General features: G+C 40.8%; 4 protein-coding genes across 5 annotated transcripts; 3 read left to right on the top strand and 1 right to left on the bottom strand.

The window, feature by feature from the left end:
• The first annotated feature begins 3,629 nt into the window (after positions 1–3,629).
• LOC131190404 (histone H1B-like) lies at positions 3,630–4,320 on the top strand. Its single transcript, XM_058167725.1, has one exon. The coding sequence runs from the start codon at positions 3,630–3,632 to the stop codon at positions 4,200–4,202; it is 573 nt and encodes a 190-aa protein (XP_058023708.1). The 3' UTR covers positions 4,203–4,320.
• A 12,651-nt stretch (positions 4,321–16,971) lies between these two features.
• On the bottom strand, positions 16,972–49,697 carry LOC131191222 (vespryn-21-like). The gene is made up of 6 exons (XM_058169130.1): positions 49,671–49,697; positions 38,767–38,821; positions 25,220–25,384; positions 22,103–22,197; positions 19,703–19,798; positions 16,972–18,150 (listed from the first exon to the last, which is right to left on the bottom strand). Exons 4-6 carry the CDS (start codon positions 22,173–22,175, stop codon positions 17,651–17,653), a joined length of 669 nt encoding a protein of 222 aa, XP_058025113.1. The 5' UTR covers positions 22,176–22,197; positions 25,220–25,384; positions 38,767–38,821; positions 49,671–49,697; the 3' UTR covers positions 16,972–17,650.
• Positions 43,559–57,204, top strand: LOC131191204 (butyrophilin subfamily 2 member A2-like). 2 transcript variants are annotated; one of them, XM_058169092.1, is made up of 8 exons: positions 43,559–43,707; positions 44,526–44,660; positions 45,825–46,172; positions 48,518–48,760; positions 49,210–49,314; positions 51,308–51,328; positions 52,075–52,107; positions 53,413–57,204. In XM_058169092.1, exons 1-8 carry the CDS (start codon positions 43,686–43,688, stop codon positions 53,928–53,930), a joined length of 1,425 nt encoding a protein of 474 aa, XP_058025075.1. In that variant the 5' UTR covers positions 43,559–43,685; the 3' UTR covers positions 53,931–57,204. The 2 variants fall into 2 exon arrangements, with proteins under 2 accessions (XP_058025075.1, XP_058025074.1); XM_058169091.1 differs by having other exon boundaries at positions 48,485–48,760.
• Positions 57,205–62,981: 5,777 nt separating this feature from the next.
• LOC131191216 (histone H2A-like) lies at positions 62,982–63,455 on the top strand. The gene has a single exon (XM_058169123.1). The coding sequence runs from the start codon at positions 62,982–62,984 to the stop codon at positions 63,453–63,455; it is 474 nt and encodes a 157-aa protein (XP_058025106.1).
• Positions 63,456–71,560: the final 8,105 nt, after the last annotated feature.

Below are 71,560 nucleotides of genomic sequence, written 5' to 3'. Positions count from 1 at the left end.
AATCTCATTCTCAGGGCTGCCATAAAATGGTGGTAGTTTCTTAGGAGAGGGGAATCCTCTTGGTACAAGGTCACGTACCAGGAAGCTGCTCTCCCACTCAAGACTTGAGTCACGCTTCTCACTTTAGAGGCTTCTGACAAATAATCCTCGCCCCATTCTTGCATGTGGCTGTCCACTATAGCCTGGAATAAGCCTACTTCTTTAGGGTCTCCATCAAACTTTCTGGGAATTTGGGGAATTTTAGGTGTTTTTTTTCTGCGAGGTAACGTTTGTGCAGTGGGGGTCCCCTGACCCCTACCCAGATCTGTGGCCCCTGGAGAACGCAGCACAGGCTCTCGTTCTTCCTGAATATTTCTGCTGTATGGTGTTTCCCCGGTGGCCATCAAAATTTCTGTTTCCACATCCTCCCTATCCCCCCAGGGGTTTTGGGTGGGGTCTTCATACCTTTCACGCTCTCTCTGTCGCTCTTTTGCCTCACGATACAGTCTGACGGCTTTTGCAATTTGTAATTTATCCTTAATTTGCTCCTCCTGTCGCCAAGCAGAGAGTTTTTTATGTAGTTTTTTCAGTGTCCCCAGCCACTCTGTAGAAATTTCTGAGTATGTGGGAGGGTCCGTTGTGGCTGCCAAGGCTGGTCCTGTCTCCTCCAGCTCATCTTCTGAGGTTGGCTTTCTCCCCAGAAAAGATTCGTTATCAACTCTTCTATGATAGTTCTGGGATGAGATGTCTGCCAGCTGCTCCTCATTAGCTTCGCATTCGTGCTCCGACATCGTTAAGGAAAAAAAAAAATTTCAGTCCCCTCGGTTGTGATCCGGGATGACTGATTTGGGGTGAGTTCCAGCTTAATGTCAGCCTGCCCCAGATCAGTGTTTGAGAAAATAAAAACCCAACTTCATCATGTTGAAGAATTTGGTAATCTTTATCATACAAGTCTGGATGCGGTGAAAAGCAAAGCTGGAACTGGAAGTAAATCAAAACCCCAGAGTCATATTCTCTCCTGAACCCTCCCCCTACTAGAGGTCATACAGTAATAGTCCAATGTCTTCTTTCTCCTCAGCCAAGTGTAGTTTCACTTCCGATATTCTCCCTCTGTCAATCTTCTGAATGGAATGTGGAATCAGCAGCTGCCGTTACATTCACGCGCCAACACAATTCAAACCTCTGGTTTTGAAAATGGCATTTCCCCTCTCCCCCCCATACAATGACAGCTGACGCTGGGAACAGTGAAAACCTCCCTCCCCCTCCATAAAGCATGTAAGACAATCAGTAGAGCAAACTTTTAACAAGGTAATAAAATAGTCAGATAATCTAGTAGGAGAAATACACTAAATTAAAGCGGAGGCTGACAATTTCCAGAATTACGGAAGTTGTAGTCCAACAGTATTTAGGGATACATGTTTGTGAAGAGGTCGAACATGAGTTTAGTTCTAGTCAGACTTAGGTTATTATTCTGGGGTCCCTTTTTGTTCAAAACAAAATTTGTTTAATCAGAGTTTTTGAAATGATGCCCATTATGTTTAGACATTTCATTATCTGAAAATCTGGAAAAACTAATGTTGAGCTTAGCTTTCAAACACTATGGTTGACATGAGACTTCATTTTAACAACAGAAAATGATTTGCGAGGGGTAAAAAAGTTGGAAATAGTAAGGGAAAACAGACACATAGACTTTTGTCATTGTATAACAATAAACTGAGGGACAGATACTTGGGCTTTATTTAAGGTTATTATTTTCAATCTTTCAATCTTTCTTTTGAAATATAACTTCATATCATTACTGAAATATTTTGGAATAGACCAGAGTTTGTTTGAATTTTGGTTAAAAAAGAAGAAATGTATGTTTGTGGTCTTGGGGTATCAGCATTATATACTTAGGACTGAAATAAAATTGTGGTACTCAAAAATGTCAAATTATCCTTTTTGAATGTTGATGTTAATTTCCTGCATATTGAGTATATTGAGTAATTTTTATGCCCTCTTATTTTATGTCAGTGTCATTTAATAGCATTCAAAGGAATGCCTGCTCTTCCAAAATTAGGCCTTGTCAATGTAATTTTGTAAAAACCATGTTTAATTGGGTATGTTCTATTCAAGGAGAAGAGAGAAGTACATTGGTAGTCAGAACTGAAGAAACTTCTTGGATGAAAAAGTAACAATTTCAAGGAAAAACAAAAAGGCCAGTTGTCTCTTGAAAAAGCATTTTCGGGACAATCATGACCTGGATGACTGAGACTCTCCATAGACATATATTGGTAGTAGCAATTCAGATAACAGATTTTCTTAAGTGGATATACTTAGGCACCAAATAAAAATGAGTTAGCCATCACTGTAAAACATTATTTTTAGGTATTTTATGTTTCTTCATATTTATAGTTTATTGAGTTTGAGGCTGCACAAATTAAAACTTTCAGTTAAAAACTGCTTCATTATTTTTATGTAATTAAAACTGTCATCACTGATAAAATACAGAATATTAATATTTTAATCTTATCTTCTCCCTGTGAGCAGAGGATGTTAAACTATCTTTAACATATGCTAATCTGTGATTTAATCATGTTTACTGGATAAACTGCAATTGTCAAAATACTGATTATAAAACAGCAACTGGGTTCACACAAAAGGCTAAGTCACAAATAAGCCAGTTTACTGTATGTTTTCTTGTCACAAATGGATCTGACTTTCTGGATCAGTGGTCACCAATCAGTGGTTTGTGGTCCGTGAGAAAATCGCAGAAAAATTATTTGCATTTTTATATTGCACTAAATAGTGTTTATCTTTTTAAAAATTCATATTAGTGGTCTGTGGGATTTAAAATTATGAATTTAGTGGTCCCTGAGGTCCGAAAGGTTGGTGACCCGTTCTGGATCATCTCAATAAGCTGTAGTATAAATTGTCCTCTGTAGAAAATGGGATAAATTTCTGTTTTTAAAAGGTAGAAGCGTGTCCGATATCATGCTATCTTCTCTACAATTTATGCAGCATGTGTGAAATGTTAGAAAATACTTTTAGCGCTAATTTACCTAAGAATAAGCTCCATTGACTGCAGTGAAGTACGAGAATTATGCTCTTAGGTGTAGGATCTGATCCTTAAATACACATGGATAATATCCAGCTGTTAGATTACAACCCTATGCAACTCACTATTCTTGAAAATTGTTCTTTTACAAAACAGGACCGTTCTCACTGAGGAGAAAATCGGAGGAGGGTGAGATTTGCGATACGAAGAACAAAACATAAAACGTAATGCCCCTGTCCTATTTTCTCCATAGTGAGACAGAATGGGTCTGCCTTTCAAGTTCCGTGACAATTCTAGCCATCCAATAGTGACGTAAACTAACTGGCTGAATATTACCGCCGCCGCTAAATGCGACGTACCTCCTTTCCTTACACCTGGGAGAGAAAAGAAGTAGAAAGGCGGTGGAACCCGCAAATTTCTAAACCTCAGGTAGCCTTTCGAAACAAGCGAATAGATAGCAATGGTATCAAACGTTATTTTTTAAAGACGGCATGAAAACTATTGGTTGTTGGATAGGCTGAGGAGAAGTGGACCTGAATGAAAACTGACTCTGCGAGGTCCTCTCCTACGGTGCGACAGTTACCTCAGGAAACAGAGAAGAGCAGCGCGTTCTATGTCGTTACGTCAGACCGAGGGCTGTATATATTTACAGCTCCTGCCCAACAGTTTTCAGTACGGGCTTTCAGTGCCTAGTGTGAGAATGGTTCACGAAAAGCGGCAGGGAACTGCTGCTGAAACTTCTACCGCAAGTACTTCGACGAAGGAGACGGAGAAAAAGAAACGTGTTTCGGGCTCTCTCTCGCAATTGATTCTTCAAGTTTTAGAAGCTTGCAATTCCCGAAAAGGTATCTCGCTGGCTGCTCTCAAAAAGGCTCTGATCGAAGCTGGGTATAATCTGACTAAGAACAACCTCCGCCTCAAAAGGGAGCTGCGCAATTTGGTCTCCAATGGGGTGGTGATCCGTGTCACCGGCAGCGGTGTTTCTGGCTCCTTCAAGTTCGGCAAGAATCAGCCGCCGAAGCCGAAAAAAGCGGCTGTCAAAACGGGCAAGGGGAAAAAGGAGCCTAAAAAGACCCGAAAGAAACAACCGGCAGTTCATAAACCTAAAGGTCTCCAGGGTCGTAAACCTTCCAACTCTGGAAGGAAACGTCAGGTGAACAAACATCCTGCAGGGAAAGCTCGTTAACGGGGTCCTCGCTTTTGCTAACTACACAAAACTGTACAAAAGGCTCTTTTAAGAGCCACTCCGGAATCGCTGAAAGAGCTAATGACATTTTCGGATAAGGTTTTTTTGCAGAGTACCAGTAAACGACACTCCTTTTGAATGATCTTGGCTTAATAGTTTAGTGTACTCGGAAAAATCGAGGGGTTTATGTAAGGGAAAGTCGAGTCAAATAGAATAGAATAGAATAGAATTTTATTGGCCAAGTGTGATTGGACACACAAGGAATTTGTCTTGGTGCATATGCTCTCAGTGTACATAAAAGAAAAGATACGTTCATCAAGGTACGTTCATAAATGACAATTATGGTTCTTTTTTTTCCTCTCAGAAGACTCGCTATTTTCTTATAATATTGCCAGGTAAATAGGTGAAGGATTTCACGATTACGGTATAACTTAAGCATGTTAAATAGAACTTATAATACAGGAATGGAACTTAAAAATAATAGCTGCTGGCTGATTAATCAGGTAGGTTGAATATTAGAATAGAATAGAATAGAATTTTATTGGCCAAGTGTGATTGGACACACAAGGAATTTGTCTAAAATTATTGCAATGGGTAAATGAATTTGCTAGCAGCAAAGCTTACTATTATGAATATAGTAATATCGGAGAAAGCATTTTTGGGAGTGTAGTCAAGTGAATTTTTTACTCACCAATATCAAAGGAAAAATAACTTGGTTTCATTCTTTCTAAATCGAGATCTTATTTCAATGATTTTGGTATCAAAGTTAAGCATATTTTATTCCTCTAAAACATATATTCTCCTTCATGTTTAATATAGGTTGCTTTCTTTTTTTTAGATACCTGTTAAAACTATGAAGTAATGAAAATGGATTATATTAGAGGACAAACAAAATAACATTGGCATATTTGAGGCACTTTATTCCAATAGCCCTTTATTGACGCCTTTTCTGTCAGTTTAAAAATTGGCAGCCCTTTTAACACATGGTAAATTTTGGTTTCCAAATCCTTGAAGACACCATTTTGCAGATGGAGACTAAGAATGTAACTAGGATTAAATATGAGAAACGATTCTCAATGTAGCTTAAAATATTTTAGTTTACAACAGTCTGTCAAAGTAAAACGGGCCGCTATCGGCACAATTCCAAGAAAGGTGGGCAAAACGGATTTGCTCAGGCACTATAAAAAATTAATTCTATCCGCTTTCATATTGGCAGAACGGCTTTTTATTATCTATTCAGAAAGCGAAAATTATTAATCAAAACCCAGAAACCAGATTTCTACCCATAATTAAGCAACTTTATTATTCCCTCTTCGGTTATTGAAACATGGCTCTAAAAAGAACCTTTATGCCTCAAGAAGACCTTTTAGCACTTGGGGCTGTAGCCATCGCTCCCCCTTGGCCCAAAGCAGTATTTTGATTTCGTCACACTTTCAGACCGTCAAAACTTCCAGGGCCTAGGTCCAGCTGTGTGCGGCGGCGAGAGCTCCCGATCTAGCAGGAAAACGAAGATCTGCACGTAGCTGGAAGCTGTAGTTTATTCGACGAATTTTCTTGTCCCGGGCTACGGTTTTTTTTTTTTGACAGCTCTTAGATTCAAAACTTGGGCGCTCCTCTTCCGATTCACTTGGTACAGTCCCTTTTCGGAAAGGATTTTCTCCCGCTTCCCCTCACCCCCAAGCTACAACGGCGCCTTTTAGAGCCAACTTTACGCGCCCATTTTCCCTCCAATTTTCACCACTTCCAGGCAAAACAGCTCTCCTTTCCACAACTAACGGCACAATGCAAAATAAAGCTTCCTTGAATGTCATTGGTTAAAGGCTTCTGAACGGGAAGCTATTTTATCCAATAAGAAGCAAGCTCCATTTATTGTTTCTAAGGGACGAAGAGCGTAAATTAAGGTGACTATAAATGTCCCAGGATAATAATGCAGGATCCAATCTGTCTCGGTCACCGACCCAGTTTGGAACCTGTAAATTAGTTAGTCTACCATATCGAAGGTTAAAAACATAATTCTGTATTAATTTTCCTCCTTCCATGGAAGATTTGGTCATATCCAAAACACTGCGCAGCAAAGCAAATTAATGAGGCTAAAGAAAACAATTTTTTGTCTAAAACCAGAATAAAGGTGTGATGTCACATCAGAACGAATACCATTCCTTTTAAACCCATTATCTGTCTCATTCAAAATCCCAAAGGTGCTTTTTCAAAAGCATCTGGACTTACTTCGTTTTTCTTGAAGACATTTCACTTGTCAACTCCAGTTCTGACTCAGAACTGAACAATCATGATGTGAATGACTGAGAATCTCCATAAATATCTAATTCAAAATCATTTCACAAGTCTGCTGTTAACCCTATACAAGGAAAGCCTTTTTATCCCACAGTCTTATCAAGCAAGATCTAGTCATCTGAGTCATTCCCAAGAACAGAGTTACATCAGAGTTTGCACCATGAAAATTCTGGGAGTTAAATGTCCACATCTGGAAGTTGCAAAGGTTGAGATGCAAATATATCACTTCAGTCAGCTGTATGATGTATTGCTGTTTGGATTTAGTAAACAAAAAGTGATTTGGGCTTGGCTTAGCATATTACTATTAACTCAATCATAGTTACAAACCAGAGTTTATGAATTAGTATCATTCAAACCCAAGAAACCATGATTTATTCAATAAATCATAATTAAATATTGACTCATGGAATGCATAACCATAATCAATTTCCAGCAGAAGCTCTCCAACAGTCACAGTCAAGATTCCTCCCCAGCCAGAGAAATTTAGGATCATATGTGTTGTTCCACTCTGAGATACATTATTTTGTTCAAGATCCCTTTCTCACAATATACACCAATCACCAAGGAGGCTATACCCAATACAGATATATCTCCCTCCCTCTATCTATCTATCTATCTATCTATCTATCTATCTATCTATCTATCTATCTATCTATCTATCTATCTATCTATCTATCTTATCTTTCTATCTCCCTCACCCAATACCCAATTTTCCTGCTTCCTTGTCCCATCCAGTCCCATCCAGTCCCCACACCATAAAGCCTCCCACTGAACAAATAATTAGAGAATACATTTTTTTTCTCCCCCACCTGGGTGTCTTGGAGGAGCTGACTTCGCAGAAAACGTCTTGGATTCCAGGTATGTAACTTTCTTTTCTAACAATAAGTTCTATCAAACAACGTTACCCAGCATTTGTAATTGTATACACCCGCCTCCTACATACTTTTGACGGCAAAGCAAATGACAGCATATTCAAATGACCCCTTAGGGCCTAAAAGAAGCTGCTTCTCTACCTCCTCTTTAAAACTGCCCCCCACTCCTGCCACATAATAAATTCATGAGCTGCCAACATTATTCAGTGTTTTTAGTTTTCATTTTCTGCCGGAGCCTCTGTCTTCTCCTTCCATTTCCATTGTATGCTGCCCAGTTTGGGTAGAGCCCTCAGAATGACTAATTTTGCAGGGGTGTCACACAAGCAGGATTTGTTGAGATAACACTCTTTGGGCAGTGGTGGGATTCAGCCAGTTCACACCACTTCGGGAGAACGGATTTATTTTATTTATTTTGTCACACAGTATATATGAGCATAAGCATGAAACAACTATACAACACATAAGCATATATATGAGTATGAGTATGTAATAACTATATTAATTGGATATAACGAAGGAAAACAATAGGACAGGAATGGTAGGCACGTTTGTGCTCTTATGCACGCCCCTTACAAATCCCTTAGGAATGGGGTGAGGTCAATGGTAGATAGTTTTTGGTTGAAGCTTTTCGGATTTTGGGAAGAGACCAGAGTCAGGTAGTTTATTCCAAGCATTAACAACTCTGTTACTGAAGTCATATTTTCTGCACTCAAGATTGGAGCGGTTAACATTAAGCTTAAATCTGTTGTGTGCTCGTGTATTGTTGCAATTGAAGCTGAAGTAGTCTTTGACAGGAAGGACATTGTAATAGATGATTCTATGAGTTAAACTCAGGTCATGTCGAAGGCGGCGTAGTTCTAAATTTTCTAAACCCAGGATTTCAAGTCTGGTGGCATAAGGTATTTTGTTGTATTTGGAGGAGTGGAGTACTCTTCTTGTAAAATATTTCTGGACACGTTCAATTGTATTGATGTCAGAAATGTGGTATGGGTTCCAAACAGTCGAGCTGTATTCAAGAATTGGTCTAGCAAATGTTTTATATGCTCTGGTTAGTAGTGTAGTGTTTTTGGAGAAGAAGCTACGCAAGATTAGGTTTACAACTTTTAAAGCCTTTTTTGCGATGTAGTTACAGTGGGCTTTGGCACTTAGATCATTAGATATGAAAACTCCAAGATCTTTAACAGGGTGGGGGTCATCAGTAAGGTAATGTCCATCAAGCTTGTACTTAGTGTTTAGGTTCTTTTTTCCAATATGTAAGACTGAGCATTTGCTGATTGAGATTTGGAGTTGCCAAGTTTTAGACCATTCAGATAAGGTCTTTTTGGAGGATAGCTGTATTGTTGGTGGTGTTAAATAGTTTGACATCGTCAGCAAAGAGAACACAATTACTTGTAATATGGTCACAGAGATCATTAATGTATAATATGAAGAGTATTGGTTCTTTCTGAGCAGTTTGGCAAAGTGGTTGTTGGACGAAATTATTAGGGCAGAGAACCGGTTGTTAAATTACTTGAATCCCACCACTTTCTCTGGGGCTTGCCAGGACTGCAGACTGGGTTAAATTTCTGCCCTTCAAACCAGTGGAAATTCTGGAAGGGAGAGTTATAAATTCAGGAACAAAGTTGAAAGAGAGTGAGTGAGCACTGATTGGCTGGCATTCTCAGAATTTGGCCACTATAACTCAAGGGCCTGCAAATTCAACCTCATGGTATTTGTGGATGATGAGGGTGTGTGCAAGAACTGGGCTTGGTTTTAGGATGCCAGGAATATTGTAATTTACAGAGGGAATTCACATCTATACAGCAGAACAAAACATTCCAAGTGGAACAAAAGAATTCAATAGCTAGTGCTAACTTTTCCTTTTAAGTAGCTCCTAAATGAAATGCAGATATTAAAAGACTTTTGTAGGCCACTTTGTATATCTTCCAAATTATAGACCCTAGCTTGTAATTATGAAATAAGAGCTGTGGTGGTGCTGTGGTTATAATGCAGTATTGCAGGCTAATTCAGCTGACTGCCAGCTTCCAGCAATTGGGCAATTTGAATCTCACTGGCTCAAGATTGACTCAGCCTTCCATCCTTCCAAGGTCAGTAAAATGACCCAGGTTTTTTTTTTTTGTTTACATTTATACCCCGCCCTTCTCCGAAGACTCAGGGCGGCTTACAATGTATAAGGCAATAGTCTTATTCTATTTGTATATTTTTTACAAAGTCAACTTATTGCCCCCCCCAACAATCTGGGTCCTCATTTTACCTACCTTATAAAGGGTGGAAGGCTGAGTCAACCTTGGGCCGGGCTCGAACCTGCAGTAATTGCAGGCTTTGTGTTCTAATAACAGGCTTCTCTATTGCCTGAGCTATCCCGGCATATTTTGGGGAAAATATGCTGACTCTGCTTAGAGAGGGATGTAAAGCAGGGGTGAAATCTACTTACCTTCCTTAACAGTTCGAAAGTGCACGCGCCCCGCACGCACAGACCCTCTGCGCATGCGCAAAACCTTTCTGCGCATGCACAGAAGGTACAAAACACATTACTTTCGGGTTAAAACCAGGAAGTAAAGACAGCAGGGTGGGTGGGCAGAGCCTTGCACCGCAATTGCTACCAGTTCTCTGAACCACCCGTCATGATCGCTGCCGGATCATGCGATCCGGTCTGAACTGGGAGCATTTCACCCCTGATGTAAAGCACTGTGAAGTGGTATATAAGTCTGAATTCTATTACTATGAAATCATCCATTATGAATAGAAGCTGAGGCCTTAGTTACCTTTATTGAATGTTTTGTGGTTCTAATAGATACAAAGAAGACATCTACTTTGAAGGCCTCCATCCTTGAGGGTTGGTTCTATTATCTCCTCAGGACTTTTTCTGAATTGAATGAGGTCCTCCTTGGTGGGTGAAATGAAGCTCTGATCCGGCAACGGTTTCTTCGTTTAGTAGAGTAGGTCTTCACCCTTCTACAATGGGATTTTTGCTTTGCAAGGAGGTTGTCCTTGTAGTAAGGGCTGACTTGCACTTTTACTGGAGGAGGAAGCCCTTTCTTTGAAGGCCTGCATCTTTTAGGAGCGCTTTCGTCAAGAGAACTTTGGGCTGTCTTGAAAAAAGAGGCAGCCGCGTTCTTGCAGTTTCTGCTGGATCGCCTTAAAACGGAAGCAGATCCCTGATTGGAGTGGTGTGATTCTCGAAAAGCAGAATTACTTTTGCTACCAGCAGAACTTGACTTTTTAGCAGCAGAAAGGGCTCGTTGACAGAGATTTGGTGTTCTTTCAACAGATTTACTTTGGCTGGTGGATGGCCTCGATGACTTTTGTCCTGCTTTTATTTTCCGATGGGACCTCTTGGGCTTTCTTCTAATTTTTCCAGCCTTCCAGCTCAAACTCTTTGCTTCTTCGGCTTTTCCCTTTATCTTTTCAGAAGCACACATCCCTGCCTTCTTTATCCTTGCAGCTTTCTCCAAGTTTCTGGATATTTTGGTGATCTTTTCCTGGTACTTCCTGACGACAAAAAAACTTGAGCCGTTGCCACATGTCATACGCACCAGGGCACCTTTAGACACCAAGGACTGTAGCTTCCTCTTAATTCTAGGATAGTGCCTCCTCACATCGTATCCCTTCGTACCGAGCACTTCCTTCAGCTCTGCAAAAGTGAGGCCATTGTGTGACTTACAGGATGCGATTGCTTCAATAATAAGCCCTGAGATGCTGGGCAGGGAATCAATGGATTTCCAAGGAATCAAGCTTTTCTTGTTTTGCACTGAGTTTGCTACCATCAGGGTCTTTGTGGTGAAATTAGCAGCTTCTTTCTTTCTTTGACTGGACATCTTTCTTCTAGAAACTGGTGCCTGCATTCCTATAGGCATCATGTTCTCCTGGGTCATCATCTTTCTCATGGGACTTGTGCGTGCCTGCCTGCCGTTTCTCTGTGCCAAGCCTCTGCTGAGACAGAATCTTGTACTTAGTGTCTTAACTATATGTATAGCAAAATCTGACACAATGGAAGTACTTCATCTGCTTCTGTTCCTAGCAACCAATCACAATGCTCGCTTCTATCCTTGAGAACTCACCTTTCACAAACATTCCCCGCCCACCCTCACATTTTCATCCTATTCAAAGTGGTTTAGACAGGGACACTCTTCTCTAGATGCCTCTGTATGATAGCAGAAAGCCTTTCTTTCTTTCTTTTTTTTACAATAGCTTTTAGCTGATCAGGTGAAGGAATGAAGAGCATGAAGCTTTCCTGTTAATCATGGGGGGAGGGCTGCATATGTCTCACACCATAAGTACAGACCCATCAGGCTACATGGTTTCAGCAGAAGCAGCACAGAAAAGTGTCAATAGTAAGACAAAGAAATGAAAGGTCTAAGGCAGGGGTGTCAAACTCTATTTCATTGAGGGCTGCATCAGGGTTGTGTTTGACCTTGGTGGGAGTGTGGAGGGCGTAGCCAGGGTGGGCATGGCCAGCTCAACGTCACTCATGTTGGGGGCGCCTGTGGCGGCCTGAGCACTCTGCCAGCGCAAACAGGCTCCCGAGCTCAGTTTTCAACTGCAATGGCATCCTGCAACCTCTACCAGTGAAAACGGAGCTCGGGAGGACCACCCACGGCTCTTGCGAGCTCCGTTTTCGCTGGCAGACGAACTGTGAGCTGGTCCTCTGCTGTTTCCAGGGTAGCCCATTGGGCCAGATCTAAGCACCCTGTGGGCTGGATCTGGCCCTCAGGCCTTGAGTTTGACACCCCTGGTCTAAGGCAAAGAAAGGAAACGTAGTTAAAACCAGTTTGCGGTTTGTGCCTTCAAGTCAGTCTTGATTGCTGGTGACTGCCTGGACCAGTCCCTGCAGTTTTCTTGGCAAGATTTCTGGAAGTGGCCTATCCTGTTATCCATAGTCTCCTATTTCCTAAGGCTAAGAGAAGACTGGCCCAAGATCACCAAGCTGGGTTCATGCCTAAGGCTTGATTAAAACTCACAGGTCTCCTGGTTTCTCATCTGGTGCCATAACCACTACTAGACCAAACTGACTCTCTGAAAGCAGTTTATGCCAACACAATTCATGATACTTCTTCAGATCTTTTTATTCTTGTAAACCATCCTTGCTTCTCTCATGTGGATATGTGAATTCATTCCTGTCTTTATCTTCCCCATCCTTCAGATGCATTTTTTTCTTCCTCATATGTTTTTATTCTCACTATATGACCTCAACCTATTTCATTCGTACTGATTACTCACTTTTGTATTCAATTCATTCAGTTGGCTTAATGTGGTTGCCAAAGAATCCAATTTACTGGATAATACATTCAACAATAAACTTGGCTGCATAGGCTGAAGTCATGCAAGCCAGTGAAGAAAAAGCTGAGAAAACTAAGAGTAACCAAGTAAAAGTAACCAAGTTTAGCATGGTGTATCACTATAGGAGCTAGATTTTAAGTGTCCTTATTACCAGTAGGTGAATTACATGAACCCAGGATTCCTGTATAAGAACAAAGACAACCTATGGATACCTGAGTAGTGGACAAAATCCTAGTATTGTTATTCATGCAGATGATCTCATTTTGACAGCCAAATAGAATGGGGATGATAATGGTTAAATGTTAAGTTAAAATACGGGAACAGACTCATGAATTTCAGAAGAATTGTTTGAATTTAAGAATACTGATATCAGAGGTGAGGAACCTGTGAATCTCCAGCTGGTAGTCTAAACACCTAGTCCCTAACATCTTTCGCAATTAGCAATGCTGTTGGGAATTGTAGTTTAATGAACATTTGGAGGGCCGTAGATTTTCTATGCTTGATATATGTCATCATAATGTGTCTTTGTCACAAGATTCTGTAAGGCAGCGATGTCAAACTCGAGGCCCGGGGGCTGGATCCGGCCCACTGGGTGCTTAGATGTGGCCCTCAGGGTCACCCAGGAAACAGCAAAGGTGCGGCCCTCCCAAGCGCCGTTTTCATTGGCAGAGAGTTGCAGGAGGCTGTCGCAACCAAAAATGCAGCTCGGCAGGGTTGTGTGCGGCCCTCCCAAACTCCGTTTTCTCTGGCAGAGGGTTGCAGGAGGCCGTCACATCCGAAAACAGAGTTCGGGAACCTGTTTTCGCTGACAGAGCGCTTGGGCCAGCACAGGCGCCCCCGACAAGAATGATGTCAAGCTGGCCATGCCCACACTGGCCACGCCCACACTGGCCCACAAGGTCAAACACAACCCTGATTTGGCCCTCAATGAAATCAAGTTTGACACCCCTGCTATAAGAAATCAGCTGAACTTTAGAAACACCACAAAATACTGAGTTTAGCTGGCCATCATCTATATCCCTTATAACTCAAAAGCCAAAGAACAGATACCATATTAAGATTTTACCAACTATCAATTCATTTGTTAACTTCATTTTTTTCACCAAAATTTTGTTGAAGAAATGTCCATCTGAGTTCAGTTCCAAGTGGGGGAAAAGACACTGGAAACATGGAAATTGCTTGGAAAGATGGTTTAATGGTGGACAGGATCACATGGTTTGAGTTCCTGAACAGAAAAAGGGCCGAGATATTGAGCATGCCCTGGCTTTATGCCCTCCCTGAGCTTTGAACTTCCTGGTGCAAAGGAAGAGTACCCTGATTGGTTGACAGACTCCCAATCTGGGAGGTAGGGGTCTTAGCTAACCTTGCTGCTGATGTAATCTTCCCAGGTGCCATGTGGTGAGTTTCTGTTGCTAGATGGGTCCTATTGTGTTGCAGATGATGGTCCATTGGCAAAGGTGGGGTGTGTGTGAAATGAGTTTCTGCCTATGGCCCATTGACAAAGGTGGGGGAGAGGCAGGGAGTTGCAGGGAGCTGCTTTGTCTTCAAAACATGTTTCTCCATTTCTCATCCAGGGAAATATATTCTGCCTTTTTAACATTTCCTAAAATATTTCATTCTTCTAGGAGAGGGGTGGGTGCTAACTTCCTACAATTTCATTCAATTGTGTTCAAAATTTCGTTCAGTTATTCAATTTTGCCAATTCTAGCAAAATTTCAGAAACTGTGAGACTGCGAATCCTAATCCTGCCTTAGGAACAAAGCCAGTTGGGTGACCTTGGGCCAGTCCCTCTCTCTCAGCCCTAGGAAGGAGGCAATGCAAAACCATTTCTGAAATCTTGCCATGAAAACTCCAGAGACTTATATACATATATGCACAGCTCTTGCTTAGACAATAAGAAGAGTTGTACTTTTCCAAACACAAAGATAACAAACATCAAGCTATATTTTTGCTACCTGGACTTCAGCAGTGTGTTTGCTTTTATCAGGATAGAGGGGTTGACTGGAATTGTGCTAAATGCAAACTAATCTGGAAATTACCCACAGTAATTTATTTTTTTTATTTGCATTTATATCCAGCCCTTCTCCGAAGACTCAGGGCGGCTTACACTATGTCAAGCAATAGTCTTCATCCATTTGTATATTATATACAACATCAACTTATTGCCCCCAACAATCTGGGTCCTCATTCTACCTACCTTATAAAGGATGGAAGGCTGAGTCAACCTTGGGCCTGGTGGGACTTGAACCTGCAGTAATTGCAAGCAGCTGCTGTTAATAACAGACTGTCTTAGCAGTCTGAGCCACGCAGAGCCCTTTTATAACATAGTTGAGGCTGCAAAGTGACACAAACTACCTTGTCAAGGTAAATTAGATTCTGTCTTTGTCTCATCAAGGAGAATCTTTTTTCTTTTCTTTTTTTCTTTTATTTGAATTTATATCCTGCCCTTCTCCGAAGACTCAGGGCGGCTTACATTGTGAATCACTTTGGTTGTGGAGAATAATAAGATTCTATAAGGGGAATCAAGGTTACTAGGCTCATTCCAGACTTATTGGGATAATGAAATGTTTTGATTGCCCTGGATGATGACTTGGGTCAAGAAACACACAAAACTAGTACAGATCTAGAAGCCTGCTTGTTTGTGGAGGGTAACCATAAATTGGAAGCAATTCATATTTAAATGATGAAAGTAATAAAATTGAGACTTTATTAGCAGTACTGTTCTATACACATACAATTCCTTTCGTCCAATGATTAAACAGATTTGGTATATTACTGGGACGGCCTTCAATGTGGCGTCATCATAATTCCCTTCAAGAAACCTTTATGTCTCTAAGGGGAAAAAGATGCAATATTGTTTATGCAAAGGAGTGTAAAGTATATTATTATTATTATTATTATTATTATTATTATTATTATTATTATTATTATTATTATCATCATCATTATCATCATCATCATCATCATCATCATCATCATCATCATTATTATTATTATTATTATTATTATTATTATTTATTAGATTTTTATACCGCCCTTCTCCAAGACTCAGGCGGCTTACATTGTGAATCGCTTTGGTTGTGGAGAATACTAAGATTCTATAAGGGGAATCAAGGTTACTAGGCTCATTCCAGACTTATTAGGATAATGAAATGTTTTGATTGCCCTGGGTGATGACTTGGGTCAAGAAACACACAAAACTAGTACAGATCTAGAAGCCTGCTTGTTTGTGGAGGGCAACCATAAATTGGAAGCAATTCATATTTAAATGATGAAAGTAATAAAATTGAGACTTTATTAGCAGTACTGTTCTATACACATACAATTCCTTTCATCCAATGATTAAACAGATTTGGTATATTACTGGGACGGCCTTCAATGTGGCGTCATCATAATTCCCTTCAAGAAACCTTTATGTCTCTAAGGGGAAAAAGATGCAATATAGTTTATGCAAAGGAGTGTAAAGTATATTATTATTATTATTATTATTATTATTATTATTATTATTATTATTATTATTATTATCATCATTATCATTATCATCATCATCATCATCATCATCATCATCATCATCATTATTATTATTATTATTATTATTATTATTATTTACATTTATATCCCGCCCTTCTCCGAAGACTCAGGGCGGCTTACATTGTGAATCGCTTTGGTTGTGGAGAATACTAAGATTCTATAAGGGGAATCAAGGTTACTAGGCTCATTCCAGACTTATTAGGATAATGAAATGTTTTGATTGCCCTGGGTGATGACTTGGGTCAAGAAACACACAAAACTAGTACAGATCTAGAAGCCTGCTTGTTTGTGGAGGGCAACCATAAATTGGAAGCAATTCATATTTAAATGATGAAAGTAATAAAATTGAGACTTTATTAGCAGTACTGTTCTATACACATACAATTCCTTTCATCCAATGATTAAACAGATTTGGTATATTACTGGGACGGCCTTCAATGTGGCGTCATCATAATTCCCTTCAAGAAACCTTTATGTCTCTAAGGGGAAAAAGATGCAATATAGTTTATGCAAAGGAGTGTAAAGTATATTATTATTATTATTATTATTATTATTATTATTATTATTATTATTATTATTATTATTATTATCATCATTATCATTATCATCATCATCATCATCATCATCATCATCATCATCATCATTATTATTATTATTATTATTATTATTATTTATTAGATTTTTATACCGCCCTTCTCCTGAAGGACTCAGGGCGGTTTACAGCCAAAAAATAAGAACACAAGCAATGTACAATTAAAACAAGATTAAAAAACGTATTAAATAATTGGCCGAGATTTAAAAACATTTAAAATCTAAAAACCCTTAAAATTCATCTAGAAATTTAAATTTAACAATTTAAAATTTAAGCCAGCCCAGCGCGAGTAAATAAATACGTTTTATGGCAACAAACCCTTATAAATTTGGAATTTAAATGCTCTTGGCAGTTTGGAGATGGGGAGGGACATATGGGACAGGTAGTCCTCGACTTATGAGCACAATTGAGTCCCAAATTTCTGTTGTTAAGCGAGACAGTTCTTAAGTGAGTTTTGCCTGATTTTTATGGCCTTTCTAGCCACAGTTGTTAAGTGATTCACTGCAGTTGTTAAGTTAGTAACACGGTTGTTAAGTGAATCTGGCTTCCCCACTGATTTTGCTTCTCAGAAGGTCACAAAAGCTGATCACATGACCCTGGGCACTGCAACCGTCATAAATATGAGGCTGTTGTCAAGTGACTGTTTTTTGATCACGTGACTATGGGAATGCTGCAACAGTCATAAGTGTGAAAAATTGCCAGAAGTTATATTTTTGCAGTGCTGCTGTAACTTCAAACAGTCACTTAAACCAACTGTTGTAAGTTGAGGACTACCTGTACATGATTATTCTCCCAAAGCCAGAGATTATTAAATGCTTAAACAGGCATTGCAAAGGTTGTGTAGAGAGGAGCCCTTTGTTTTAATCAAGAATTGTAACTCCTTAAAGAATTGTGAGTGAAACAGTGCCCCCTATATAGAAAAAGGGTAGGACTTCCTCCCTATTGAAATTGGCCTTGTTGGTAGTGACTTCACCATTCCTTTTAAAAATCACTTTTCCCCCATTGTAATCCAAAAAGACAATAATCTTTCTAGAACTGTTGTGAGAATCCGATCGCCGAAGCCACTTCTTTGAAGCCACTTCTTTGAAGTGAAGTATGGGAAAGTGCCAAATCTGTTCTTCGGGGTCAAGTCTGAGATATCCTTTTCTCTTCACAGACTTCCCGGCTAGCCCAACAGCCCATTCCCTTTGTGTCCCATACTTCACTTCAAAGAAATGTTTCCCTGATCGGAATCCAGGAGATCCCAGCGCACAGGGGCTGCTATTGAATCTCTCTGGATTGTCTGGCACAACTTGGGGGCCACCCACATTTTCCACAGTCTTCTTGCCTGGCGACACAACCAGTGATTGAAATGGTGTGTTTGAGTCAAACGCCACATGAGCTGCAAGAAGAAAGGTAGAACATCAGAAGCCAAACCAAATTCAAGGTGAGCAACATCACTGAAGATGTTATTATCCACCCACCCCAAATTAGAGGGCCCAAGAAAGGCCACAAATATCCCTGTTTCATTTCCCATGTCTGCATTTTTCTACAGATTTACATGACACATAAACATAAAACTTTTTAATAGTGCTTTATATAAAGATATAGTGCAATAAAGGCTGACTGCTTTTTCAATAATGTAAAACTCTGCTCTCCTAAAATAAGTCATAAGATAAGTGATAGGTAAGAGGTACACTGTGTCTTTCTAGAAAACAAAATCCCTCACACTTCTCTCCCAAAAACTCACATTTATGAATAAAAAAATAATGTATGTACAATATGTAATGTATGTTTAGGCACATGCACACCTATCTGTGTGATATGAGCTGTGGTGGCTCAGTGGGTAGAATGGAGTATTGTGGACAAACTTTGCTCACAGCCTGGAGTTTGATTCTCACTGGCTCAAGGCTGGTTCAGCCTTCCATCCTTCTGAGGTCGGAAAAATGAGGATCCAGATTGTTGGAGGCAATATGCTGACTCTGTAACGACTTAGAGAGTGGTGTAAAGTGGTATATAAGTCTATGTGTTATTCAGAAGTGGGCTTCACATAATTTAACCACCGGTTCGCCTAGTGCAGAACCAAAAATGTGAGGTGGGGCAGGTGGGCGGGCCTAGACAGTGGTTGGAATTACCGGTTCACCTGAATTGGTCCGAACTGGCAGCAACCCACCTCTGGTGTTAGTGCTATTGCTATGACACAACAAATGCTGTGATCCTCAGTTCTCCAATATGGTTCATTTTTTTGCAAGTAATTGATCACAGGCAGTTAGTTTTCAAGAATCATTGTCAAAAAGGCTTCTGACCACTCAAAAAGAAGACTTGGGCTGCCTACAGTTCTGGGGTCACTGACTGTTGTACACATTGCTCTAAGATGACAAAGCCTAGCAGATCTTATACTTCTCAAGGCCATGTTTGACTCTATTTATTTATTATTAGACTTCTATGCCACCCATCTCACCAAGGTGACTCTAGGCAGCTTATGGTGTCAGAATAAAGGAAAATGCCCACACAACTCAAGTGGACTTAAGGTTGTCTCTTTTTTAGATTACCGGGGATGAAAGCAAAATCATGGGAATACAGTACCAAAAAATGTTTCTGGGACAGGTTTGCACTATAGTGAGGTGCAAGCCGGGAAAGCCAATGTTTGTTGGTTAAATTTTACATGACTCTGTTCTCCCTTCCCTTGAGAATAGATTTATTTATTTGATTTCTACAGCCGTCTCAACAAGAGACTCTGATATTAGGAGTATTCTTGTTGGATCATAGGAAGGAGGCCAGGAAATATCTAGCAACCCAAACTTAATTGCAATGAGATTGTCTACCATTATTGTTCACCTGACCCAACTGATCTTGGAGAAGGACACCTATTTTTCTTCTCATCCAAGATGCTTTAAATTCCAGCAATATATACCCTTTGCCCCTCTCGCCAATCTTATTTAACTATCTCTTACCTTTCTTCCATTTTCCAGGGAGTGAAGCCAGAGCCTTTCCACCATTTTCCTGATCAGCAAAAAGGCACAGTGTGAACAGGAGCATGCAACAGAGTCCTAAACATGGACAGAACCCAAAGACAAGAATAGGTAAGGCATTGTTTATACTGTCGTATAGATGGTACATTTGGTTTACAGAAAAACTGGGCATAATTTAGCACTTGCTGTCACATGTATTGTACAGATAGTCCTCAATTTACAATGGATTCCAAAAAAGCTACTTACTACCTGGATTTGAAGTACCAACATCTGGATCCACCCCACCCACCCCAGGCCAGATCCACAACTCTTCCCATGGTCATAGGAGTGCATTTTGATTACCTTTTGCCATGACCCGTCGTCAGACGATCACATTTTATGGCATTTTTAACAAAAACCAACATATACTTCCAGCTTCCAGCAAAAAGGTCTCCACAACAAACAATGGGTTTACTTAACAACTGTGGCATTTGCTTAACAACCATGGTGTTCTTTTTACAACCACTACGTAGGCGTTATGCTTGCTAGAAAAAAGGTAAGAAAATCAGGTGTAGTCACATGATGACCTGTTGAATGACCGTCATGACTTACAACTGAAATTGTGGGTTCAATCATGGACATAAGTCAAGAACCGTGGTGGCGCAGTGGTTAGAATGCAGCATTGCAGGTTCATTCTGTTGACTGCCAGCAGTTCAATTCTCACTGGCTCGTGGTTGACTCAGCCTTCCATCTTTCTGAGGTCAGTAAAAAGAGGACTCTGATTGCTGGGGGGCAATATGCTGACACACTAAATTCTTAGAGAGGGCTGTAAAGCACTGTGAAGTGGAGTGGTGGGATTCAAATTTTTTTACTACCGGTTCTGTGAGCGTGGCTTGGTGGGCGTGGCTTGGTGGGCGTGGCAGGGGAAGGTTACTGCAAAATCCCCATTTCCTCCCATTCATCTGGGACTCGGGAGGCACAGAATAGATGGGCCAGTCAGAGGTGGTATTTACCGGTTCTCCAAACTACTCAAAATTTCCGCTACCGGTTCTCCAGAACTGGTCAGAACCTGCTGAAACCCACCTCTGGTGAAGGGGTATATAAGTCTGTACTATTGCTTATACCTATAATGTCTTGCAGGTCTTGGGAATGTTCTAACTTTTGTTTCTTGGTTAGCCAAATATATTATTCTATTTCATTTGTTTGGAGGAGATATTTGCAGAAGACTGACTGATAAATGCACAATGGAATGTATTTCCTTTTCCCTTCTAAGATAAATCTGTCTCTTTCAGCAATCTATAGCGATCAAGCCTTCATCAATACATGAACAAAATACAGCAAAAAGCATGGCTCAGTGATGACCAGAGCAGAAAAAAATGTTTTGCAACATATGAAAGCATTAGTGTTGTGGTCCACCAGCAGCCTGTGGAGCTGGCAGCAGAGTCGGACAGCAATGAGGCTGAGGAAGAACATGGACCAGACCCCTCATCCAGGCTGGGGAAGGCCTGGATGAGGGGTCTGTGTCAGAGGCAGAGATGGAGCCAGGGTCATCGGGGAGTGACGTGCGGACTCTGGAGCCTCCACAGGCTGACAGTAGAGAGGCAGAGGAATAGAAGGAGCCTGTTCCTAGTGCACACATGAGAAGAGCTGCCAGAAGGCAAGAGCAGCTAAAGCAAAGAGGACGACTCGGGAGTAGGACCAAGAGATGATTGGCCCCTCCCATAAGGCTTAAAAGACCAGCAACGGCTCTTGGGCTCTTTGTCGGAAAACAACGTTGATAGACTTGTTTCTTGTCTTGCTGTATTTATTTCTTGTCGGCGTCTTCTGCTTCTGAACTTTTGCCAAGAAAAGTCTTCGGCAGTTTGGCTAATTAGACCAAGGTTGGTGATAAGACTGAAGAATTGTGTTATGAAGAATTTGTTTTGAATTAGTTTGGACTATGCTGGGAATGAGTTTAATTCTCAGCTGTTCTAATAAAGTCTGTTTGTTTTCAAACTGATTGCGTTTAATAATACCTACTTGGGCCTGGGTCATAACAATTATCTTTATATTTTTATCCCACCTTTTAAAAAATATATAACTAAAGGCAGTAAACATACCTAATGGAAGAGGAGTGTTTGATCACACTGGGGAAAAATTTATTATTATTTATTTATTTATTTACATTTATATCCCGCCCTTCTCCGAAGACTCAGGGCGGCTTACAATGTATAAGGCAATAGTCTCATTCTATTTGTATATTTTACAAAGTCAACTTATTGCCCCCCCAACAATCTGGGTCCTCATATGTGCATCATATGATCAAAAGGGACACTAGAGTTGTCAGTGGAGTTTGCGCAAAAGAGAGCTGAAAGTGTTGAAAGAGCAAAAGCAAACCACAAACACACGTTTTTTTTCCTTTACCTGTGAGTTTCTGGAGGACTTTCTTTGCTTGTAGAAAGTTCAAACTAAATTGGAAGCCAGCAGAAAGAGACATGACCGGTATAAACTCTTGTTCCCTACAGCAGGAATAGAGAAAATGAGTTAATGGATTTAAAACTTAGTTCAAGCGAATCCAGAGAATGACATACAGTGTCATCATTTTTTTATTCTGAAGGTTTGCTGTGAGTGATCAGACACAGTTCGTTCTCAGATTTGGCAGATGTCCAATAAATAATATCTTGAAGACTTCTGCGAACTACAAAAGGATTGAAATCCAAAACTGCCCTTCTGTTTTTCAATGAGTTAGTTGAACACTCAGCCAACATTTCAGGAAGGATTGCAGCACAGGTTTTCATAGAAGGACATGCAAAGTGTTGCACAATTTCCACACAACAGGTTCCAAAAGACCTTGTGTAACAGTTTATGAAGTCTCCGGCTAGAATTTTATCCGCTTGAATGTAGGCAGTCCCCCATTTAAGAACATCTGACTTTTAAAGACAACCCCTGGATATTAATGGGCTTGCCTGTTTCAAAATGGCAGACGGCCGACTTGTTACAGTACTTAAAATTGCAGATGGCTGACTGGTAACATGATCTCACAAAAAATGGCAGATGTCATTCTCCTTCCTTGAGCCCACAAACCACTGGAGCCATGCCGTGCTTTCAGGAGCACCATAAAACAGCATGTATATGTTATTGGATATGTTATTGGATAAGAATGTTAAAATAAAACTTTTTTAAACAAAAAAAAACAAAACAGCATGTATATTTTTTTAGTACCATATACAGCCTGTTTTCTGTGGTTTGTGGAAGCGTAGTGCAGCTTCAGCAGTTCGATAGGTCTTGGAAGGCGAATGCCTTTTGCCACTTTTAAGTTGGATAGCTTTGAGTTCAGGATGGTGAGAGATTGAATTCCAGTGGTTTCCAGAGGATTGGGAAGTCTGTTTCCTACGTAACTTAGTTTTAAGGTGTAAAACAAAGTAATAAGTTTAAACTTTAAAAAAGCAGCTTTATTTTTTGTTTAGCTCTGTGGTTTTCTAAATTCTAATTAGTATTTCCTCATTTCTCTACCTTTTTAGGGGAAAGTAATAAATATGCCAACAGGAAAAATGGGGGGGGGGAATGGCATTGTTCAGAGTTTATTTTAATCACTCAAAATTTAAGCCACAACTTGTGACTACCAGTGAGTCCCAAGTTCCCAATTCCACTATCCCAACTTGTTGATGAGTTCTGCTTCTACATATAGTTTTTTTTTAATTTCATTTTGTCACAACAATATACATAAACATTGTCATAAGTAAAAAAAAATATCATGAAGAAAATATATATATATATAAGTAAAGAATATGCATCAGCTATATTAATTTGATATAATAAAGGGAACAATAGGACAGGAACGGTAGGCACTTTTGTGCTCTTATGCACGCCCCTTATAGTCCTTTTAGGAATGGGGTGAGGTCAATAGTAGACAGTTTTTGGTTGAAGGAAAAAAAAAGTTTTCGGTTGAAGAAGAAGTTCTCAATTTAGACCATAATTGGGACCAAAATTTCATTCACTAAGCAAATGCAGTTGCTAAGCAAATCATCATGTGACTGGACCCAATTTTATGATAAAATTTATTATGGTCATTAATAGCAATAGCAATAGCATTTAAACCTATATATCACTTCACAGTGCTTTACAGCCCTCTGTAAGTGGTTTACAGAGTTAGCATATTGTCTCCAACAACCTGGGTCCTCATTTTACCGACCTCGGAAGGATGGAAGGCTGAATCAACCTTGAGCTGGTGAGAATCAAACTGCTGGCAGCAGGGAGTCAGCAGAAGTAGCCTGCACTACTGCATTCTAACCAGGGATAGGCTACTGGGCATTTTCAGGGGTTCGGGAGAACCGCTACCTAAGATTCTCTGCAGTTCCGAGAACCCCCAAATCCCATTCCTGGCTGGCCCTGCCCACCCCTTCCCTCCCAATAGCCCCCATGTGGCCCGTTTTGTATGCAGGTAAGTGCAGGGTACGCTTGAAGGCTCAGAGAGGTCAAAAAACGGGCCTACCGGAAGTTCAGGCGGGCCAGAAACTGGGCCCGTTTCTGGTCTCCAGGAGGCCTCCAGAACCTGGGGAGGCCATTTTCACCCTCCCAGAGGCTCAAGAAAAGCCTCTAGAGCCCGGGGAGGGCAAAAACAAGCCCCCTCCACCATGGTGCTCTGCTGTTAAGTAAACCTCCTCAGTTGTCAAACAAATTATATGGTCATTAAGTGAATCACACTGTCATTAAGCAAATCTGGCTTTCCCCAATCGACTTTGCTTCTCCGAAGCTGGCTGAGAAGATTGCAAATCACAGTCATGTGATTGCAGGACATAGCAACCTCTTAAATGCAAGCTGGTTGCCAAATGCCCAAATTCTAATCACATGAACACAGGAGAGGTGTAACAGTCAGAACTTCAAAGATGGGTCATAAGTCACCGGGGGCTTTTTTTTTAGTGCCAGCATAACTTTAAACTCAGTCATAAGCTGAGGTCTGCCTTTATTCAAATTTTCTCTTGAATAATTTTTCCTTAGGAAGATAAGACAAAACTATTGTGCAGGATTATGCCTGAAAATGATCTGGCATCTACACACCAACAGCTGAAACAATTAGTCTCTGATGATCTCTACAAGGTTCACTTCATAAGCAAATAGTTGAGCTGATGGGCAAATGAATATGCGCCAGCCTTTTTCTTCAATATGTTTCTCTAGGGCAGATGTCTCCGAACTTACCAACTTTAAGACTTGTGGACTTCAACTCCCAGAATTCCCCAGGGAGTTGGCTAGGTGGGGAATTCTGGGAGTTGAAGTCCACAAGTCTTAAAATTGCAAAGTTTGGAGACCCCTGCTCTAGGAATGAACAAGGTAAAAGGCATAAATGCTCCCAGTTTACTTCAAAAATTTGAATTGTAATAAAATGCAGAGCTTTGTGTGTCAACAGCCGCAAAAGGCTATTTGAGCCCTTGGGAAATAAATGATCCTTTCCACATTCTATCTCCAGTTGAAGCTATTATGGGATTCACAAGCAAGGGTAAGCAATCAGCATTTCCAGAAGAAAGCTGCATTGTAAGATCTTACCTTCTTTTCAGTTATGAGTCCTGAAGACTGTGTCTTCTCCGGATCAAATGATGATGTCAGGCCTTTCATTGAAGTCTCTTAAATACCCCCTCTGTCAAGGATATGGTTTCCTGTTTTCAGACCAAACCATGCAGCCTGTTCTGCAGCATTTTTCAGCTGGGCATGCTGTATAGGAGGAAGAGGGCACCAGAAGTTGGCAGTTTGATCACAGGTCTTAGATGATGCAATTCCAGGAGATGGCCATCCAAACAGCCACCCAACAATCCACCCAACCAGCCATTCAAACAACCAGCCATCCAAACATCCAAACTACCATCCAACCATCTATACAACCATCTATTGTACACAACCCCCAACCTACTAACATCCAAAACTAGGTATGCACGTCCCTTACCTCTTCAACACCAATCATTTCAGATCTCAAATGCAAATTGATAAATGCAAGAAGCATAGTCAACAAATTACCTGAATTTATCCTCTTATTAAACAGTGGCACATTTGATATCATTTTTGTTTGTGAAACATGGCTGAATTCATCCCTTCCTGACTCCATTATCTCAAACAAAGAATATCAAGTCTATCGATCAGATCGGGAAAACCGAAGAGGTGGTGGAGTGGCTATCTTTTACAAAAAGTCACTGAATCTAAAAAAAAAAAAATGTGACATTCTCACATCAGGTTTCATAATCTTGAACACAATTTAGCTGTTTAAGTATCTCACAACAAAAATTAGTCTTTAAAAGCGAAAGAACTCTGAACTCTTAATTCTTGAAGTTCTCTGGCCTTTAAAGACTAATACATTTTTTCTTGCTTTAAGATGCCCTAAATATCTTACTTGTTTTTATCTTAAATAACAGAAGATAGTTCATTCAGCTAGTCTAGTACCTAATTTATTTATTTATTTATTTGTCACAATAGTATATGTAAGCGTAAGCATGAAATAACTATACGATATATAAGCATATATATAAGCATAAGTATAAAAAAAGAAAAACTATACAAATTGGATACAATCAAAGGGAACATTCGGACAGGAATGCTAGGCACGTTTGTGCTCTTATGCACAATATGTATTTTTGCATATCTCACATTTCTATGCTGGCTATCTGGATGCCTTTAGCAGACAAAATATTAAGATTTAAGATACTTCATCTATATCAACCAGTATCTATCTTTCTATCTATCTATCTATCTATCTATCTATCTATCTATCTATCTATCTATCTATCTATCTATCTATCTATCCATCCATCATCCTTCTCCAACCTAGTGTTCTCAATCTATATTAGATAATATCTCCCATTTTTCTTCAACCAGACCAATTGTCCACAATGACTGAGGTTGGTGGGAGGAAGGTAACAAAGTGGTGATTTAAGTGTTCTAAGTTATAGTTTCTACGTTCATTGGCTGCTTTTAACTTTTTCCCACTTGTTCTCAAATGAGTTATCTTTATCTTAGACTTCTCCAGCTGCTGCTCACTATGTTGGGCTGCGTCTGCAAAATAACTGGTTGAAACTTGGAATTTTGGGATCTGAAGTCCCAACACATTTGGAAACAACCAGCTTGGTGGAATTTATAACTCAACCCGTTTTTGTTGTGTCTTTTTATCAATCTCAACTCCTGAAGACTACAAGCCCATTTTCTTCGCAAAGTTTTCAGAAGTGATTTGCTAGTACCTTCTTCCTAGAGCTGAAAGAGGAGTTGATCAAGAATTACCCAGCTGGCTGCCATCCAGTTGAAGATGCTTTAGGATAGAATAGAATAGAATTTTATTGGCCAAGTGTGATTGGACACACAAGGAATTTGTCTTGGTGCATATGCTCTCAGTGTACATAAAAGAAAAGATACCTTCATCCAGGTACAACATTTACAACACAATTGATGGTCAATATATCAATATAAATCATAAGGATTGCCAGCAACAAGTTATAGTCATACAGTCACACATACATAAACTAGAAACTTTAATTACTGTCCCAAAGTGACTCAAATTGACTACAGGTTGTCCTCAATTTACAACCACAATTGAGCCCAAAATTTCTGCTGCTAAGCAAGACAGTTGTTAAGTGAATTTTGCCCCCATTTTATGACCATTTTTGCTACAGTTGTTAAGTGAATCACTGTGGTTGTTAAGTTAGTAAGATGGTTGTTAAGTGAATAAGATTGTCAAAGGTGATTGTCAACCCTGAAGCTGGCCTGGCCGAAGCCATCTTGTAGCTTCAAGGTTGCCACACTGGAGCTGAGGGATAGGGAGCGGGGACTAGAGATAGCTAGGGTATTGTAGCCAAAATAAAATACTTTCTTTTGGGAACCAAGGACGTTCTCACACATGGCCAGAGGAAGGAGGAGTGATGTCATCAGGCAACCAGACAGCACCTTGATCATGTGACTGATTGTTTGGGGTTTGAGGGAAAACTTTTACTTTTAATTAGGTGAAAACCACGGGAACCTTCAGAGTCGGTTTTTACCAGATCTGTGCCAATATGATATATCCAATAAAGCTATTCCTTGAGGAATTCATCTGCCTCAGAGTTTTGCTTGCTATGTGTCTATTACTTGGAATCCTGACAGCGATCACTTGACCCTGGGACACTGCAACCGTCATAAATACATCGTAATTACCAAGCATCCAAATTTGGATCTTGTGACTATGGGGCTGCTGCAGTGGGGGGATTCAATTTTTTTAACAACTGGTTCTGGGCGTGGTGGCATGGTGTAGGGCATGGCTAGGTAGTCATGTGACCGGGTGGGAATGGGTAGGTGGTCATGTGACTGGAGTGGGCATGGCTAGGCGGTCACATGACCAGGTGGGCGTGGCCAACTCAACATCACTTCTTTGCCCTAATGACAGTTTTAAGTATAAAAAAAGATATAATATACTAAAAGATAGTTTATTATTAGTTTATTATAAAAGAGGTACACAAAACTAGATTGTTACAACCCGAGTTTTAAAATATTAATGAAAAACTATTAAATACTTAACAAAAAACAATAAAACTTATCTAAGGTATTGCCAAATCGCAGTCTGTGATTTGCTCTTAACCATTTTGTAACTACAGGAATAGAGTCCCATTCCTGTAGCGGTAGGTCAATTAAATTAATGGTAATTAAATTGCTTAGATTAGAAACAGTTAGGTGACTTCTATTCTCTGAACATATAATATTCATTTGTGAAACCCCCCTTTCCGCCTCTGCTGAATTGACAGCAATTGTTCTGCCAATAGCTTTCGCTTTTTTAATGCTGTCAGGAATTGCATATTTCTCCGAATCTTTCAAAACATTTTCTATAAAACCTCTATAATCATTTTGATTAATTGATTAATTTTGATTAATTTTGTAATGAAAAATGTCACTAAATATAACCAATTCTCTTTCAGCTGCTACTACTTCTTCAATATTCCAGTGATATGGCTCCAAAAAATTTAGAAATTGCAATTTATTTGTGTCTTGAGATTGGCTACCTGTTTTTATAAATTCACAATCCATTAGTCTTTTCTTTAAATTTGTTATGATGCTTTCTAAAAGTCTTTCCCAAGGAAGGCTAACAAATCAATGATTTTCTACAAATGTTATATTTTTGAAGGCTTCTGAGGTAATTAATCCAGCAACTTTTTGTTCATATTCACCCTTTTCCTTTCTAAGCATTTCAAATGCTTTAATTGATCTTAACACAAATTTTTCAACCTTTAAGATGTCTGTATTTCTTGCTTGCAGTCCATTTGAAAGAAGAGAAATTTCTTCTAGAATATCGATCATCAATGCCGAATCAGTCATAAAATTTATGTTTTCAATGCAGGCAGCCATACCTAAGTATTTCTGATTTGAATGAAAATAGTGATGTAGCACTGGATAAGCACGCCCTAAAACTAGGGTTGACCTTAAACTACAGGCAGCCCATCTTGGTCCAAAAACTCTACCAATCTTTATGATGTTGATTTCAAGTTCCTTGGATACTTTGTTAAGTTCAATTTGGTTCTTACTGGATTGATGGAAAATAGCTTATATCTTATCAATAAATATTTTAAAATGATTTACTTGTTTAACTTCCTTTATGAAGTCATCTAAAACAAGTTGGAGGCGATGATTTAAGCAGTGCCATATTATGATTTTTGGAAACTCTTTTGCTATTCTAGTGCTCACTCCAGATTTTCTCTCAAGCATAACACTGGCTCCATCAGAGCAAAATGCTATTATATTTTTTTGTAGATAGTCCATAGTAAACCCAACATTTTTTAAACTGTCCATAACTGAAGAACGTATTGTCTCTGCATCTTGTTTTTCCAATTCAACTAGCTCAAGGAAAATTGTTGGTGAGTTAACTGGATCCTCAACTTTTTAGTAAAGTATAAGAATTGGTTTGCTAGATATTGTTGAGGCTTCATCAATAATCAAACATATTTTTAGGTTTTTTTCAATAATTTTAGTAAATAATTGTTGTCTAATGTCTTTTGCAATAAAATCAATTATTTTCATTGCAGTTTTACATGAATGCAATCCTATTTCCAGATCTACTCCATTTTTAATTTGAGATTCTGTGTCACTTTCAATATCAGAAAATGGTCTGCAGTTTTGTGCCAGACTGTAAACTATATTGAGTACTTGACAAGTACTACCCAAATTCTTTTCTGTCATCTTGTCCAGTCCTTTACTAATTGCATCCTGCTCATACTGCTTCAACTTCTCTGTGCAGAAGTGCTCTTTCACCTTAATAGAGACCTGTTGCACCTCTTTACTTTTCCCAGCAGCCTCTATTTCAAAATGTTTCCACTCGTTAGCTATGTGAATGCTTTTTTTTTGACGCTCTAATGTCAAATTTTTCGCAATACTTGTTTGGGAAACTGCCAATCTGTCGTATTTCTCCCTAAAGTTGGTGTATTGCTGCAATGTCCAGCAGTCAGGGAGATTATTTGCAATGTCCAAGTTATCAGAAGTAGTTGCTGTACTTGTGCTGCTTTCAGTTGCTTGCTCGTGCTGCTTTTGGAAGTAGTTGCTGTGCTCATGTTGCATATGGAAGTAGTTGCTGTGCTCATGCTGCTTTTGGAAGTAGTTGTGCTTGTGCTGCTTTTGGTAGTAGTTGCTGTGCTCGTGTTGCGTTTGGAAGTAGTTGCTGTGCTCGTGTTGCGTTTGGAAGTAGTTGCTGTGCTCATGCTGCTTTCTCCAAGTTGGAATGCTTGAGGTTCTTGTGACACTGTTGGATCTTCCACTCTTGTTTTATTTCTGAAATAAGAGGTCAAACTCTGTTGTCTTTTCATCCTGTTAGCATTAAAGTAAAGGTAACGGTTCCTCTCGCACATATGTGCTAGTCATTCCCGACTCTAGGGGGCAATGCTCATCTCCGTTTCTAAGCCAAAGAACCAATGCTGTCCAAAGTCGTCTCCATGGTCATGTGGCCGGCATGACTAAACGCCAAAGGCGCACGGATCACTGTTACCTTCCCACCAAAGGTAGTCCCTATTTTTCTACTTGCATTTTTTATGTGCTTTCGAACTGCTAGGTTGACAGAAGCTGAAACAAGTAACGGGAGCTCATCCCATTACATGGCACTAGGGATTTGAACCACTGAACTGCCGACCTTTCGATTGACAAGTTCAGCATTTTAACCACTGAGCTACCATGTCCCCCTGTTAGCATTAGGCTATTAGGGGGGAAAAAAACCAACGATGTAGTTTGGACTCGACTGCAGTAGTAAGTTGAGGACTATAGGTAGATTGAAGGGATCAATCTGTTTTCACCCAACATTGTACAGTCTGTTTTCATCCATTGTTATGGGCAATTTGTAATGTACAAATACAAATTGTCTGAAATGGTACAGCAGAGTTTCCTGCCTGAGCTGGAGGTTGGACTAAGACGGTCCCTTCCAACTCTGGGTCTACTTCTGGGTGCATTCCTTTGGTCTTCTAGTCCAACTCCCTGTCCAGTCTCTTCTTCAAACCCTCCGGTGATGGAGCACTTTCCACTGATTACAGGTAGATCTCGGTTTATGATCCCATTGGATTATTGTTTGATACCCCAGAATTATTACCTTTTGTGGGTTGGCGCTGCTGGCGGCTTTTCACGGGTAAGCTAGCTGTGTGAGGCTGGGGATGGAGGGGGGGAAAGTAGGTAGCTAGTTCATGTGCACCATGTGCTCCACGGCAGTGGGAACCACTACCAGTGGGCCCGGGGTTTTCGCAGCTTAGTTACCTACCTATGCGAGGTTGGTGTCAGAGGGGGGTACTAGCTAGGCAAGGCTGGGGATGTGGGGTGGGGGGGGGCTATGCAGCGGTGGTGGCCTAGGCCGGCCCGGGAGTTGACCGGGACTTGCAGGCTTACCTAGAGGGAGATCAGGGCTGCGGCGGACGGCAGGCAGCAATAGTGAAGTCAGGCAGGAAGGGTGGGCAAAGAAGTCAGGCAGCAATAGTTAAGTCAAGCAGTGATGTTATGGTGGGCAAAGTCAGGTTAGGAATGGCGCGGCGAGTGGATGAGATGAGGAGTGACAGGGCGGGAAGGAGGAGGAAGGGGCAGAGCCAGCCGGTGGTGCGATTCCTCCGGAAGGCAGGCAGGCAGGCAGAAATGGCAGGCGAGCAGGCAAGGTGACTGGGAGGGGTGGGTGGAAAGGGGCAGGGCCAGGCAGAAGTCAGTTTTACTGGTTCGGCGAATGGGCCAGAATCATAACAACCGGTTCTCCCAAACCGGTCCGAACTGGTAGAATCCCACCCCTGGGCTGCTGCAATGGTTGTAAGTGTGAACAATGGCCATACATCACTTTTTTTCAGTTATTTTCTAACTTTGAAGGTCATTAAACAAATGGTCGAAAGTTGAAGATTACTTGCACTACACTAAGTCCAGTAGAATGGTTCTGTTATGTATTAACAGTTGTGCCTTTAAATATTTGAGCGGGAAATCAGCACGTTGCTGATTGGACGAAGCCTCCAGCAGAACTGTATAAAAGGAGAGGTTTTTGCCCCAGCCTGTTGCTGGGTTCACCCTATATTAAAGAGCTGTTGTCACTACCCTGGTCTCCAGCCTCGTTACTTCCCGAACTTAACATTGGCGACGAGGATGGGATTTCGAGGCTAAGGAGAACCAGAACCGAGCTGAAGCACGCTAGTCCCGAACCCAGCAAACTCAGGGCAGAAACGCGGAAATGGCAAACACGCCACCCGCACCGTACAACCCGGCAAGGAGAAATGGGAACATATATGACCCGTTTGAAAGCTTTCTAGAAGCCAACGAACTACAGGGGATCCCTGATAACATAAGCGGGCTTACTTCCTAAGCCATTGCGGGCCGGAGGTAATCGAGATTGCGGAAGCCCTGGCAGAGCCAACGCCGATACAATCGGTATCGTGGCCGACTCTGCAGACGTTGCTGGAGAACCATTTCGCACCGGCGCCGTCCAAATACGTGCAGGGGGTTGAATTCGGAGCACGGAGACAGATGGAGGCGAGTCCATCGGTGACTACATGGCCGCTTTAAGAAGAGCGTCCAAGGACTGCGGATACCGAGACTTAGGCGAAGTGCTACTCGAGCAACTCATCCGAGGGGCCAAGGACATCCGCCACCGGCGGCGACTACTAGCCAGGAGCAACCTGACACTAGCCACCGCTCTGGACGAGGCCAGAGCACACGAAATGTCTACTAAAGCAGCAGAGACCCTGCAAAGCCTCTTCAATCCAAGGCGGCGCAAAGCCAGCGCCAGTACACCAGGAGGAGATTCAGTCCGAATCCGAAGGTGAGGCGAGGATGAGGAAGGGTCTGCCGGACCGAGAAACGCGACACTGAGGACCGTGGCGAGTGCGGAAGCTGCGGAGGGCAGCATCAGCGCCAACGCTGCAGGTTTAAAGACGCAACATGCGGCGGTGTGGGAAGAAAGGACACTTAGCTCAGGTTTGCAGAGCGGCCCAACCTTCCCGCCGAAAATTCAAATCGGCCAATCAAACGCGGAACCGGAAAGGCGGCCCGCGATTGGTTCAAACAAGAAAGGCGAAGTCTAACCAAACGACTGTCATTATAGGCCGCGCCTCAACCAAAGTGGAAAAGAAGATTTTCACAAAGCCCAAGATCGAGGGAGTACGGTGCAGGCTTGAAGTGGACACGGGATCAGCGATCACCATCATGTCCTGGGACACCCTGGCGAAGTCGCTGCCGTCCGTCGCGGAGCGCCATCTGCAAGCACAGCGGCTACGAGTGCACGACTACCAGGGGAATCGCATCCCTGTTCGAGGGACCACCTCCGTCCGAGTCGAGTCCGGCCCTCACAAAAAGACCCTGCCCATCACGATCGTCGAAGGAACTCTGCCCAGTCTGTTGGGACTAGACTGGTTTCGTGCCCTGGGCATGGGAGTGACTGGCATCTACAGAAGTGACTGCAATTTGAAAGACATTCTCTTTAACGAGTTCAAGATGTCTTCAAGGACTGCCTGGGCAAGTACAAGGGGACCCCTATTTCCTTCAACTTAGACCCCCAGGTAGCCCCCATTAGGCTTAAGGCGAGGAGAGTCCCTTTGCCCTAAAACCAAAATTGATAAGGAGCTGGACAAGCTCATAAATCAGGGGGTTTTGGTGCCAGTCGATCACGCAAAGTGGGAGACGCCAATCGTCACCCCCATCAAATCGGACGGGTCAATTAGAATTTGCGCTGACTACAAGGCGACGCTTAACAAAGCCTTACAGAAAAGCGTGCCGGTTCCTGTAGTGCAACATTTATTGCACTCCTTGGGGCAAGGGCAAGTCTTTGCAAAGTTAGACTTGGCCCAAGCCTACCAACAACTGCCAGTAGACGCCCGCACAGCCGAAGCCCAAACGATTGTGACGCACAGGGGGGCATTCAAGTGCACCCGATTGCAATTTGGGGTTAGTGTGGCACCAGGGCTGTTCCAAAACCTGATGGAACGACTACTGCAAGGGCTCCCAGGGGTAGTTCCCTACTTCGATGATGTCCTAATTTCAGGGGAAAACATGGAGGAATTGGGGGAGCGGTTAAGAAAGGTCTTGAGCATTTTCCGGACAGCCGGATTAAAAGTCAAGACAAATAAATGTCAGATAGGGTCGAATCGGTCGGTTTCTTGGGCTACCGGATAGACAAGAAAGGAATTCACCCTACTGAGAGCAAAGTTAAGGCAATTAGGAAGGCTCCAGCGCCCAAAAACAAAGCAGAGCTGCAGGCATTCCTGGGATTGGTTAATTTTTACGCGGTCTTTTTAAAGAACAAAGCAACTGCTATGGAACCGCTGCATAGGCTCTTAGGAAAAATACTGTTTGGTCTTGGGGAAAGTCAGAAAATAGGGCTTTTGAAGCAGTAAAGAACCTGCTCTCAAGTGATAGCCTGCTCATCCAATATCACGACTCACTACCCCTAGTGCTGGTTTGCGATCGTCCCCTTATGGGGTGGGGCTGTACTCAGCCATAGACTTCAAACGGCACAGAAGCCCCTATAGCGTTCTACTCTAGAACGATGTCCTCCCCAGAGAGGAACTACAGCCAATTAGACAAAGAAGCATTAGCCATTGTATCAGGGGTCAAAAATTCCATGAGTATGTCTTTGGGCGGAATTTTGAAATCGTGACTGACCACAGACCGTTACTGGGATTACTGGCTGGCGACCGCCAACGCCTGTGGCACTTTCGCCACGCTTGACTCGATGGACTATATTTTTAGCCGCTTACTCATACAAGCTGCAGCATCGACCGGGAAAGAAGTGGGGCATGCAGGCGCATTGAGCCGATGCCCACTGCCAGGGGCGATCAAGACCCCACTCCGGGACACCCATCCTCCTTATTGACTCGTTGGACTCTGGCCCAGTCACATCAAAGGAAGTGGCTCGGGCATCATACCGACATTGTGTTAAGGACTGTACTCGGTTGGGTACAGAGGGTGGCCGCTGCGCCGGGCGACGGTTCAAAGAATTTGTTAAGAAACGTGATGAGCTCTCGGCTCAAGGGGTGCCTGTTATGGGGTGATCGTGTAATAATTCCTGTTAAGTTAAGGGCAAGGTATTGGACCTCCTCCACGAGGGTCACCCAGGCATCGTAAGGATGAAGGGGTTAGCTAGAAGCTATGTATGGTGGCCACTCATGGACGCAGAGATTGCTGAGAGGGTAGGGAAATGCCAAGCTTGCCAAGAGTCCAGACCGCTACCCCAACAGCCCCAGTCAGAGAATGGGAAAAGCCCCAAGGGCCTTGGTCAAGAATCCACATTGACTTTGCTGGCCCCTTTCACGGCCAAACGTTCCTAGTGGTGGTGGACGCATTTTCCAAATGGTTAGAGATCATACTTATGAAGTCCACCACCGCCCAAGCAGTAATCGCAACCCTGCGCCACCTATTCGCAACTCACGGGTTGCCGGACACTCTGGTGTCCGACAATGGGCCCCAATTCACGGCAGCCCAGTTTGAAGAGTACCTGGCAGAGGAAGGCATCCGACATGCCCTCTCTGCACCTTTCCACCCTGCGTCGAATGGCCTTGCAGAGCGTTCCGTCCGGGGCGCTAAGGAGGCATTGTCCAGGCTCAAGCCAGGTGACTGGCAAACGAAAATAGACTTTTCCCTAGCCGTCCAGCACAGAACCCCAAGCACAGCCACGGGAAAAAGCCCAGCCGAATTGCTAATGGGACGAAAACTCCGGTGCCCACTTGACCGTTTGAACCCCCATTACACACCCGAGGGTTACAAGGGGGAGCTAGAAAAAACAAGAGAAATGAGGAGCACAAGAGAAGTAGTTGAACAAGAAGATTTTGAGAAATGAGATCTTTGCAGACAAGTTCCCTCCCTCTTTGCTCCACCATCCCCAAGACTTCTTCAAGCCAAGCATGGGCTGGGTGGCGTGTGCAAAGAATATCTAGATCACCTCCCAGTCCTCCCATTTTTCCACTGCTGGTTGTCAATGGAGGAAAAATGCGCCTACGGTAAGGAGGAAACACGTGCAGTTTACCTGTTGACTAAATGTGTACTGTGTGTATTTTAACATGTGTGTTGGATTCAGTTTGCCTTCCATGTGAGAATATTTTGTCTCATGGGTTGTCATACTTCAGTTCTAATGCATTGAAGTATTTATGGCCATTTTGAAAAGTTGAATAGTTAAGCTTATAGTCTGTCAGAAAAAAAAGTAACAGGGCCAAAATCGTCGTGGTAGAGCTACCAGACAACCGAATGTGGCGCCACATAGATCAGTTAAGGAAACGAATAACTGGCCAAACCAAACCACCAGAGACAGGTAATGACCAATCCCACTTTGAATCCACAGCCGACAATGACCGGGGGGAGGCGCAAGACTTAGCTGAGGTCCCAGAGTTCCAGCGACGCCATCAGGTCCCCGAGGGGAACAGCAAGGAAAATTCCAAAATTAATCCAAGGCGGATGGCCAAGAAAAAGAGTCGGCCAATAATCCAGAGCCCGATGGCCTAGAGAAAGAGCTGGGAGGAGAAAACAGCCCCTCCGACCAGCTCAAAACACCACCCAGAACTGAACCGCGCAGGTCAGAAAGAACTAGGAGACGCCCAGGTTATTTGCGTGACTACGTCGAAAAATAACATGTAAATAAATATGTAAATAAGACCAAGTGTTTTCTGGGAGGGGAGGAGTGTTATGTATTAACAGTTGTGCCTTTAAATATTTGAGCGGGAAATCAGCACGTTGCTGATTGGACGAAGCCTCCAGCAGAACTGTATAAAAGGAGAGGTTTTTGCCCCAGCCTGTTGCTGGGTTCACCCTATATTAAAGAGCTGTTGTCACTACCCTGGTCTCCAGCCTCGTTACTTCCCGAACTTAACAGGTTCTTCTGGTCAAAACTTTAAAAGAGGATTTCTGGTTAGTTTCCATTCAGAAAACATATCAAGTGCCTTGGCTATTTATTGAGTAATTAGTTTAAGAAACAAAATTGTCTGCAACAGTCAAAACACCAATTATCAGCCGCATTCTCTGGCCATGAAGCAAGCAAGAATAATCATTAACAGCAAACAGTACAACTTGTTCCAAGGGTGTGTACTCATTAGATTTAAAGAATTCAAAACCTTACCCATGAGCTCTTTGGAGTGATAGGAAAGCTGAAAAAGATGAATTGCACCTCCAAGTCCCATATGAAACAACTGGATACCATACTGAGTTGCCATGTTGAGATGCCTATCCCCGTCAGCAGAATTGTGCAGGTAAACAATTCAGGCAACATGTAGTCGTTGTCATCATCATCTATATTACAATCTATTATAATCTGAGACACTGTTTCTCAAGCCTAGCAATTTTTAGTTACATGGATTTCAACTCCCAGAATTCCCCAACCAACATGGTCTTTGCTGAGAGTCTGGAAGATGAAATCTGTAGATATGGAAATTGTCCAGGTTGGAAACATTGATTTGGGGTATAGATCTATTCTGAAGAATCAGCCACTATAGCTGTGATGGCAAATCTAGGGCACACGTGCCACAGGTGGCACACGTAGCCATATCAGTGGGCACATCTTAGTTCCAGCATGCACATGCTGATTTTTGGGCCCACCAGAAGTAGGGAAACAGGCTGTTTCCTTCCTCCAGAGGGCCTCAGGGGGTGGTGGGGAAGGCCTGTTTTTTACTGTTCCCAGCCTCCAGAGCCTTTCTAGGAGTCTGGGGTGGGCGAAAACGGCCTTCCCTATTCCCCTGGAGGCCTGAAACAGCCTGTTTGTCAACTTCTGGTGGGACCGGAAGCCTGTTTTTGGATATCCCCACCTCCAGAGCCTTTCTAGGAGTCTGGGAAGGGCGAAAATGGCCTTCCCCCCTCCCAGAGGACCTCCGGAGGCCAGGAACAGGCCATTTACCAGTTTCCGGTTGCATAGAATTATGGGTGTGGGCATGCGTGTGCATGACACCCCCCTCCCTCCTGAGATACAATGGCAAAAAGGTTAGCCATCACTGCACTATAGGATTCAGGAGAAGTCTGATTGAGAAAATGGTTATGGCCGATAAACATTTGGTAGACTAATTCATATGTTTGTCTTCTGTCTTTATCCTGCTTTCTCCTCTCCTTGTGGTGGCACTCGTTGAGCCTTGCAAGCCACAATGCTATGTTCATCTGGATCCCTTATAACAAGTGTTGCTTTACTGTGTACTTGACAATGAGTCATTAATTCTGCCAATGTAGGAAGAGAGACTGCTGAGAAATAATGTTGCTAAACGTAAGAAATACATGATCCTAGATAGGACATAGTGCAAACTGGTCCTGATCTAAATTGGCATCCTAAAGAGGAGCAGCAATATGTGTGTGTGTGTGAGAGAGAGAGAGAGAGAGTGAGTAAGATAGCTAACTAGAGGGAGTTTGACAAATTCCTATTTTTTTTTCTGTATAGCACAAAAGTAGGAAGACCAAGCATCCTGATTAAGAGCCAAGGGCTTTTCTTTCACTATTGTTATGTACAAATGATAATAGTGATGTATTTTCATGTATTGTCATGTTGTTAATATCCTCTGATACTGCGCACCATTAGACATTCATCCCCACCTTCTGAAAACAACCAACAAATGTAGAGTTGGAATGACTGAGATTGATGGCCTGTTGCAACTGCGATATCAGGAAGTGAAGAAAAGTCATTAAAAACTTACTGGAACTCTGGTTGCTTCTTTATACAGCTTCCTTGTAAACTCCCCTGGGCCTTTCCTGAAAAATTTTATGAGATATAAGAAAGGGCAAAAGAAAAGTTGAATTCTTGCTCTTAATGGCTCAAGACATGTGGTCAATTCAACAGATGTTTCAGGAACTCTGTGACAAGGGCTTCAAGAGTAAAAACAGGACATAAAGGTGTACATAAATGTATCTATTTATTATATAAAAACAGGACCTATTTATGTATTATATAGTTTGATCTAAGGCATCAGCCTAGAAGGTTTTATCATGAGTTTTAGTTCCACCTCAGCATGACAACCTGGGTGACTTTAGTCCAGTTACTCTCTCTCAATCCAAACCACCTTACAGGGTTGTTGTTGTGGGGACAATAGGAGGAGGAAGGTGGGTTGGATATGTTCAGCACCTTATTTGTAAAAATAATAGAGGTGGGATACAGATAAATAAATAAAATCTAGCCAAGGGACGTGGTGGCTCAGGGGCTAGGATGTTGAGCTTGTCGATCGAAAGGTCGGCAGCTCAGGGGTTCGAATCCCTAGTGCTGCTGTGTAATGGGGTGAGCTCCCATTACTTGTCCCAGCTTCTGCCAACCTAGCAGTTTCGAAAGCATGTAAAAATGCAAGTAGAAAAAATAGGGACCACCTTTGGTGGGAAGGTAACAGCGTTCCTTGGCATTGAGTCTTTGGCATTGAGTCATGCCGGCCACATGACCATAGAGAAATCTTCGGACAGCGCTGGCTCTTCGGCTTTGAAACGGAGATGAGCACCGCCCCTAGAGTTGGCAACAACTAGCACATATGTGCGAGGGGAACCTTTACCGTTACCTTTAGCCAAGAAACAGAGCCCTTAACACACCTGCTGCCTGGAGAATTCTGGGATTTGAAGTTCTCATATGTTAAAAGTTGCCAAGAATGAGAAATACTGCTGTGGTATGTACATAAAAGGTTTAAAGCTAGAATAGTGAAAGGCCGCTGAAAAACTGCCCATGATAATTGTCTACAGCAGGGGTGTCCAAACTACGGCCCGCGGGCCAACTGCGGCCCGCGGGTCAGTTTTTATTGGCTCGCAGCAAATTCTCGGTGGACAGTTGGGTGCGGCCCCCGTCCTGGCCCCCAAGGAAGCCGCCGCTCGCCCGGTTGCAGATGCGGGGAGGCTCCGCTGAGGCTACCCCCGCCCACCCGGGGCTGCGGGCCGGCCATTCCGCCACTGGGCTGTAGGGGGCGCCCGGGACGCCCACGGCTCCAGCCCGGCCCACCAGACAGAGGAGGAGGCGGGCGGGCGGCAGAGCTTCCGGCGCTGCTCCGGGCGCCCTCGGCGCCGCGCAGGTAGGCTCTCCGGGCGGGTCGGCAGAGCAGGGCTGGACGGGCGGGGGAGCGGAGCGGAGCGGAGGAGGATGGGAGGGTTGAGCTGCTGAGTGGGCCCCGCTGCCGGGGCTGCCGAGGGTCCCGGCGGGAACGGGACGCTTCTGCTCCCCGGAGAACCTCTGGGTGGGGGGCGGCGAAGGCGGGTTGTCCCTCTCCAGCCACCGCCTCCCCCCCCTCCCCCGGCGATGCAGCTCAGTTGGTGGGAATGCCTGGTAAGGGGGGGCGCAGCTGAGTTGGGGGCTTGTCTGGGAAGCTGAGTGACCAAGGAGGCTCTGGGAGAGAGCCGAAGAGACCCACCCCACCCCACCCCGCCCCCTACGGTGTTGCCACAGCTGGGGAAGATGGCAATGCCGCCGCTCGCCCGGTTGCAGATGCGGGGAGGCTCCGCTGAGGCTACCCCCGCCCACCCGGGGCTGCGGGCCGGCCATTCCGCCACTGGGCTGTAGGGGGCGCCCGGGACGCCCACGGCTCCAGCCCGGCCCACCAGACAGAGGAGGAGGCGGGCGGGCGGCAGAGCTTCCGGCGCTGCTCCGGGCGCCCTCGGCTCGCGGCGCCGCGCAGGTAGGCTCTCCGGGCGGGTCGGCAGAGCAGGGCTGGACGGGCGGGGGAGCGGAGCGGAGGAGGATGGGAGGGTTGAGCTGCTGAGTGGGCCCCGCTGCCGGGGCTGCCGAGGTCAGCGGGAGCGGGCCGCTCCTGCCCCCCGGAGAACCTCTGGGTGGGGGGCGGCGAAGGCGGGTTGTCCCTCTCCAGCCACCGCCTCCCCCCCTCCCCCGGCGATGCAGCTCAGTTGGTGGGAATCCCTCGACGCCTGGTGAGGGGGGGCGCAGCTGAGTTGGGGCCTTGTCCGGGAAGCTGAGTGACCAAGGAGGCTCTGGGAGAGAGCCGGAGAGACCCACCCACCCACCCACCCCGCAGTGTTGCCACAGCTGGGGAAGATGGCAACATCCTGGGATGCCGGGATGCCCAAGGGGGATGAAGCCCTTCCTCGCAAAGAGTCTTTTGGGCCCAAGGCAGCTTGGCCGGCTGGTGGCCCCTGTGCCCCATGGGGCATTGCCAGGGTCGTTCCTCCAAGGGGCCAAAGCCTCCTGGCTGACCCACAAGGCCCTCGGAGGGGGGGGACAGCCGGCCTTCCTAGCACAGCCCTGCCTCTTCCCAAAGGAAGTTTTTGTTTGTTTGCCTTTGAAGGTGTCTCTCACCCGCTTGGCTTGTTTCTGTTTCATTTTGTCTGCCTCTGAGAAGGACTGGCTGGCTGCAAAACTCTTGTGGCTTGAGGCTATTGTGTGCACTCTGTACATGGGCCCCAGCTGCCCCTCGGAGCAGCTTCAAAGCCCTTTGGGGGCTCTGCTCCCAAACCTGTGCCCAAACCGAGGGACCCTTGGGGGCTTCTTTGCATGCTGCAGGATCTCCCAGCGTGACAGTTTTGCACCCTGCAGACTGATAGAAAGCAGCTGGGACTCCTGGCGGAAAAGAAGAAGACCGGCATCGAGAAACAGGTGAGGCGGCGAGGGGCGAACAGCGTTGGTGGGGAAGTGTGCAGAATGTCTCCAGACAAAACTATATCGCACTTTTGACCAGTCCTCACACTTATGACCGGTCATCATTTATGCCTGTTGCAGCATTTTGTGCATAGGGACTACTCAGAGGGCTGAAAAAGTTATTTTTGACCTGTCCTCACACTTTTGACTGGTCCTCACACCTACAACTATCTTTACATTTTGCACCCTATCTTGTAACCGTGGTGAAGAGAAGCAGTTGTGAAATGAGTGATATGGTTGTTAAAAATGCTGCAATGGGCATAAATGTGAGGATGGTCATAAGTGTGAGGACTGGTCAAAAATTACTTTTTTTAGCCCTCTGAGTAGTTTCTATGCCCATAGCCACTTCCACTCAGTCACATGAGGAGTTAGCCACGCCCACCAGTCACATGACCACCAAGCCACACCCCAAAATAAGCCACGCCCACAGAACTGGTATAAAAATTAGCCCCGTGGCCCGGGCCTTTGCTTATTTTTCTGTATTTGGCCCTCACTCAAAAAACTTTGGACACCCCTGGTCTACAGTATTGTTTCCAGTGACCCTGAGAAATTCTTTGTCCTTTTAATAGGCATATCGGTCACATAAATTCCTGCTTGTTGTTCGTGTCTCTCTCCCCTGCTTTTGCCTGCTCCTTATCCCTTGTTTGCCAGTTAATGTTTTGATCTTTGCCGATGTTTAAAAAAACAGACATTAAATTATGTTATTGAATATAGCTTTTATGTTATATTGGGAGCAAACTAAACTGTAATCCCAAAGGTGCTTTTTCAAGGGGCAACTGGACTTTCTGGTTTTTCTTTGAAGATGTTTTGCTTCTCATCAGGGGTAGGTTCTACTTACCTCCGCTACCGGTTCACCACGGGAGTGTGCGCATGCGCTTCTGCACCTGCACGGATCGTCCGTGATGACATCCGGCCGGGTGGGTGGAGCCTCCCACCGCCGTTACTACCGGTTCTCAAGAACTGGGCCAAACCAGGAGCAACCCACCACTGCTTCTCATCCAAGAAGCTTCTTCAGAGCTGAAGAAACGTCTTCCAAGAGAAACCAGAAAGTTCAGTTGCCTCTTGAAAAAGAACCTCTGGGATAATTGTGACCTGGATGAATGAGAATCTCCATAGACAACTAAACTGGAAATTACTCATAGCCATTTTTCAATACCCGTAATGAAAAATCATTTGTAAAGCAAACAAAACCAGCAAAGAAAAGATTGAAGCTGAGAGTAGCCTGGAAGGGAAGATAGATCATGGATTATGGAAATCAACAGGGACAGCCAATGTTGGATTTGGCCCAAAATTCAAATTTTGAGATCTTGAGCCAATAACATTGACTCAAGAATAAATAGGGACGATGCACCTGGAGAACCATTATATGGTTTCTCTAGTCTTTTCAGAAGGACAGAACAGGATGAATGGTTTGATGAAAGAGTCCCTGCTTTGGGTACGAAAGGTCTCTAACTTGAAGCTTGGTCACTAGTAAAAAAAAAAGTTGCTCCCAGACCAATAATATAAGCAACCCCCAGAACATATGGTAACCTGCCTATATTACTTCCTGCTTAGAGGGAACATAGGTAGTTGCTTACATTAAGTCCTTTCAATTGAGAAGTAACTTGATTCCTCTTGCAAAAAAAAACACAACCCTTTATAATCATCATCATCCCACACTGCAGATCTCTAAAACTATCTCACTGCTGATGCTGATGCCACATCTGTAAACATTGTGCCTGGGCTGCCTGTTGGCGATTAGCTGAAGATGACGTTGGTTTAAAACCTGGCCTCTTTCCCATCTTCTTGTGCCTTCTGCTGTCTACTGATAAGGAAATGAGGAGCACAAGAGAAGTAGTTGAACAAGGAGATTTTGAGAAATGAGATCTTTGCAGACAAGTTCCCTCCCTCTTTGCTCCACCATCCCCAAGACTTCTTCAAGCCAAGCATGGGCTGGGTGGCGTGTGCAAAGAATATCTAGATCACCTCCCAGTCCTCCCATTTTTCCACTGCTGGTTGTCAATGGAGGAAAAATGCGCCTACGGTAAGGAGGAAACACGTGCAGTTTACCTGTTGACTAAATGTGTACTGTGTGTATTTTAACATGTGTATTGGATTCAGTTTGCCTTCCATGTGAGAATATTTTGTCTCATGGGTTGTCATACTTCAGTTCTAATGCATTGAAGTATTTATGGCCATTTTGAAAAGTTGAATAGTTAAGCTTATAGTCTGTCAGAAAAAAAAGTAACAGTTGCTTAAATACACTGTGGCTCAGGCTGTAAGATAGCCTGTTATTAAACAGCTGCCTGCAATTACTGCAGGCTCGAGTCCCACCAGGCCCAAGGTTGACTCAGCCTTCCATCCTTTATAAGGTAGGTAAAATGAGGACCCAGATTGTTGGGGGGGCAATAAGTTGACTTTGTATATAAATATACAAATAGGATGAAACTATTGCCTTACACAATGTAAGCCGCCCTGAGTCTTCGGAGAAGGGCGGGATATAAATGTAAAAAAAAAAAAATCTATCTAGTTTTACATTTCTTAATTTTTTTACCTGACAGGAAGTTCCACACGCACTCTTTCGTTGAAACTATTTCCTGATGATGAGGATGAAAAGATTGTATGCTAGCTTGATCCTAAGTATCCTAGTGATCCCAAACCATAATTGAGTATTTTAACATTTTCACTAATAAATTTAATTGAAAAGTCACATTATTCGGCAACTTTTGCCTAAATCAGCCATTAAAAACCATTTGCCAACATTTTGAACCATGCAGTGTTATGGATACATCTAAAGAAAAAAAAAATCGTACTAACAAAATACAATACTAAAAATCTCTTTTTTTGCTTTTTTTCTAATAGTTCCTATGTGCCTTGAAGACCAGAATAAGAAAACAAGGGAAGTGAAAACCTTCAGTTGTGTTTCCAAAATGAATTATTTCCTGTTTATTTTCACCACTTTCTTAGTTATTCTACCTGTTAACAATGGCAATCCAAGTAAGCATTTTGTGTGTTACTGTATTTTCTAAGAAATGTAATTGCGTGTATTATATATTAAGAAGCATTTTACAGAGAGAGAGGGGGGGGAGAGGGAGAGAGAGGGAGAGGGAGAGAGAGAGAGAGGGAGAGAGAGCGCAAGCGCTAAACCTAACATCCATCTATAACCTCACATTAAAACAAAGAGATAGTGTGGTGTAGCAGTTAAAGGGTTGGAGTAGCACTGGAGACACCCAGATTCCAGTCTGCCTTTAGCTATGGGAGCTCAAATGGGCCGAAGATGCCATAGATATGCTTCCTTGAGTTCTTGAATGAAAGATAGCGAAGTTGGGTGCCATACCTAAGAAATATATAAATATAAAATTATAAAAATGTAGAAATAATATAATGATATAATATAATCTCAGGGGCTGCCACAAAGAAGAGGGAGTCAGGCTGTTCACCAAAGCACCTGAGGGTAGAACAAGAAGCAATGGGTGGAAACTGGTCAAAGAAAGAAGCAACTTAGAACTAAGGAGAAATTTCCTGACAGTTAGAACAATTAATAAGTGGAACGACTTGCCTGCAGAAGTTGTGAATGCTCCAACACTGGAAATTTTTAAGAAAATGTTGGATAACCATCTGACTGAGATGGTGTAGGGTTTCCTGCCTGGGCAGGGGGTTGGACTAGAAGGCCTCCAAGGTCCCTTCCAACTCTGATGTTATGTTATGTTATGTTATGTTATGTTATGTTATGTTATGTTATGTTATGTTATGTTATGTTATGTTATGTTATGTTATGTTATGTTATGTTATGTTATGTTATGTTATGTTATGAATCAACATGGATATGAGCTGAGTGATTATCCAACAGAAACTCAGCCCACCATATTTAAGTGATGGATTAATAGTTCAGCCAAATATCAATTGCTATTTGACATGATTAGATGAGTTGCCTATAAGGTGTTGCTCTTTCAGTATCGGGTTTTCAGTATTGGGTTTTCAATTTCAATTATATAGAATGTAAAGGATGTATGTTTGTGTTTTTATTTTTATAGTTATAATGTACACTGAAGACGGCATTTAATTTCATTGTACCACATGCAATGACAATAAAGTAAAGTAAACTAGTAAACTAGTTGATTTGGCCATTTATAATTTTTATGCATTTGGTACATTTCACAGTGCAGCCGACATTGCTTGGACCACATCACCCAGTCACTGCCTCTCTGAGGGACACCATTGTGCTACACTGTCATCTATCCCCCAGAACAAATGTCCAGAATATGGAGATTACTTGGTTCCGCTCCCAAAATTCTTCCTATATACACCTTTATCGCAGTGGGAAAGATCATCTGGAACGGCAGCAGCCAGAATACCGAGGAAGAACCGAATTTTTAAAAGATGGCATTGTGGATGGAAAGATTGGGCTGAAGATTTTTAACATTAGCCTATTTGATGAGGGACACTACCACTGCTCTGTTAAGAATGGGAGTTTCCAACAGGAAGCCACATTAGATATGAAAGTGACGGGTAAGTAAGGGGCAAATCTTTTTTAATAGAAATGTGTAATCAAAGTTGGCTCTAAAACCTCTGCAGTCATCAACCTTTCAATATGTTCTTAGATTGTGAGAAAATCAGGGCTATTAAGGTTTCTCTCCCAAAAATCTTTCAACCTACTTATTCCGTTTTTCTTGATGTTTAGAAGGAATAAGGGTTACTGTTCCATAATGTCAAGGTGGGTAACCATTTTTCTTCCAATGGCCATTCATTTCTTTTTCACTTCCTTGATATAGGAACCAGAAAATATAATTGGTTGAAACACTCAGCTTTTCCTTTTTCAATGTCACATTAAAAAAACAACAACAAGCAAGCACAACATAATTGAATTTTCCAGATGTTTGAAGAGAAAATGGGAGAGGGGGCTAAATCATGCCACCAAAAATTGCCATTTTGCTACCAATTTTAGACTCAGGGTACATACGCCGGTCTGGACTGCTGCCAGGCACGGGAAATCAGATATCCAGGCAGTTCAAATGAATGTAAAGGCTTATTGCAAGCTTATGCTCTCTACAAGAATCTGAACTACTAATAAAGGAGAGTATTTGTAGCTCAGGGTTAAAATGAGGGGTCCTTGGTGCTCTCTGAGCGTGCTTGTTTTCTTGGAAACGTTTCATTACCCTAACTAGGTAACATCATCAGTGTTAGAGTGCTAGTACTGATGATGTTACCTAATTAGGGTAATGAAGCGTTTGCAAAAAAACACCAAAAAACAAAAAAACACCAAGCAAGCTCAGAGAGCACCAAGGACTCCTGAATCTGAACTACTAACAGTTGAAGGAAGTAGGCGGTAGATAAGAGTCAGAGGAATTCAAGGTGGGCTGGACTTAGATCTCTTGTGGGCACGAAGAGGGACTCAAGACATGTGATGTATTTGATTCCTCCCTTGGGCTTAGTCTGGTCATCTCCTACAGCTGCATTCTTGAGGGTTGATATTTCTCCATCTGCTATAAAGCAAATTCAGGCAGCTACTTTTGGTAACAACTGCTGCCCTTATCACTCCTTGAGCTTCTTCAATTAAGTGACATCCTGAATATTTACCACCATTCAAAGCCTGAGATCTGGTCCTTTAAAGCAGGGGTCTCCAACCTTGGTCCCTTTAAGACTTGTGGACTTCAACTCCCAGAGTTCCTCAGCTTTGCTGAGTTGAAGTCCACAAGTCTTAAAGGGACCAAGGTTGGAGACCCCTGCTTTAAAGGTATGCAACCCCACTGATGACTGGCTGTACACCTATGATACCTGATTGGGACATCCATATTCAGGTACAATATGCTTCTAATCATGAATGCTGAGAAGAATTGAGACCTGCTGTACCGCTGACCGCATGCTCTGTTTGTAGTCTTACTAGAAATATCTGAAATGCTACTGCTGGAAGTTTTATGAGACCTGGAAGGTTTCATTTCATGTTCTTATGATAGCAGTGTCTGGAATTGATTCAATCCACCATTCATCTTATGTTGGAAGGAAATGGTAGGATCGTTTTGACAGGAGGAGGAGGAGGAGGAAAAATCAAGCTTACTTCTTTGCCTTAAGAGGTAAAAAAATAGAGGCATACAAACTGGGAAGTTGTCAATACTCATCATAATCCAGACATTAAAAAGTTCTCTGGAATAATAGTTCTAGTGTAGGTTTTGCCTTTTATGCCTCATCTGACACTCAAAGACACCTGTTATGCAGTATGCCAACTTCCTATTGCAGAATTTAGGTTTTATACCTGTATTGGGGATGAGGAGGGAGACTGGGTGATAATTTAAAAAAAATCTAAATAATTACAGGATGAAGATTAGACTGGACAATCTTCTGATCCTACGGTATTTTTTAAAAAACAAATATTCTTTTATCCCTCAGTGTTTCTGCTATTTTCTTTGAACTGATTCCATAACTCTTTGAACAAAGTAGAAGAGGACAACTTCTGGGGACCAAGAACCTGATTTAATATCTGGGCTGGGGCTGAAAGAGAGAATAAATGGGACAATAACTCAAAGCGAATAGCATCTCATCACATGGATACAAATGAGGTTTTATTTTTTCTCAAATTTCTTTCCTCCTTTTTCGAAGATTTCTTTCTCTCTAAAAAAAAACTTCTTTTATTGCTTATAATATGGGATTTTGTGTGTGTTTTCATCTCACAATGGCAAGAAGGCATTCCCTCAGTTTTTCTAGCAATTGAAGCCAGAATGTCAACTTAGGCGTTTGGGGGTTATAGGTTTCCCTGGTTCTGCAGGATGCCCATCTTTGGAACAGCCTGAAAACGCTTAAAATATGCATGTTTGTCCCACATCTAGCATTAGGGCCTGCTCCTCTCCTTTCCATTGAAGGTTATCAGGACAGAGGGATCCGAGTGGTTTGTCGCTCCAGTGGCTGGTATCCAAAGCCTGAAGTCCTGTGGAGAGAACTCAATGGGAGGCTTCTATCTTCGTTGGCAAAAAAAGATTTACAAAGAAATGATGGGACGTTCGATGTAGAAGCTGACATCATTCTAAAAGGAAGCTCAAACTTGACTTGTGTCATTAGAAACAGCCTCCTTGATCTGGAAAAGGAGTCAACCATCCACATAACAAGTGAGTCAATAAACACTGTTAATGGCCATTCTGTATTTTAGAAACTGGGCTTTGCAGTAATACGAGTTAGAAATTATGAATTCAAAATTAGACCTATTGGCAGCTGGTGCCCATGTCTTGATTAGGGCAAACTCAAAGTCAATGAAGAGTTATACAAGACATCTTTCCAAGAAGAAAATCTCAAATGAGGCCATGCATTCTTTGCATTCTCCTTTTTTTTTTTTTTTTTTTACTCTTGAGGACCAACAGTTTGGGAAGATATAAGGAGAACAGTTTTTATCTGAATCAGTGGGCATACTGTGAATTTTGGGTGTATGATACTGATTAAGGCATATGTTTTTGAAACATTCATGAATCATAGCAGAAGGGATAGGAAAGAGAAAAGAGCATTTCCCAATATTTCAGGGTTGCTTTAAAATGCATTCATCTATACTTTTCTCATTTTTCAGATCACTTCTTCCCCAAAATGTCATCCTGGATAGTAGCTCTATGTTTTTCCCTAATGGCTGTGGTTGGATTTTCTATATTTACTTTTTACCTACAGAACAAATACAGTGAGTACATAGGAAACTGCCCTTTAACTGGCAAAAAAGTAGTGTTAATACACAGTTAATTGAGAGATAGCTCTGAAGTTACAGTAATTGTGTTTGGTTGGAATCAGTGTTTCTTAATAGAGTGGAACACTGGCTAATGTTTCTTCCAAAGGTAAATCCTCAGTGTGTAAGGATGGCACACTACTCTTTTTGTGTCTTTGCTTGAACCTTAGCATTCACCTGCCACTAAGGATGGTGTAAGATGCTCTGCTCCAGAAGGAGTATTTTCCCTAATATTCTGTCTCAAGATGTTACATGCAGTCAGTATAGGGCATATTCAGGGAGGTGACCTAAAATCAAGGGTGAAATTCACTTACCTTCCCTACCGGTTCGCCAATGTGTATGCGCCATCATCTGAGCACGAACAAAGCCTTCTGCACATGTGCAGAGGCTTAAAATGTCACAAAAAAGTGACGTCATGACGTCCGTGCGGTTGGGCAGAGCCTCCCACAGCTGCCGCTATCAGTTCGCCCGAGCCAGATAGAACTGGTTGGATTTCACCTCTGCCTGAAACGATGTGTCCTTTGCTGGCAATCTCATGGTTCTTCTAATCTGCCATAAAAGCACTCACAGTTAAAAATAATTTTTAAAAGGTACACAAAACAGGAATGATATTAACCATAATATTAATGATATTAAAGGAGCCATCACAAAATTCCTTTCCCTTCTTTTTCCTTACTTTCTTTCCCCAGTTATGTTGTTAGGATAGTTTACAATTCCTACAGGATTATTCACAGTTAATATTTAACTGAATTTCAGTTCCTCAGCAACAGTATCTCAGCTGCATAAAATAGTTGACCACTAAATGGCAGCCAACAGCTATAAAAAACACATTACACTTTGCTGCCATCTAGTAGTAGATTGGTCGTCCAATTCACCCATTGTTTGAAGCAGTGCTTCTTAGATTTTTTGATCAAATATTTTTTTGAACTTTTAATAATTATGGAAAACTCCAAAAGACCTTTGTTTGTATAGATTATATTTATCAATATTTACCATATTAAAATTAAAATTAGTGCCTTCGTAGAATATTTATTGAATCAAGTAAAAAGAACATTAAACCTATTACATTCTAACGTAAATGTATTTCCTGAAAAAACCTACATTAAATAGATTAAATTGTCTATTGCCCCCAATTTTCCTTTTTTGTTATAATTTTGTAGTTTAACCTTTTATCTTTGAAATTTAATAAAAAAATTCTTAAAATAAGAAAAAAATCTATTTTGTAACAAATAATAGGCAATAATGAGAAAAATGACTGTTTTAAAATTCTGCAAATATCTTCAATAATTGTCAAAGGGGATTCTTGGACCATATTCTAAAAGCCACTGGTTTAAAGGAATAACTCCCCCCTCCCAAGATCAACTTATCAACAGTATAACATGAAAGAAAAAAATCTTTACTAGCTCTTGATTAGTTTTCTATTATCTTATATATGGAATGATGATTACGTTTAGCTGTTATTTTGTTCCTTATTATTTCTCCAAAGACTTAGGTAATACCAGTTGGCTTTAATTACAGATAATGATGGCAAAGAACAGAACAGAGTATTCTTTATTGGACAAGCGTGTTTGGACACACAAAGAATTTGTCCCCAGTATATAAGCTCTCAGTGCACATACAAACAACAAAGTGATAAATCATAAATTGTAAATCGTAAATACAGTCATAAATCATAAGATACAAAAAACAAAGTGATAAAAAAGATACCAATAGGAGAAGGTAATAGGGAAGATGAGAAGGATAACATGGGTAAATATCCTTAGGCATAAGACTGTGCTGTGGGAATTTGGTGTTTAACAGAGTGATGGCATGGGAGAAAACTGTCTTTGTGTCTAGTTGTTTTAGCATGCAATGCCCTATAGTGACATGCTGAGGGGGGGAGTTAAAACCACACATTTCTGTTTTCTGTAGCAGTACAGTAATAAGTTGTTTTTGTTTTCTTCTATTCTAGGAAAGCTGGTCACTGAACTGAGTAAGTGATTTTCTTTTTCTTCTTCTGCGTTTTGAGAAAAACATTTGGGCCACAATCTAATATATGTCTATGGAGATTCTCAATCATCTAGGTCATGGTTGTCACAAAAGTGCTTTCCCCAAAAGGCAACTGGACTTTTTTTTTCCTTTGAAAAAGTTCGACCACATCTTGAATTCCATTTGTAACCACATGGAAAGTCAGTGGAACTCATAGAGACATAACATGCATGTATTGAGGAAACATCCATAACTGCTCATACTGGCACATTCTGGACCAGATGCAGCTTTTAGATTATCTTTCAAAGCAGCCCCATTTAATTTCAGTAATCCATTTGGGAGATGATCAAGATATGAGTGATGTGAGCAGTGCCTCCAAGTCTAGGAAGTGATGCACTGGTTCACAAGGTGGAGTTTGCAAAAGCCCTCCTGGCCACTGCTGCCACCTCTTGTTCGAACAGAAGCTGTGAGTTCAGGAGAACCCTGAGATCCTTTGGGGGGCGGAGTGGGCGGCAACTTCATTCAGAACTGAAAGATAATGACAATGGTGATGATGATTTAAATTTGTATAGAAAAATATTGGATCCAGGAGGTCCTAAAATGTAAAGGCACTTGGGCCTGCCATGTTCTAATGATGCAGAAAGAAAATTACTTTGTAATGATTTTGGACAGCTATTTTTTTAACATTATTTTTTCAATATTAAATTGTTCCTTTTTTTCCTTCCTTTTAATCTTTAATCTTGTTTTTAGATTGGAGGAACATGGTGATACCAATAGAAAAAGGTTGGTGGCTGTCCTATTTGTTATCACTCCAAAATGTAAATTCCATCATTGTTATGTTAATCTCTGAAACTGAATGTTTTACATCAAGTTTTAATGAGGTTTTTACTCCATACTCCAAAGATTTTTTTTAAAATTCAAAAGTGTTGTCATGTGCTAAATTCTGGTATTTATATGTAAAGAAATCAGGTACTATCAGCCCAGCTGAGTTTTTCAATGACAAATACAATATTCATTAGTGGAAATTTCGATATTATGCTTTTAAAAAATTCTATGGGGAAATTTCATTTTTTTAGCAGGGACTTATACAAGGGACTTCCATGTGTAAAGACATCCATGTGTAAAGACCTTTTCATGAATTGTGCAAATAGCTAATTTTAGGCTCTGAGCTTAACAGATGGCTACGGGTTTTTTTTTCACTTTACTTTTTATTTAGTTATCAAATATTTACACCTTCAGCTCACCTAGGTGACTTGGGGAAGTTTGTAAATAATTAAACTAAAATAATATGAAAACATATTAAAGTTTGAAAGTTGAGTCATGGCAACTGGACTTTTTTCCCCTCTTTTTGGTTTGAGATGTTTTGCTGCCCATCCAAGCAGCTTCTTTAGCGTCTGAACAAGTTGGTTAGGGGAATCTGAGTAGACAGAGGGTTGTGGGGAATACTCCTAAAATTCTTAGGAGTATTCCCACACCAACCTCAGAGTTTCTTCCACAAACTATGTGGCAATATGTCAGTGAAGATTCTCAGTCATCCAGATAGAATTTTCTGGAAGTTGAGTTATGGCAACTGGACTCCTTTTTTTTCTTGCTGAGTCATGTTGTTTCCATGACTCAAGTTTCAGACAATTCTACCTGGATGGCTGAGAACCTTCATCAACATATGGTTAAAAGTACAATAAAAAGACTTTCAAAAATTAGGCAGTAAGTACAAAATATTATATACTTACTTATCTACTTAGTATATACTTAGATATCAAATATATTGTGTATTTTATTTAAAATGAGATAACATTAGCCTATTATGTTTAGGCATGAAGATACCACTTCCTTGTTTTGCTGCACAATTTAGTCCAGGGAAGTGCCATTCATACCATAGACTAAATAGATCAAGGGAGACTTGATGCAGCCTTGGAAATGGGTCTTTTAATGGGATAAGCATTAAAAGTTGTTTCAAAATAAGATCTATGTGCTGATCAATATCTTCCTTATTATAATTAAGAATGAGGCAATTGCAGCATTTTCTTTTAAGTTAACCTTTTCATCCTCCCCTTCTTTCTCTTTTCCTACTTCTCCTTTTCCTCTCAGCAAACATAGTTCTGGATCCAGAAACGGCCAACCACGACCTGATCCTGTCTGCAGACCAGAAAACTGTCATACAGGGATTCATGTGGCAGAGCCTACCATACAGTCCTAAAAGATTTAACATGGAGCGCTGTGTCCTGGGAAGGGAGGGATTTTCCTCCGGGAAGCATTATTGGGAAGTAGAAGTTGGAGAGGATGGGTATTGGGCCTTGGGGGTGGCTAGAAATTCCATGAAGAGGAAGGGAAAGCTCATCCTTGTCCCAGAAGAAGGAATCTGGGCAGTGGGAAAAGATCGGATCCAATACAAAGCTCTTACCCTACCCAAGACCCCCCTGACTCTGAAGAAGAAGCCCAGGAAACTGGGAGTTTACTTGGATTATGAGATGGAACTAGTTGCCTTTCATGATGTCAATCACCAAAAGCATATATTCACCTTCTTCTCAGCTGCGTTCAATGGGGAAGAAGTCTTCCCCTTCTTATATGTAGGGGTAGGGTGCTGGCTTAGACTGTGTCCTTCATGACTTTCCTTTAAGAGAGGTTCAATCAGAAAATTGAATGCAGTAGAGTTCACATTATATGGCACTAGACAGAGACAGGCAGTTCATTTTCCATATCATGCAAGGGCTGTAGATTGTCAAATAGGGATCACTTCTTCTTACTGCAGCTTTACAATCATGGAAAGGGTGAAACGTGTGAGGTCTTAACTAGGCGGAAGGATGTCACTCATCTCAAGCAAGAAAAAGTTGGAGGTCAGCCTTTTCTACAGTATATCTTACTTACCTGCTGCTGATTTACCTCAAGTTGTTTCCTCTACTTGACCCCCACAAGCTTGGAAGTAGATCAGGAATGGAGAAACAACCTTTGAGCGATAGGCTAAGGTGGTACATGTGCGTTATTATGTGTATTAAGTGAGGGGGGCAACATTTTTGGCAGTCCAGGATTATACTCTAAAACTTTTTTTTTTTAGCCTCCATGAGAATGACATCTTAGGTCGAATATGGTAGTGACATAGTGAGGAGTGGAGGCTAAAATGTTAAGCCTTTATTTTTATTTTTTCAGATTTGCTTTTAAAATAGAATACTGTATTAATGCAATGGGAGGCTTACTGCACCTGCCATGAGGCTTGTTTTTTAAATATATATAAAAATATAAAATTCTTGTTCTTATAATTCAGCAAATTAGGGCTGGGTTTGGGAAGCATTATCTGGATAGCTCTGAAAATAAAATTGAGAGAGGCAGGCTGAACAGCATGTAGCCCACAGGTTGCCTCTCATGAACAAAAGGAAGGGAATTCACAGGGTGGGAGAGCAGGAAAGGGTACCGTTAGTCCTCGCTTAACAACCACATCTGGGACTGGCACTATCACTAAGTTGAATGAAAGTGAATATACATCTATTCTCCCAGGATAATCTTGCAGGATCCAAATTGGGTCAGTCACCGGGACCAGAGGGTTAGTTTTCTGAGCTTTTGGACTGTGCTGGAGCCCATCCTCAGGGAACTTCTTTTTAGCAGAGTTTGTGTTTTGGGCTATTCCTTGTGTGGTATTTAGATGGTGCCTGTTGTGTGTGACTTTTTAGTTGTTGATTGGGGTGTTGATAGCTGGCTATTAAGTCCATGGCTATCTTTCCCTTGTGCTGCCAAATCCTCCCCTCCTAAGTACTTGATAAGCACTCCTGGTCCATCTCTAAGTGCCTGGATCATTAAGTGAGACATCCCATGACCACAATTTGTGATTTCACTGCTTGCTTAATTCTGCTTGTTGGAAGCCAGTTATGAAGCATATTAATGGCAATCTTGGAGTTGCTGGATGCTGCAATGGTCATAAATGTAAGGGTTGGTCACAAAACTGGGGGTTTGTTTTACACCATCATTAACTTTGAATGGTCGCTAAACAAGGCAGTTGGTAAGCAAGGACTATTTGTACTGAAATGACAGAATAATTGCATGCATACAAGCACAGTTCCTCCTCTCAAACAACTTCATCTTTTGGGCACTCCTTCTGTTAATGCCCCTCACCCTGCCCCAAGCTGGAGCTGAATGACAATGGGAAACTATATGATTTACATCCTGAGTGCTGTTTTAGAGAAAAACCAGATTAAGCTTCAAGAGGAAAGGGCTATTCATAGAATGCTTTGTATCTGATGAGTTGTATCCTCAAAGGAGAATGTGAAGCAATTTGGTGAAGAAGTTCAAAATGGAATTTTTCTCCACAATTTTTAAAAGCAAGGGACTTCTGGGGAAGAAAAGGTGAATTGAAGTTGGCTCTGTTTTCAGCAACAGCTGCAGCAGAATAAAGAACCAGTGAGTAGACCAGTTCTTCGTACTTCATCTCTGGACAAAGAAAGGACTTGAGATAGCCCACAAGTGTTTCATACAATTGCTTCTTGTGAGAAGGCTGCAAGACAACAGTTTCTGGGGGTGTTTAGAGCTGTGGGAGATGCAGAAAAACCAGCTTTGCTCAAACTGGGGTCATTGCCTTTAAAAGAACAGTGGGTTTGCATAGTTCCTTTTCTAATCAATTTTGGAAATTGTTTAACTGCTTTGTTGGGTAGCCAATACGCTGGCTCTGTAAACCGCTTAGAGAGGCCTGTAAAGCAGTGTAAAGCGCTGTATAAAACTAAGTGCTATTGCTATTAGGAACCTTTGGATCAGCAGATTTTATAGCATTATTGAGTTTTCTTCAATCCTTAGAGAAAGTAGTTTCAAATACAAATCTAAGAATTAAGTATTTTGGAATAAATTAAAAAAAGGGGGTGACTGGAACTTTGATTTAGGAAAGTTATACATTGACTAAGGGTTAAGAATGTTTAGAAATAAGATTTTGGAATTAATTATAAGAATTCTTCCTGTGGGAAAATGCTTTTTAAATTCTCTTAAAAACATGATAAACCAACAATAAACTAAGAGTCACCTGAATAAATTTTCTATATTAAATTTACAAAAGTCGTATTAAAGTTTTGAAAAATTTCACGAAAAGGGACAAAATAAAAATTAAAAGAAATCAACTTCTAGGACATCGATTGACAGGACTAAAGATCGAGATTGTTAAAAGGAAGTTGGTTTATTTGATCAAGATTAAAATAGATATAGTAATATCTCTGGCAACCCTTAATGAACTTTTGCTGATCAGGACTGAAAGATGAAACTTTAAAGAACTTGTTTATAGATAAGATATAGGAAGAAGACAGCATTTGCTGTATTTTAAGGGAAGATAAGTTGTTAAAATTATTTATACTTGTGATGAAGGAGGATGGCACTTCTTTATTTATCTTTATTATATATTTTTCTTTTCTTTTTTCTTTTTTTTACCTATTCCTTAAATATATGCTTATTTTTTCCTTTTCAATATTTTTATTTTTTATTTTTCTGCATTTTGTATTTTTCTTTATTCATTTCTTTTAATTTGTATCTTTTTAATTTTAATTTCTAATAAATTTACCACTTTTTAAAAAGCTAGCTACAAGGAGACTTATATATACCCACATAGGAATGGAAAATAGGTCACAAAAGATTGTTGCTATTTCAGTTGTTCTTCTCTCTATTGATCTTTTAAGGACTCATAAGTTAATAATAATGAGGTATATATGCTGATATCTGCTTATTGAGAGAAAAATCCTCTCTTAATCAAATAAAAATCTACTGTAAAAAAAGGTAGCTCTCTGATATATTCTGACTCAGATGGAAAACTTTCCAAGTATGTATTTGTGTGTATAGCTCTAAATGAAGCTTCATTTATTTGAAATGCTCTGTCTTCATGTAATTTTATATTATTAAAATATATTTGAAATAAAAGAATGAACAAGACTTTTTCTTTTAAATATAAATACTTCAAAAATATAGGGAAGAAGCTAGTGAAAAGGCCTTCTTTGGAAAATAAATATTATTTGAATATAGCCAATTTTACATTATCAAGCTTACACGTTCTTGAGGGAAGTATAAATTAATCAGGAGGAAATATGATCCTGTGGTATCTGGGGTTTTGTTTTTAGTTATTCCAAAGAGCCGTCTCTGAGGAAAATCTGTCTCTTTTGCCAAAACAAGCATATTTTTCAAGAAAAGAAATGGATTCAAAGTCTGTGAATGTGTGAACCGATCTGGGTGGGAGACGCTAATGTCAAATATATGGTGGATGAATTGTTACCAAAAAAATGAGGGAAAAATCATGTTCAATTTCCTATCTATTTGTCCATTATAAAAACACACAATTCCTTAGAATAAGTAAAGAAGAGAAGCAACTTAGTACCTGAACTTTATTTAAGGTGGATGTGACAAGATCCATTTTATCACAGTATGGTTTGGAGAATCCAGTCCTTACAAACACATCTCACAATATTTCTGAATGAAAACACTTGATATTTGAATAACCACGAAAGGAGCAGTTTCTGAAGAAAATTCACATTTATAGAAGGGGGGAACCCAGTTATTAACATTTGGCATGAGTTCTACCTTTTTACAATATGGTGGGAATGGTGGGAGTATGGATCATGTTAGTGGCAGAAAAATTAACTGTCTAGAGATCCCACAGGTTCAATTTTCTGTTACATTATTTGTTTCAATAATACTTGCAATGTAGACTCACCGAGCAATTTTGCAAAGGGGCAGGGCTTGTGTCATGGTGATGCAAAGCTGCTTTAAAATAGAAAAAAAATTAAAGAGACTATTAAATTTATTCTTACTTGCATGCAGTTCTGCTAATACAAAGTATCTGCAAGAAATTGAAGATTCCACTTTGACGATAGCATAATGAAAAAACAATTATTTATAATAACAAAAAGATATTACTCTATTCACAAATAATCAGTAGCACAATAATATAATCAAACCAGGAGATACACTGGACATTGCATATATGCAATAATTCTTGTTACAGGATTATATTTTTATGTTGATATTATGTGCATAATAAAGAAACTAAATAAAAGGCTACAAAAATAAGCTAAAAGGCTGCACAATTTGCAAGCCTCTAGGCAGGATGCAGTTAGCATAGGTATGTAAAGCAAATTTAGGAATTAAAAATAAAGATAATATCAAGGCACAAGTAGTTCAAGATATGAGAAATAAAAAGCAAACATCAAAGGCAGGCTGTTTCTCGAGGCTGCAGTATCAACTGAAATGCAATATAAGGCACAACTTTGCATCATAATAGGCCGCTAGAACAAATGTATGAGATACACTAAATTGCCTCTTGTTCTACTAAACAAGATAGTAGAGAAGAGCCACTAATATTTTTTTTTTGGTCACAAAGGAACCTAAGCTGTAATCAAAATACATTTCAGGCAGCTTTGAAACGAAGGTTGCACAATCTCCATTTTACATGGAAGCTGCAATCCTACAGCTGTCCAGCTTTCCTCTCCACCATGGAAACACTCTTAATACAGGTTATTTTTCTAATATTTCACTAAATTGCTTTCAAAAAGCTTTCGAATAATTGCTTAATAAACTTTTTCTCATAAAAATAAAATGTGGCTTCAGGACTTTAAGTCTAGGTCATTATTTCATGATGAAATGGAAATACATTAGCAGATCTTCATCCCTCTTTGAAGGCAGCTGACGAGGTTAATGTCACTGGATGAGATAGTTGCTCTCATTGAGAGAACATAGTTCTCAAATAACTCAAGCAGGCTTCCCTCAGTTTTAGATGCAAGGTAATATCGTATATCCTCAGAGTACATACCCAGTTGATTGAACATGGCGCAAATCTGGAATCAGAAAGTATATCCAATTAAAAGCCAGGGTTTTAACAGGCGGCCTGCCATATCTGTGTTTATCAATTTCCACATCAAAATTAGCAGTCAGATCCTCCTTAAAGATAAAGGAAGGTTGACCAAACGGTTCTTCGTCTCCCAATTTTCCCCGACTCTTTTAGCCCTTTAACCTTTCAACTAATTTACCTCACAGGATTTTTAGCTAGTTTAATCTCTCTGGAGAAAGGACAAGATTAAAATGTGCTACATTTTCTGTCAGAATTACTATTTTGCCCTCACCATTGAATTCTATTTTGCCTTCATCTTGAAAGGATTTTATTTTAGAAAGGATTTCAGTTTCCAGAATCAAATAACAGTTGGGATTATAGCCTAGACAGAATAAAGTTCTACTCAAAATTACAGCACATAAAAAATACACTTAGATTTGCAGTAAAACAGATGATTCATATCGCATAAAGAGGTAGAAGAATGCTCATTTTATTTTATTTGTATCTCACCTTTATTATGTTTATAAATAACCCAAGGTGGCAAATATATACAATACACTTTCCGCCTCCTATTTTCCTCACAACAACCCTGTGAGGTGATTTGGGCTGAAGAGAATGACTGGCCCAAAGTCACCCACTGGCTTTCATGGCTAAGGCAGGTTTCTAGCCTGGTATACTTTATTCTGTAGATACATCTATTAAAACCCTATCTGTTGCTATCTCCTGGGAACCAATGAAGGAAAAAAATGACACAAAACATTATATTAAGACCATCATTTGTTTAAATATCATAAGGGATGTTGAGAAATTATAGACTACAATGAAGAAATCATAAATGGTTATAAAATGACCAGTCAGTTATAGGATATACATTATGTTGTTTTTTTAATGTCTCCTGGAAAACATTCAGTTTTCAGTCAGATCAGACATTTTCATTAATCTCACCCCTTTTCTTTGGAAGATTCTAACTGCTGAAAAGAGAAAGACCAGAAGACATAATTCACATGAAACTGAATAATTTTAGTGAATTTTGTTCTCCAAGTTTGATAAATTAGAGTGACCAAAGGTAAAAGGGGACAAGACTCTTAATGACTGCTGTGGGAGGACATACATTTGAACAAATGAAGCCTCTCATGCAAGTTGCACTGTTAAATTAATTTATGCCCATTAATTCTCTTAATTCTCTGAAAACTACCTAAACATGACAGAAAACCTATCCCTGTGAGAAGTTAGTTACCTTTTACAAAAGCTACTATGCATGAAGAAGCCAGTTTGGTCTAGTCATGAGACTAAGGCAGGTTTTAGTCCTGCTTTAGGCATAAAAAAATAACTCCTATACTTGAGGAAGTTGCACATGCTATTCCAGGAAAAACTGCGATGAACTTTTTTTTTATTCTGAAAAATTGGTTTGTTTTTATCAGCCTGTCCAGTATTTTATGGTATGTGCATTAAATCAAATTTCTTCTCACATCCCTCTCAACATTATACAGCATCACAGAATTGTGCATTTTTCCCAGACTGGTGTTTTGACCAACAGTTAATAAGCGATACTGCAGTGCAATCTCATGTATGTTTACTCAAAAGTCAATACCTTTTTTTTCCAAAGTTTTCTGTCAGGTCCGACTGTAAAGGAGCCGACTGTAAAGAGTCTCCTGACTGAAAAGTTAGTACCAACGGGTTTTCTCAACCGTCCTATTCCAACTTAATCTTTGAATCAGAGGTAGTTTGTATTCATGCACCGAAACAGATGGGTTTACTAAACTGATTTGACCACACTTCCGGGTTTACTGTTCGTCCGATCTTTTTTCTTGTTTTTTGTTTTTACCGTTCAGGTTCTGCCTTCATTGTCCAATGCGGGAAGCAAGCAAAATCCCTTACATGTGATTTTTGTCTTAGGTTATTGGGGTTTTGAAGGGAATTAAAAATAACGTAACTTATAAAATGGAATTAAATGGAAATACTGTACGGAATTAGCTTAATAACAATACCTAACCGCCCATTGGAAGGGGAAAAAAAGCTTATAAATAGATCGTTGCAGCTACCGGTATATCTTCTCAGGTGCGACGGAGATAATGAATTTGTTTGGATTCGACGGAACTTTTTTAGCGCAGTTCTAGATTAAGCCACGGAGCCATCAAAATAGAGCTTTGTATTTCTGTGCGCTGATTAGTTACATTTGGGACTGATCCTAATAAACAAATTTCCGAGTTCACAAAATTCTCCATTATTGTATATTAAAGCGGAGGATGTTACCGAAGGTTAAAACTGATACACAAGCACATTTGTCATTTCTCCCCCGCCTGATTCTTTCTGTTCGCATTGGTCGGTACAGTATTCTGATGAAATCTAAGAATTCCGAGTATAGTTTTGGGTCGGCATATTTTAGATTTCACGATGTTAATTAATTCGAAATAATCGGGAATCAAATTTTCACTTGTGATCATGAAACTGTGGTGTGTGAATAAACACTTTAAAAATGAAAACAAGTGAAGCGTTCTTAGGATGCGGCCACGGTGTCATTAAGAATCGAATTCGCCTCAAATGAGACATTCCAGTTCATATTATCTTGGATTCTGATGGCAAGTTCTAATTGGTTTACATTCAGAAAAATTGACCAATGAGAGATATACGAAAAAAAGTACTGTAACAGCAAATGGTACTACGGCTAGCTTTAATAAATATTGGTCAGAAAGTCTATATTAAGATTGTAATCCTACTTCCTCGTCTGAGGGAACAAACCCTTAAACAAGTCTTTCAAGAAACCTTGTAGATTGTGTTGCATTTAATGAAGCGGAACGCTTCAGGTTCATGTTTCAGTTCGGACCCATTTAATCATATGTATGACCCGCAGTTCCTAGTCAGATTAGCCTGCAAAATAACGTTTAACTGCGCTTATAAAAATGCTGACAAAGGAGAATATTTGTAGCTCAGGGTTGAAATGATGGATCCTTGGTGCTTTCGGAGCTTGTTTTCTTGCAGACATTTCATTACCTTGATGACGTTACCTAGTTTGGGTAATGAAATACCTGCAAGAAAACAACCAAGTTCAGAGAGCACCAAGGACCCCTCACTTATAAAAATTTAGGATGAAAAGCAAAAATTTGGGTTGGACATTAAATTAGGTGTATTTATTCAATTTGTACTGCCATCCATCTCCAGAATGTGAAGAGTTTTGACTATATCTCCAGTATTTAGAATTTATCAAGAACCATAGGTTTTCTAGACATAGGGGTTTGATAAAGTAATCATACAAACTAGAAAGAGAAATATATTCTGTCAACCTGTCCTGCTTGTCAGCGTTTGGTTTATAATAGGGATAGGGGTGTTAAAGGCAAAAAAGAAATTTTTCAAAATGATGTGGTCAAAGTGGTTGGAGTTCGAAATTTTCTCAGCCGTTTTTTCTTTCCCCATTATTACAATTATATAATTATTAAACAAATTTATAAGGCCTCCCAACATACCTGTGGTTGCCCAATTCATGCACAAAACTTCGTATGATTTCATATGCAGAAAGGTTTTAATCAAATGGATCAATTCTAGTTTGTATGGTACTATGAACAAGAGCAAGCATTTTCAAAATATGTCTAAATCTTATTAGTGTGGTGAAGTAAATTACTTCTCTCGCATATAATTAACACTGGAGTAAAATTATACAAAGAACATCAGAAAGATTTTTTTTCCTTTAAAAAAGCCGTTATTTCGTTTTATTATACTGGTTTTTGACTATACTAGTCTCTTATTGGTTAAAATAGAACTCTTCCTATTGGTCTGCTCTTTTCAACCAATCACAATAAGAGAAATACGGTCAAGAAAGGTATAAAAGACCTTCAACGGCGATTGTTTGTTGCTGTTTCGTCTTGGGAGGCGGAAGAGTTGGAAGATGTCTGGCCGAGGTAAAACTGGAGGCAAGGCACGAGCGAAGGCGAAATCCCGCTCTTCCAGAGCCGGGTTGCAGTTTCCTGTGGGTCGAGTTCATCGGCTTCTACGTAAAGGCAATTACGCCGAGCGGATTGGAGGAGGAGCCCCGGTATATTTGGCTGCGGTGCTAGAGTACTTGAGCGCTGAGATTTTAGAGCTCGCTGGTAATGCCGCGAGGGACAACAAGAAGAGTCGGATCATCCCACGACACTTGCAGTTGGCGGTGCGCAATGACGAAGAATTAAATAAGCTGCTCGGGGGAGTTACGATTGCCCAGGGTGGCGTCTTACCAAATATCCATGCGGTTTTATTGCCGAAGAAAACCGAAATTCTACATAGCGCTAGTAGCAGCAAGCCCACCACCAGCGTGAGCAAGTCTGCCAAGGTACCCAAAGTCGCAGTCAAACCGACGACCGCTCCTGTTGCTGTTCAGTGAAGACAAGATAACAACCCTGCCCCGGGGGACAATACTGAGACCCAAAGGCTCTTTTCAGAGCCACCCACAGGCTTTTTGGAAGAGCTTTTTGCTGCACTAAAGGAATTCACAAAAATTCAAATGTACAAGAATGTTTTTAAATATCAATCTAAGGAATGTTAAACGAGGAACCTGAACACAGTTAGGAGCAGGATTGTTCATTAAACTAGGTCTAATAAGTTATCAAAGTTTTGTGGCAGTTTATAAAAAGTTGCCAATGACCCTATTTTAAATGGTCTTGTGGCCCTGTTCTAAAAGTACTGTATCAAACTAGACAGGTTGATTCTATTGAACACTAATAATCCCTTAATATTAACTCCACTGCTCAATAAACTACATAGGTAGCCAATATATCACCTTTTGACTGGCAACTGATAATTTCTCTTGGGACTGAAAACCAATTAATGAGATAAACATTTTAAATTGGTGTATACATTTTATTTACAACTACATTCTAACAACTAGTTTGGTCTAGTGGTTAAGGCAGGCTAGAAACCTGGTGTTTATAGTCCTGCCTTAAGCATGAAAGCTGGCTAGGTAATGACCCATCACTCAACCCAATTTGCCTCATGAGATCATTAGCCAAAGAGGAGGGAATACTTGGTATTTTTGCTGCCTTTTTATAAATAAAGGTGGGATAAAGAAATTAAATCCACCTCCTTTGATTATCAAGCTTACTGTTACTCTTTCTATGCCTCTAGGTTAAATTTATTCCTCTTCCTTAGCACATACCTGTTCAAACAGGAGATCCTTGGTGCTGTCACAGGTCTGCGCTCCAAGAAAATTGGGCTCTGACTTGCTCTTTCAATAGCAAGAATGGGGCAATCTTCTCTCCAGCAAAAGTAGCAGGTGAAAATGTGTTAAGGTGCTGTGACGGCATCAAACATGCTACTCACTCCTGACAGTCTATATAATACAGATATAGCAAGCCTCCTTGCCCTGTCAAGATATTAGTTCTCTCTTTGCAAAGCTCAGATTCCCTTCTCTGGACTAGGGGATAGCACCCTTCCATGTGACAGACTCCTTGGTAACATCCACTGTCCAGTTTTCTCCTGTGGCTTTTATTTCTACCTCCCAGGAATATCTTCTAGAAGCAAATGCTTTCAAAAACACAAACACATAAGGAATGGAATCAAATTTCCCCAAAGCTGGAGATGTAGTTGAATCTGAAGGTGTGTGTGTGAAAATCCCCAAATTTGAGATCCTCCAATACCCATAAAAAAAACACTGAATACATCCAAAGTTACTTTTGCAGATTAAATGCCCACACAATATACAAAAAAATCAGGCGTCTGGGAACACCACTTCCAACTATCACATTTTATTAAAAGGCATAAGCTTTTTTATGCTATTCGCATAGACTACCATTTCAAATGGTATTAAAAATAAGGTATTAATAGAGTAGTTTTGATCATTTTTATTTCCAGAAACCAAAGGAAACAGGCTCTCAAAATGTATTTGTTTCTTCTGATGTTTCAGTTCCAAAAAGTCAGGCAGAATGGGAAATTTTATATTTCATGTTTCTTAACCCTTCTCCCTCGGAGAGGGGCTCTGGGCAGCGTACAATATAATCAATAAAATCAATTTAAGGTTAAAAAGTTTTAAAATTGGAATAATATAAACGTTTCCAAAGGTGAAAAATTCCAAGATGGGGGATTAGCTGTTGTTAATACAGATGTGTGTGGGGGGGAGTTCACATGGGGCCATCCAGCCTCATGGTTGTGTAGGCCTCTGCCCCCCCTCCAGGCCTCACAGCTAAGTTTTCATCCCTTTACGGAAGGCCAAGAAATTGGGGGCTTTCCTCACCTCTGAGGGTACAATGTTCCATAATGCAGGGCAACAGCAGAAAAGGCCCTTCTAGACCCCGCCAGTCAATATTTGAAAGAGTAGAAGTTTATTTTTAAAACCCAGAGACCAAGAGGCCTAATGGTTTGTCTACTCTACATAAATAAGACTGCTGCTACATATGAATCAACTGCCGTTGATTCGTGTAAGTAGAAATGTTTAACGAAGTAGAGTATCCAGTCATTTCTCCATGGTATATTTAGTATTATATTCAAACTACAATCTCTGATTTTCTGCTTTCTTAACAAAGTAGAATGTTAAACAAAAAAAAATTGCCATAGGATAATTTGTTAGAGCAGTAAACTGCATAAATCCTGACTGAATTACTAATTTCTTGAATTCTGTTTGCTTGAATTCTGGCTTTTCCTGAAGACTGAATGCTTAGAGTAAAGTTATTGTTGTTTTGGATTTCCAAAAAAGCGTGGTTGCTGAGCAAGTGCTATTGCTCACTTTAGATCTTCACTTACAGCCCTAAAATTACAGCTATTGGTTTCAGTATATTTTTTAATTTATTAAATTTATATGCTACCCATCTCACTGTCAAATGAGCCTGGGCAGCTCACATTTTCAATGTTAAAATGAACACAAATTAAAAAGTTTAAAAAAAACCCAGCATATTGTGTGCTATCGTCACTTTGAAAACAACACATCCATTTTTCTTTAGCCATTTTAAACCTTCTGCATATAATTAAAATTACTGATCTTTCAGGACACACCCAGAAGAATGTTCTTAGCAGCTATTTGTTCTATGCTTAATTATTCTTTGCTGTGCAAAATTTCACATGCAAAGCTACTTCTCAACTAGAACACTGGCACAGAGACTGTCTTTTATTTTAAAGTGTGTGACCAATTATAACTTGAAGGATAGATAGAATTGGGCAGCCAAGGGAATAAAGGATGGCAGGAGGGCAAATGCAGTCAGAGAATACACAGCACGTGGAGGCAATCTAAATTTTTGATCCTAAAAAGTTAGAAAATTCAGTTGTGACCACACACTTCAATGTCACATTCCTGTTTCCAATAGTTACCTGTTTCCAAAGTTGGTTTCAGGATGGAAAAACAAACAATATATAATATAATGTAATAATTATAACAATATATATATATATTATATAAACATAGACACACATATATTGTGTTTCCCCGAAAATAAGACCCTGTCTTATATTTTTTTGAACCCTGAAATAAGTGCTTATTACCATGCACTCAAAAGCCCGTTTCAGCTTATTATCAGGGGATGTCTTATTTTGGGAGAAACGGGATATATATGTGTGTGCGTATATACACATACATATATAATTATATTTTTTGGATCAAAAATTTATATTGTCTCCAGGTGCTATATATTATCTGACTGCATTTGCCCTCCTGCCATCCTTATTCCCTTGGAACATGGATGAAATGCTCCTGGTTCGGACCGGATCGGCCGATCTGGTAGCGATGGCGGCAGGTGGTTCAGAGAACCGGTAGCAAAAATCCCTGCCCCCGTCCGCCCATGCCCACCCAATGCCCGGTTGCCCGCTTCCCCACTTGCCACTTCTTTTAAAAAATGTTCTGACGATCCCAGCTGAGCTGCCTGATCACCAGAGCCTTTTTTTAACTTTTAAAAGCATTTTTTTACAACCTATTTGCCCGAATAGGTTGTAAAAAATACTTTTAAAAGTAAAAAAAGTAAAAGTGTAAAAGTAAAAAAGTAAAAGTAAAAATAAAGTAAAAAGTAAAAAAAAGTAAAAAAAAAGATTGTGTGCCACAGCTGATCACCCCCCCCCCACGTGCTGTGCTACTTACCCCATGCCTCCTTTTGGCGTGCAAAAGGTGCACACCATTTCATTTGTTGCGTGGTGCGCACTGTGCATGCACAGCCAGCAAACCGGTAGTAAACCGGTTCAGATTTCACCACTGCCTTGGAATGAGACTGGTTGCATAGTGACTATTCAAAATTACAATGCACCTCCCTGTAGATATTTACGACCTGGTTCCAAAATTCCATTCTCCTCCTGGTCACATGACCATGTCATGTTTTCATCAGTCAGCATGCATTTATAGTGGTTTGTAGCATCTAGTGGTCAATGAGCAATTTTACAATGTTTTTGCCAAAAATTGACATTTACTTCCAGTTTTCAGCAAAACCTGCACCATGACAGAAACAATATGGTGAGCAGCGATGACTCAAACATTCATAGTCTATCTAAATTCATGCCATAAGAAACTTATCTAAAAATTTTACTTTCTTTTGTATTGTTGGGGTTTTTGCTCGGAGTCATTTTATTATTTTTAGTTATGTCATTTTGCGGTTTTCTTTAGATTCTACCGTGGATGTTGAAACTATTTTTGTATGCTATATAAGGCATTGTATCTTTAGATTGCAGCAGAATATAAATGTGTTATAAATAAAATTGTATAAGCTATGGTTTGTTTTAATTGTGGTTTCATTATAGGTTTCCTACAACAACAAACCAACCACTTTCTACTTTAGTAAAGCAAGCCGTTTAGAAATTCAGGGGTAAAAATAATCCTCAGCTAGGCATGTCTATGCATGCTAAACATACACTTACAAAAATGGGTGACTTGGGGAGGGTTGTGAAATGTGGAGCACTGAAGATCTCTGCAGATGCTAGAATAAACCTCCCTAAAACCAATGGGAATGAAATCCTGTAGGACATCACCACTTGGGAGAATTGTGTTTTCTGTCTGGCTTCTGCTGTTGAAACAAAATATTCCCACTGAGATAAGCAAGAATGAAAACAACAGGTTGATAATTAATAGACAATTGCATCATCTCCAAACCACATAAAATTACATAAAAAAACATCAACGATCCATAGTGGCCAAAAGTGTGGGTATATAGGTCAAGTAAATGCATGCAGATTTAAGGGCTTATTTGTAGTTTTTGCTTTTGGACCCTCCCACCCCCTGCTCCCTCATTTCAAAGAAACCTTTCTGAACTTCTTGCATCCTGGACATAAACTGTTTCAACTCCTACCCTCAAAACGACGCTATAGAGCACTGCACACCAGAACAACTAGACACAAGAACAGTTTTTTCCTGAAGGCCATCACTCTGCTAAACAAATAATTCCCTCAACACTGTCAAACTAGTTACTGAATCTGCACTACTATTAATCGTTTCATAGTTCCCATCACCAATCTCTTTCCACTTATGACTGTATGACTATAACTTGTTGCTGGCAATCCTTATGATTTATATTGATATATTGATCATCAATTGTGTTGTAAATGTTGTACCTTGATGAACGTATCTTTTCTTTTATGTACACTGAGAGCATATGCACCAAGACAAATTCCTTGTGTGTCCAATCACACTTGGCCAATAAAAAATTCTATAAAATTCTATTCTATTCTTTTTCATTTCTAGTAAAGTAAATTTTTCAGTTTGAAAATTAGAGAGTATTAATAGAATGAATACAGGGGTGATATCTACTTACCTTCCCAATTGGTTTGGAAGTACATGCCCCGTGCGTCACATGCGTGCTTGGATGCACATCACGTGCACTTCACGTGTGTGCTTGGACCATCTGCGCATGCGCAGAGGGCAAAAAACAGGTTACTTCCTGGTTAAAGAAAGGAAAAAACAACAACTGGGTGGGTGGAGCCTCATGCCAGCATTGCTAACAGTTCTCCGAACTACCATCACTATAGGTTCGGCCGAACTGATCTAAACCTGGAGCATTTCACCCCTGAATGAATATATGTGTCCCAGAATATTGTTGCAGGATCCAATCTGGGTCGGTCACCAGAACCAGAGGTTTTGTCTTCTGAGCTTTCAGATGTGTGCTGGAGCCCCATCTTTAGGAAACTTCTCTTTAGCAGTGTGTGTGCTCTTCTGTGTATGGCTGTTTTTGTGCCTGCTCGTCCAACCATCTTAATAGCTGCAAAATTGCAAAAATAGCCAGGGAAGTGATTGAAGCTTGGGAAACAGGCCCCTTGTAGTCAAGAGGAGTGCTGATTTACCACCAGCCTATCAAGTACTTAGAAGGTGAGGGTTGGGCAGCACAAAGGACCGCTAATGACTTAAAAGCCAAACATCAACACACCCCAGTCAACATCTAAAAAGCCACTTACAACAGGCACTGTAAGTACCACACACAGAACAGCTTTGCATGGAACTGCTGAAACTTCTGATGGGCAGGATTACTAATTACAACTTCTTTGCATCTTTCATTTTCATTGATTAATTATGTACCATCAAGCTGGTGTTGTCTCTTAGCAGTCACATAGATAGGATGATCTGTCCCCTGCCTGGCTCTTCAGATCTTCCTGCTTCTTCAAAGTCCAACATTCACTTCCATAGAATGTCACAGGGAAAATCCTTGATTACACACTTCTGCTCTTGCTGGTAGACCTGTCACAGTATCCAAATATCTTTTCCATGGTTTTCACAGCTATCTTACCAAGTGCAACAGGTTCCTAGTTTTACTTTCACACACACCTCTAATAATTCTCCTCCATACTTATCCCCTCATTTTTTTGTTTCGTCACATCTTATGAGCTGTGAGTGCTCACTTTCTATGGATTTTGTATCTTCTGATTTCCTTGCCTTCTTTTTTCACTTTTCTTTTTACTCAACAGCCATCTTTAACAATTGCAAATGTTCTTGCAACCAGCAACCTCCTACCTATCCAGTAGCTATTCCACAAAGTTTCAACTGTCCCTGTTTAAAACTACTTGGCTCCACTGTATCCTGTATAGAACTGTTGGCAAGTTATCCCAACAGATGGCTAATGAGTTTGTTTAATTTACAGGCAGAGCCATTCAAAGTTACACTGAAAGTTTTCCATTGGTTTGTTCCCAAAGTTTTTTTTTTAACTTTCCAATTTGAACTATGGTTTTGTGATTTCCTTGTGTTTTTTCACATACCATCAAACCAGTGGTGAAATCCAAATTTTTTTATTACTGGTTCTGTGGGCGCGGCTTGGTGGGTGTGGCAGGGGAAGGATACTGCAAAATCCCCATTCCCTCCCCACTCCGGGGCCAGCCAGAGGTGATATTTGCCAGTTCTCCGAACTACTCAAAATTTCCACAAACGGTTCTCTGAACTACCCAAATTTTCTGCTACCGGTTCTCCAGAACCTGACAGAACCTGCTGGATTTCACCCCTGCTCCAAACCCAACCCTGCTTAGCAACCATGACTAAGATCAGCTGAGCTGCCACTTGGTGTGGTACATATTTTTACAATTATGATAAAAAATAAAAAACACTAACATTCAATAAACAGTTTTATTTAGAATTTGCAGGAAGTACAGGAAATTCTCTAATTTAAATTGACATTGATTAGGGAAATCAGACAAGGGGGGAAAGTTAAGACATGTCAGAATTCTGGATTGGTTCACTCAATACTTTAATTAACGTGGATAGTTTAAGTTAATGTGACATATCAAGTCAAACACTTTTTATAATTATTCCATAAACCATAACTAGAAATCCACGCAACCAAGCCAGCCACATAGAAACACTACTAATTCCAGTTTGATGAAGTTTGTGCTTCATTAAAACCAATATCATATCTTATTCTGTTCCAAAATTGTGTATTTAAGAACAAAAGCACCCTCCAAATCTGTTGGATTAAAACTACCAAAAATTTCCAGCCATTATTGGCAGATCCTAGATTTGAAGCAGTTCAAACAGTCTGGCTATGAGATTTACAACGAACAGGAATAGAGGCCTTTTAGGTCTCCTTTTTTAAAAAAAAAATTAATTTGAATTTATATCCCGCCTTTCTCCGAAGACTCAGGGCGGCTTACAATGTGTTAAGCAATAGTGTTCATCCATTTGTATATTATATACAAAGTCAACTTAATTGCCCCCAACAATCTGGGTCCTCATTTTACCTACCTTATAAAGGATGGAAGGCTGAGTCAACCTTGGGCCTGGTGGGACTTGAACTTGCAGTAATTGCAAGCAGCTGTGTTAATAACAGACAGACTTAATCCGTTGAGCCACCAGAGGCCCTAAATATTGCTTAAAAGTTCCCAATTCCAACCAGCCCCAGCTTCATAGCAAGTCTCTTAGAATGAGGGAAGAGTGATCTGTATGCAGCAATCTCCACTGAACCTTTCCTGGGTCTTTTAAATTTTTCCTTTCTCATGTTTGTTCTTTTTGCCCATCTTCCTGATTCTGTATTTTCTACTTACTCTCTTATTCTATATCTGAGCTACTAATTATCTAATTCCTTCTCTTCCACTAATCATTACTCTATTTTA

The sequence above is a fragment of the Ahaetulla prasina genome, chromosome 2 (genome assembly GCF_028640845.1).
Source record: "Ahaetulla prasina isolate Xishuangbanna chromosome 2, ASM2864084v1, whole genome shotgun sequence".
Lineage (NCBI taxonomy): Eukaryota > Metazoa > Chordata > Lepidosauria > Squamata > Colubridae > Ahaetulla > Ahaetulla prasina.
The sequence above is the reverse complement of the archived record's forward strand: the minus strand, read 5'-3'. Positions and strand labels throughout refer to the sequence as shown.

What these genes read in the sequence shown, in the direction of transcription:
- LOC131190404 (XM_058167725.1), top strand. Translation starts at nt 3,630, where the DNA reads ATGTCGTTACGTCAGACCGAGGGCTGTATATATTTACAGCTCCTGCCC.
- LOC131191222 (XM_058169130.1), bottom strand. Translation starts at nt 22,175, where the DNA reads ATGTCTCTTTCTGCTGGCTTCCAATTTAGTTTGAACTTTCTACAAGCA. An exon ending in AGTCCTCCAGAAACTCACAG is followed by an intron (nt 19,799 to 22,102) that starts GTAAAGGAAAAA and finishes GTCCATGTTTAG; the next exon opens with GACTCTGTTGCATGCTCCTG. An exon ending in CCCTGGAAAATGGAAGAAAG is followed by an intron (nt 18,151 to 19,702) that starts GTAAGAGATAGT and finishes TTCTTCTTGCAG; the next exon opens with CTCATGTGGCGTTTGACTCA.
- LOC131191204 (XM_058169091.1), top strand. Translation starts at nt 43,686, where the DNA reads ATGGAGGAAAAATGCGCCTACG. An exon ending in TGTTAACAATGGCAATCCAA is followed by an intron (nt 44,661 to 45,824) that starts GTAAGCATTTTG and finishes TACATTTCACAG; the next exon opens with TGCAGCCGACATTGCTTGGA. An exon ending in TTACCTACAGAACAAATACA is followed by an intron (nt 49,315 to 51,307) that starts GTGAGTACATAG and finishes CTTCTATTCTAG; the next exon opens with GAAAGCTGGTCACTGAACTG.
- LOC131191216 (XM_058169123.1), top strand. Translation starts at nt 62,982, where the DNA reads ATGTCTGGCCGAGGTAAAACTGGAGGCAAGGCACGAGCGAAGGCGAAA.